At 41.6% G+C, this 72,089-nt stretch overlaps 4 annotated features.

Moving 5' to 3' along the window:
- Positions 40,346-41,087: an enhancer, noted in NCBI's record as "OCT4-NANOG-H3K27ac-H3K4me1 hESC enhancer chr5:114364005-114364746 (GRCh37/hg19 assembly coordinates)". NCBI's record gives its function as "activates a minimal SCP1, AML or CMV promoter by ChIP-STARR-seq in naive and primed H9 embryonic stem cells {active_cell/tissue: H9 hESC(naive and primed)}" and the evidence as "EXISTENCE:reporter gene assay evidence [ECO:0000049][PMID:30033119]".
- Positions 41,088-41,827: an enhancer, noted in NCBI's record as "NANOG-H3K27ac-H3K4me1 hESC enhancer chr5:114364747-114365486 (GRCh37/hg19 assembly coordinates)". NCBI's record gives its function as "activates a minimal SCP1, AML or CMV promoter by ChIP-STARR-seq in naive H9 embryonic stem cells {active_cell/tissue: H9 hESC(naive)}" and the evidence as "EXISTENCE:reporter gene assay evidence [ECO:0000049][PMID:30033119]".
- Positions 44,393-45,592: an enhancer, noted in NCBI's record as "MED14-independent group 3 enhancer chr5:114368052-114369251 (GRCh37/hg19 assembly coordinates)". NCBI's record gives its function as "activates an origin of replication core promoter dependent on BRD2, BRD4, P300/CBP and CDK7 cofactors, and independent of MED14, by STARR-seq in HCT116 cells {active_cell/tissue: HCT116}" and the evidence as "EXISTENCE:reporter gene assay evidence [ECO:0000049][PMID:35650434]".
- Positions 45,992-46,041: an enhancer, noted in NCBI's record as "active region_22923". NCBI's record gives its function as "activates an Ori minimal core promoter by ATAC-STARR-seq in GM12878 lymphoblastoid cells {active_cell/tissue: GM12878}" and the evidence as "EXISTENCE:reporter gene assay evidence [ECO:0000049][PMID:35858748]".

The following is a 72,089-nucleotide window of genomic DNA, read 5'->3' on the forward strand; positions in this document are numbered from 1 at the left end:
AAGGTCAGAATACAGCATAATAAAAAAAGAACTCTGATCAGAAATTAGTTCATTTAAGTTCTAAATTCAGTAATATCACCAACTTATTATAGAACTGGGTGAGTCATTAGATTTTTATACATGGAATGTCTTCTGGGAAATCCATGCCAACATTATCAATTGCAGGCGAAATTTGAAAGTAAGGCCAGAGAAGTTAACACACAATCTAACACCACACAGCTTGCTTGACCGCCTGTGACTCCAGTTTCCTCATTTATCTATCTGTTCATTCATTAAGAACACTTGTTGAATTCCAACAATTGCAATTCATCAAGAATAAGACAATATCAGTACTTTGGATGAATTCACAATCTAGTGAGGGAGACAGAATTGTAAACAGATAATGACAATACAATTAAATCATTCACCCAATAGATGAACAAATGGCTACTGTGGAAGATTTTGGCAATTTCCCTACTGAAGCCTGAATTCCTATCCACCCTGATGCTTTTCCTTTTGAAAAAACACAGATAGGATTATTAGACTGCTCATTAGCTATTATTCTCTAAGCAAAGTCACTAAAATTGCAGTAAATTTTCTCAGAAAATGGCTCATGCATATTCAACAAAGGGATAGAACAGTATTATCAAAATATCCTTTACCTGAAGTCTTTGTTTAGGAATCCATGCATACTTTTTCTATTTCTATCAAAGTATTAAATAGAAAACTTCCCCCTCAACATCCAATACCATGTAATGGCATGGTGATTGGAGAGACCCATGGATCCACATTTCTGCCATGAAGAAAATAACTTAAGAAGTCAGAAACCCACTCTACCCCCACTGTGAAAGAGTAGCCCAGTTAGCCCTGCAGAGTTTCACCATTCAGCAAGGCACTCCTTCTCTAAGGCAGCCACATAGTTCTAGGGCCCAGGATAGTTCAGGCAGTGGACAATACTTTGATATTACTTGGCATAGGTTCCCATTGCTTAGAATTTCTGGTTCATTGAAATGAGAAGATTTAAGGTATAGTCTATCACAGAGAAGAGAGACAACCTCAGTATTCTGCAGACCAGAAAACAGTGGCACAGAAGCAGTGTGATGCTCTCTCTTCAGAAGGCATAAGGAGAGAGCAAATGAGAGGTCCACTAGGCTGGAAGTAAAGCAGTGAAGGAGAGGCTGTCAGCTAAGCTTCAGCAGTTCTGGGAGGGGGGCAGTGTGAGAATGCTATGAACAGAAGTCACGGGTCACCCAGAGTAGGAAACTATAGGACTGCTAGCAGAAACATTAGGAAACTGTGCCGTATTGGATATGCATAGCCCAGAAATTAAACCCAAATCAAGCCCATTTTGTAGTCAGAGAAACAATTACCTCCTAGGCCACCTTCAAGGAGCAAAAAAGAATAGATAAATCAAGTAACTACCTCTGATTATTGATACTCACCACCCCCCCCCAAAAATAGGGGCCCTCCCTAGTACGATAAAAAACAAAAGGCAGGGAGCAGCTAAAGGGGCTTCAGAAAGGAGTTACTGGTAGAAACAAAGAGTACATTTGCATAGCAGTGAGAGGTGACAACGTGCTAGCAGCGAGAGGTGACAATGTGCTAGCAGCCTTTGCTCACTCTCAGTGCCTCCTTGACCTTGGTGTCTCCTCTGGCCATGCTCAAGGAGCCCTTCAGACCACCGCTGCACTGTGGGGGCCCCTCTCTGGGGCTGGCCGAGGCTGGAGTCAGCTCCCTCTGCTCAGGGGGAGGTGTGGAGGGAAAGGTATGGACGGGAGCTGGGGTTGCACGGGCCAGCTCGGGTTCCAGGTGAGTGCAGACCCAGCAAGCCCCATACTCAGCACCGCCAGCCAAAGCCTGCTGGGCTTGATCGGGGGACGAGCTCTCTCTGGGCTGCTGGAGTGCCCAGGCTAGGTGCTGCAAAGTCCCTCCATGAGTACCAGTGAGAGGTGAAGCTGGCTAGGCTTCTGGGATGGGTGGGGACTTGGAGAACTTTTGTGTCTAGCTAAAGGATTATAAACACACCAATCAGCACTCTGTGTCTAGCTAAAGGTTTATAAACGCACCAATCAGTACTCTGTCAAAATGGACCAATCAGCTCTCTGTAAAACTGACCAATCAGCAGGATGTGGGTGGGGCCAGATAAGGGAATAAAAGCAGGCCACCCGAGCTAGCAGTGAAAACCAGCTTGGGTCCCCTTCCACACTGCGGAAGCTTTCTTCTTTCACTCTTTGCAGTAAATCTTGCTGCTGCTCACTCTTTGGGTCCACACCACCTTTATGAGCTGTAACACTCACCATGAAGGTCTGCAGCTTCACTCCTGAAGTCAGCAAGACCACAAACCCACCAGAAGGAAGAAATTCTGGACACATCTGAACATGTGAAGGAACAAACTCCGGATACATCATCTTTAAGAACTATAACACTCACCGTGAGGGTCCGCGGCTTCATTCTTGAAGTCAGCAAGACCAAGAACCCACCAATTCCAGACACATTTTGGTGACCCAGATGGGACTATTGCCTATTGCCAAGCAGTGAGATTATCATCTATCACCAAGCAGTGAGTACAACTGGACCCCTTTCACTTGCTATTCTGTACCATTTTTCCTTAGAATTTGGGGATTAAATATCAGGGACCTGTCGGCCAGTTAAAAGTGACTAGTGTGGCCACACGACTAAAGACATGGGTGTCAGGCTTTCTGGGAAAGGGCTCTCTAACAACCCCTGGCTCTTTGGAGTTGGGAGCGTTGGTTTGCCTGGAACTAGCTTCCGCTTTTCCTGTACTTCCAGGCTGAGCCGAGGGTTGAGAGAGAGGAAAGCCACTCAGCACCAGGGTCTGACAACAAGTTCGTTGACCCTGTGGCCATGAGCGGAACTCTCAAAGGCATGTCGCCCAAGCAAGACTCACCCATCTATCCTATCTATCCTAACCCTTGCTCCCTGGTTCCTAACACCTGCCAGACAAACTTCCTCTCACCTCTCTTCTCCGAGGCTAGTCCTGCTTCTAAAAAACCACTCGCTGTCTCTGGTGCTTTTCTAGTTTCTCCTATAAGAATGATTTCTAGTATAAACTTCAGGACTCTGTTACCTTCTTTTGGCACCTGGGCTCACCAATCAGAAAGACATAATTTTTGCCCAGAGCCCCATCATAGGAGGGACCATCTGGAATTTTAGGATCCCTCCCCAGACTAGAAGGCCCAACAAAAGCTATTCCTGAAGCTAGGATATGAGGAGCCTCAGAAATTGTAGCCTTCCTATTCATATAAATGAGGACAAAAAGTGTCACTCTTCCAACCCTGGAGATCCCTTCCGTCCCTCATGGTATGGCCCTCCACTTCACTTTTGGGGCATAACACCTTTATAGGACATGGATAAACTCTCAATACTAACAGGAGAATGCTTAGGACTCTAACAGTTTTCAAGAATGCGTCAGTAAGGGCCACTAAATCCGATTTTTCTTGGTCCTCCTTGTGGTCTAGGAGGACAGGAAAGGGTGCAGGTTTTCAAGAATGCATTGGTAAGCACCACTAAATCCAATTTTTCTTGGTCCTCTTTGTGGTCTAGGAGGACAGGCAAGGGTGCAGGTTTTTGAGAATGCATCAGTAAGGGCCACTAAATCCAACCTTCCTCGGTCCTCCTTGTAGTCTGGGAGGAAAACTAGTGTTTCTGCTGTTGCGTTTGTGAGCACAACTACTCTGATCAGCAGGGTCCAGGGACTGTTGTGGGTTCTTGGGAAGGGGTTGTTTCTGCTGCTGCATCAGTGAGCACAACTATTCTGAACAGCAGGGTCCAGGGACCGTTGCGGGTTCTTGGGCAGGGGGAGAAACAAAACAAACCAAAACTGTGGCTGGTTTTGTCTTTCAGATGGGAAACACTCAGGCATCAAAAGGCCCACCTGTGAAATGCATCCTAAGCCATTGGACCAATTTGACCCACAAACCCTGAAAAAGAGGCAGCCCTTTTTTTTTTTTTTTTTTTTGAGACGGAATCTCACTCTGTCACCCAGGTTGGAGTGCAGTGGTGCAATCTCCGCTCACTGCCAGCTCCACCTCCCGGGTTCAAGCCATTCTCCTGCCTCAGCCTCCTGAGCAGCTGGGACTACAGGTGCCCACCACCACACCTGGCTAATTTTTTGTATTTTTAGTAGAGACAGGGTTTCACCCTGTTAGCCAGGATGGTCTTGATCTCCTGACCTTGTGATCCACCTGCCTCAGCTTTGCAAAGTGCTAGGGTTACAGGTGTAAGCCACCACACCCAGCCAAGGCAGCCCATTTTTTTCTGCACTATGCCCTGGCTCCAATATTCTCTCTGTGATGGGGGAAAATGGCCACCTGAGGGAAGTATAAATTACAATACTATCATGCAGCTTCACCTTTTCTGTAAGAGGGAATGCAAATGGAGTGAAATACCTTATGTCCAAGCTTTCCTTTCATTGAGAGACAATACACAACGATGCAAAGCTTGCAATTTACATCCCACAGGAGGACCTTTCAGCTTACCCCCATATCCTAGCCTCCCTATAGCTCCCCTTCCTATTAATGATAATCCTCCTCTAATCTCCCCCACCCAGAGGGAAATAAGCAAAGAAATCTCCAAAGGACCAAAAAAAACCCTGGGCTATCAGTTATGTCCCCTTCAAGCTATAGGGGGAGGGGAATTTGGCCCAACCTGGGTACATGTCCCCTTCTCCCTCTCTGATTTAATGTAGATCAAGGCAGATCTGGGGAAGTTTTCAGATTATCCTGATAGGTACATAGATGTCCTACAGGGTCTAGGGCAAATCTTTGATATCACTTGGAGAGATGTCATGCTATTGTTAGATCAAACCCTGGCCTTTAAAGAAAAGAATGTGGCTTTAGCTGCAGCCTGAGAGTTTGGAAATACTTGGTATCTTAGTCAAGTAAATGATAGAATGACAGCTGAAGAAAGGGACAAATTCCCTACCTGTCAGCAAGCCGTTCCCAGTATGGATTCCCACTAGGACCTTGACTGAGATCACGGGGACTGGAGTCATAAACATCTGTTGACTGTGTTCTAGAAGGACTAAGGAGAATTAGGAAAAACCCCATGAATTATTCAGTGATGTCCACCATAACTCAGGGAAAGGAAGAAAATCCTTCTTCCTTCCTCAAGTAGCTATGAGAGGCCTTAAGAAAATATATTCCCCTGTCACCCAAATCATTCGACGGTCAATTGATTCTAAAAGATAAGTTTATTACCCAATCAGCCACAGATGTCAGGAGAAAGCTCCAAAAGCAAGCCCTGGGCCCTGAACAAAATATGGAGGCATTATTAAACCTGGCAACCTCAGTATTCTATAATAGGGACCAAGAGGAACAGGCCCAAAAGGAAAAGCAAGATCAGAGAAAGGCCACAGCCTTAGTCATGGCCCTCAGACAAACAAAACTTGGTGGTTCAGAGAGGAAAGAAAATGGAGCAGGCCAATGACCTGGTAGGGCTTGCTATCAGTGTGGTTTACAAGGACACTTTAAAAAGATTGTCCAGTGAGAAACAAGTCTTCCCCTTGTCCATGTCTGCTATGCTGAGGCAATCACTGGAAGGTGCACTGCCCCAGAAGACAAAGGTTCTCTGGGTCAGAAACCCCCAACCAGATGATCCAACAACAGGACTGAGGGTGCCTGGGGCAAGTGTCAGCTCATATCATCACTCTCACTGAGCCCCAGGTATGTTTAACCATTGAGGGCCAGGAAATTGACTTCCTCTTGGACACTAGCATTGCCTTCTCAGTGCTAATCTCCTGTCCTGGATGACTGTCCTCAAGGTCCATTACCATCTGAGGAATCCTGGGACAGCCTGTAACCAGGTATTTCTCCCACCTCCTCAGTTATAATTGGGACTTTGCTCTTTTCACATGCCTTTCTTGTTATGCCTGAAAGTCCCACACCCTTATTAGGGAGGGACATATTAGCCAAAGCTGGAGCTATTATCTACATGAATATGGGGAACAAGTTGCCCATTTGTTGTCCCTCTACTTGAAGAGGGAATCAACCCTGAAGTCTGGGCATTGGAAGGACAATTTGGAAGGACAAAAAATGCCCACCCACTCCAAATCAGGCTAAAAGACCCCACCATTTTTCCTTATCAAAGGAAATATCCCTTAAGGCCTGAAGCTCATAAAGGTTTACAGGATATTGTTAAACATTTAAAAGCTCAAGGCTTAGTAAGGAAATGCAGCAGTCCCTGCAACACCCCAATTCTAGGAGTACAAAAACCGAACCGTCAGTGGAGACTAGTGCAAGATCTTAGACTCATCAATGAGGCAGTAATTCCTCTATATCCAGTCATATCCAACCCCTATACCCTGCTCTCTCAAATACCAGAGGAAGCAGAATGGTTCACTGTTCTGGACCTCAGGAATGTCTTCTTCTGTATTCCCCTGCACTCTGACTCCCAGTTTCTCTTTGCCTTTGAGGATCCCACAGACCACACATCCCAAATTACATGGACGGTCTTGCCCCAAGGGTTTAGGGATAGCCCTCATCTGTTTGGTCAGGCATGGGTGCAAGATCTAGGCCACTCCTCAAGTCCAGGCACTCTGGTCCTTCAGTATGTGGATGACTTGCTTTTGGCTACCAGTTCAGAAGCCTCATGCCAGCAGGCTACTCTAGATCTCTTGAACTTTCTAGCTAATCAAGGGTACAAGTTGTCTAGGTCAAAGGCCCAGCTTTGCCTACAGCAGGTGAAATATCTAGGCCTAATCTTAGCCAGAGGGACCAGGGTCCTCAGAAAGGAATGAGTACAGCCTATACTGGCTTATCCTCACCCTAAGACATTAAAACAGTTGTGGGGGTTCCTTGGAATCACCAGCTCTTGACGACTATGGATCCCCGGATACAGCAAGATAGCCAGGACCTTCTATACTCTATTCAAGGAGACCCAGAGAGCAAATACTCATCTAGTAGAATGGGAGCCAGAGGCAGAAATAGCCTTCAAAACCATAAAGCAGGCCATAGTTCAAGTTCCAGCTTTAAGCCTTCCCACAGGACAAAACTTCTCTTTATACATCACAGAGAGAGCAGGGATAGCACTTGGAGTCTACTCAGATGCGTGGGACAACCACACAACCAGTGGCATACCTAAGTAAGGAAATTAATGTAGTAGCAAAAGGCTGGCCTCACTGTTTATGGGTAGTTGTGGTGGTGGCCGTCTTAGTGTCAGAGGCTATCAAGATAATTCAAGGAAAGGATCTCACTGTCTGGACTACTCATGATGTAAATAGCATACTAGGTGCCAAAGGAAGTTTATGGCTATCAGACAACTGCCTACTTAGATACCAGGCACTACTCCTTGAGGGACTGGTGCTTCAAATACGTACGTGTGTGGTCCTCAACCCTGCCACTTTTCTCCCAGAGGATGGGGAACCATTTGCACATGACTGCCAACAAATTATAGTCCAGACTTATGCCACCTGAGATGATCTCTTAGAAGTCCCCTTACCTATATGCTGACCTTAACCTATATACCGATGGAAGTTCATTTGTGGAGAATGGGATATGAAGGGCAGGTTATGACATAGTTAGTGATGTAACCATACTTGAAAGTAAGCCTCTTCCCCCAGGGACCAGCACCCAGTTAGCAGAACTAGTGGCACTTACCCGAGCCTTAGAACTGGGAAAGGGAAAAAGAATAAATGTGTATACAGATAGCAAGTATGCTTATCTAATCCTACATGCCCATGCTGCAATATGGAAAGAAAGAGAGTTCCTAACCTCTGGGGGAACCCCCATTAAATACCACAGGAAATTATAGAGTTATTGCACACAGTGCAAAAACCCAAGGAGGTGGCAGTCTTACACTGACAAAGCCATCGGAAAGGTGAAGGAGAAAAGGCAGAAGGAAACCATCAGGCAGATGCTGAGGCCAAAATTGCTGCCAGGTGGAACCCCCCATTAGAAATACCTACAGAAGGACCCTTGGTATGGAACAACCCCCTCCAAGAGATTAAGCCCCAGTATTTCCCAACTGAAGCATAGTGGGGACTTTCACGGGGACATAGTTTTCTCCCCTCGGAGTGGTTGGCGATGGAAGAAGGAAAGGTACTTATATCCAAAGCCAGCCAGTGGAAAATACTTAAAACCCTCCCCCAAACTTTTCATATGGGTATTGAAAACACTCATCAAATGGCCAAATCCCTACTTACAGGGCCAAATCTCCTCTGAACCATCCGACAGGCAGTCAAAACCTGTGAGGTGTGCCAAAGGAATAATCCCTTGGTCCATCATAAGGCCCCTTTGGTGGAACAAAGAATAGGTCACTAGCCTGGACAGGACTGGCAGTTAGACTTCACCCATATGCCTAAGTCAAAGGGATTTCAATACTTATTGGTCTGTGTTGATACCTTTACAAATTGGATAGAAACTTTCCCCTGCAAGACAGAGAAGGCTCAGGAAGTAATTAAAGAACTAATTCATGAAATAATTCCTAGATTTGGGCTTCCCCAAACCTTACAGAGCAACAGTGGTCCAGCTTTTAAAGCCACGATAACTCAGGGAATTTCCAGGGAGCTAGGGATACGATATCACCTTCACTGTTCCTGGAGGCCACAATCCTCAGGGAAGGTCGAGAAGGCAAATGAAACACTCAAGAGGCACTTAAGGAAACTAACACAAGAAACTCATCTCCCATGGCCTACTCTTTTGCCCACGGCCTTGTTGAGAATCTGAAATTCACCTCAAAAAATAGGGCTCAGTCCATATGAAATGCTGTATTGACGACCTTTTCTCACAAATGACCACCTACTTGATCAGGAAACGTCCAACCTGGCCAAAGATATAACTCCTTTGGCAAAATATCAACAAAACCTTAAAAATCTACCTGAGGGATCTCACAGAGAAAAGGGAACAGAGTTGTTTCAATGAGGAGATCTAGTGTTGGTCAAATCTCTCCCCTCTACCTCCCCATCTATGGACTCTTTGGGGGAAGGACCATACTAGGTAATCCTCTCTAATCCCACTATAGTTAAGGTGGCAGGAGTGGAATCTTGGATTCTCTACACCCAAGTTAAACTTTGGACATCCCCTGAGGAACCTGCAGGACCTCAGCTCAAGAGTCCCAAGAGCAGCCAGACCAGCCTCAATACACCTGCAAAGTGTTGGAAGAATTGCATCTCCTATTTCAGAAGGAAATCTCCCAGACTAAAAAGGCTCCTATCACTGATCCTGAGGAAAAACCCCTTCCTCCTTAAAAAAGATAAGTGAAAACAGCATAGTAACCATACTGTTTGTGACAGGACTATATACTGTAGCTCCTGCCAGGACAAAAATCCTAATCACATCAACCTTCTTTCTATCTTCCTTCCTTTTGACAGCAACTTACTCCTACCTTTGACTCAGACTCAATAAAATGATCTCGTCTTCCAAAGCACCCTCTTTACCTTCCTATTTGCTCTTTGCCTATGTATCCCTCCTGCTTCTTTGGATACCTCATACAATCACCCCTCCCCTTCCACTAGCTCCTAATTTCCTCTACAAGACTCTCAACCCACTCTCTGTTAAACCAGTCCAATCCTTCCCTGGCAAATGACTGTTGGCTTTGTATCTCTCTATCAACCTCTGATCACGTTGCCACTCCCATTCCTGCAAAAAAACTGGGTTTTTACCAATTTAACCTACCACCCTTATTATGAAGGAAAACACCCTTTCCAACTTCTAAATATGCAATCATTATCCAACTTCCCCATCTCTGATAGGACCAAGAATACCCTAACAGGACGTGCAATCCAACTTTTAAGTTCTTACATTTCCAACCTCACCTATTACACAAGCAATGAAAAGCCCATACATGGCCCTGTAACTACGAATACCATCTTAACGTTCCAAGCCCCTTTATGCATCCAATGCAACCTGTTATCATGCCTTCCCCTGGGGCACCTGCTGCCTCATCAGTGTAATTACACCCTACAACTTCAAGCCCCAACTGATCATAGTAACTTCCGAGTCACACAAACAGCTCCATTCAGATGGCTTGTCCACTTCTCAGGGCCCCCAAAAATTATCACCTCCTCCCTGCTTAACAAACAGTCCAGGTTTTGTAATGGCAAACATACTCCCTGCATGACCATTCACCCCTGGACCCCCTGCAGCAGTGTCCCCACCACTAGTGAATGCCTTCTCATCCCCTCTTTCAATCACTCTCTTGAATGGTTCCTAGTGGATACAAAACTTTTTTTTTCCAATGGGAAAATCAAACACAGGGAGCCACTCAGTTTGCTCCCAACACCCCTTTCCAGCTGCTCACTGGAGTTACCTTGGCAAGTAATCTAGGAGTATGGGAAAATGAATACAACAAATTCACACACTTTTTTAACATACACAACCAGTTCTGTCTACCCAGCCAACATATATTCTTATGTGGAACATTGACCTATATCTGCCTCCCCACTAACTGGACAGGCACCTGCACCTTAGTTTTTCTAAGTCCCAACATTAACATTGCCCCAGGAAATCAGACCTTATCAGTACCCCTCAAAGCTCAAGTCCATCAGCGCAGAGCCATACAAGTAATACCCCTACTTATAGGGTTAGGAATGGCTACTGCTACAGGAACCAGAATAGCCAATTTATCTACTTCATTATCCTACTACCACACACTCTCAAAGGATTTTTCAGACAGTTTGCAAAAAATAATGAAATCTATCCTTACCCTACAATCCCAAATAGACTCTTTAGCAGCAGTGACTCTCCAAAACCTCTGAGGCCTAGACCTCCTCACTGCTGAGAAAGGAGGACTCTGCACCTTCTTAGGGGAAGAGTGTTGTTTTTACACTAACCAGTCAGGGATAGTATGAGATGCCACCCGGAGTTTACAGGAAAAGGCTTCTGAAATCAGACAATGCCTTTCAAACTCTTATACCAACCTCTGGAGTTGGGCAACATGGCTTCTCCCCTTTCTAGGTCCTGTGGCAGCCATCTTGCTGTTACTCGCCTTTGGACCCTGTATTTTTAACCTGCTTGTCAAATTTGTTTCCTCTAGAATTGAGGCCATCAAGCTACAGATAGTCTTACAAATGGAACTCCAAATGACCTCAACTAACAACTTCTACCGAGGACCCCTGGACCAACCCACTGGCTTAAAGAGTTCCCCTCTGGAGGACACTACAACTGCAGGGCCCCTTCTTCACCCCTATCCAGCAGGAAGTAGCTAGAGTGGTCATTGGCCAAATTCCCAAGAGCAGTTGGGTTGTCCTGTTTAGAGGGGGGATTGAGAGGTGAGAATGTGCTAGCAGCCCTCGCTTGCTCTCAGCATCTCCTCGGCCTTGGCATCTGCTCTGGCTATGCTCAAGGAGCCCTTCAGCCCACTGCTGCACTGTGGGGGCCCCTCTATGGGGCTGGCCAAGGCCAGAGCAGGCTCCCTCTGCTCACAGGGAGGTGTGGAGGGAGAGGTGCGGGTGGGAGCCGGGGCTGCATGCGGTGCTCACAGGCCGGTGCCAGTTCCAGGTGCGTGCATGCTTGGCAAGCCCCACACTCAGCGTGACTGGCGGGCACCTGCTGGGCTTGATCGGGGACAAGCTCCCTCTGGGCTGTTGGAGTGCCCAGGCTAATTGCTGCAAAGTCCCACGGCAAGTACCAGTGAGAGGTGAAGCTGGCTGGGCTTCTGGGATGGGTGGGGACTTGGAGAACTTTTGTGTCTAGCTAAAGGATTGTAAATGCACCAATCAGCACTCTGTATCTAGCTAAAGGTTTGTAAATGCACCAATCAGTACTCTGTCAAAACGGACCAATCAGCTCTCTGTAAAATGGACCAATCAGCTCTCTGTAAAATGGACCAATCAGCAGGATATGAGTGGGGCCAGATAAGGGAATAAAAGCAGGCCACCCGAGCTAGCAGCAGCAACCCGCTCGGGTCCCCTTCCATGCTGTGGAAGCTTTGTTCTTTCACTCTTCACAGTAAATCTTGCTGCTGCTCACTCTTTGGGTCCGTGCCACCATTATGAGCTGTAACACTCACTGCAAAGGTCTGCAGCTTCACTCCTGAAGTCAGTGAGACCACAAACCCACCAGAAGGAAGAAACTCCAGACACATCTGAACATCTGAAGGAACAAACTCCGGATACACCACCTTTAAGAAATGTTAACACTCACCGCAAGAGTCCGCAGCTTCATTCTTGAAGTCAGTGAGACCAAGAACCCACCAGTTCTGGACACAGTAGGGGGAAGGCAAAGGAAACAGAGAAAATAACTGGGGTGAGCAAGCAGTATAGAACAAAAGAGAGAAGATATCCCCTGCAGAGTTAAGGACTCAATACTAACTGCTTTAGAAAAATGCCATATTTAAAAGGTACCAAGGCAGAAAAGATGGGAAGGGAGAAGAGTGGGGAAGCCAAAAAAAGGGAAACCCTAAAAGATAAGCTCAATATGTTAAGTACAAAAGACTACAGAGAGGATCCTAGGAAATAGTCTAGAACCAGGGGGAAAAATGAAAGAAAGGAAAAGAAAGAAATCCTGGGTGAAAGGAACAGAGACAGGTAAAGAAAGTCCTGGCCAGGCACGGTGGCTCACGGGCCTGTAATCCCAGCACTTTGGGAGGCCGAGGCGGGTGGATCACCTGAGGTTGGGAGTTTGAGACCAGCCTGACCAACATGGAGAAACCCCATCTCTACTAAAAATATAAAATTAGCCGGGCGTGGTGGCGCATGACTGTAATCCCAGCTACTCGGGAGGATGAGGTAGGAGAATTGCTTGAACCTGGGAGGTGGAGGTTGCAGTGAGCCAAGATGGTGCCATTGCACTCCAGCCTGGGCAACAAGAGCGAAACTCCATCTCAAAAAAAAAAAAAAGTCCCAAAAGTCATAACTGGAGAAATGAGAAAATCGTCACGTGCTGATGGATATGAAAACTTGGGGATGTAGGGAGAGTTGCAAATGTATAGTATTTAAATACTCATTTGTGGTAAGTCTGTGAAAATTTAAAAAAATTATGGAAGTGAACAGGCTACCAAGAATATATGTATATTGTTATACCAACATAAATTATTGTTTTATGATTATATTTTACAACAATAATATAAATAAAACAGATCCATTATCCATAAAGTAATAGTTACCAAAAAGTAACTACAATGCAGAAACTTAAGAACAGCCTTTGTTGGCCTTCCAGCACTTAGCACTAAAGTGAGGCCATTGAGTTAGGGCTAGGCATGAGCTCATCTAGGAAGTGAGTAATTGAATGGCCCAGGGATAGAGTGCCCACCTATAGATGAGCAGCTGAAATTCACCTCTCATCCCCAATGGAGTAGCTGTTCAACTCAAGGATAACTCATGTTCTCCATGCCTCTTCTATTTCAATACTTCATCTAGGTTCCCAGGCACCCATGACACTAAATGCCAGACATCAATGATTTTCTCCCAAAATATGTTCTCTCTTTTTTCCTTTAGGTAATAGCTCCCCCAAAGTTTAGATTGGCATACAGCTAATCAGCTCAAGTGTATATTTCTCAGCCTCCCTTAAGGCTATATGTGGTATGTAAGTTAGTTTTGACTAATAGGATGAAAGAGAAAGTGGTATTTGCAACATATAGGTTATCCCCTCCACATTACTCCCCTTCCCACTAGCCAGAACATGGCTGTGACAGCAGAACCCGTGCATCCATCTTAGACAACATCTCAGCCCCAAATATTGTAAAGCCACCATATTGGTCTTGTACTGCTTATGTTCAGACTGTTACATGAGAAAAAGTAAGCTTTTATCTTCTTTAAGCCACTATTATTTCGGCCTTTCTTAACAGCCATACTAAAATGATAACCAAAATAAACAGTAGCTCTTGTGTAATAGCTATTAATTTTTCAATCCACACACTCAAATGTACAAGGAATGTAAAATAATTTTTCATTTTTTTAATTATTTTTCATAGCTTCATCTCTATTTCAAGCTCCCATCCAACTTGGGAGTGAAAAAAATCATCTAAGTAAGGTTTTCTCAGCCAATCAGGACTTCCTTCACTAATTTAGGATTTTCTCCTCTCCCTGGTCCTGAGAGTTTATACAATGTCAAGGTATGAGGGAGAGTTGTAAATCTGGTCATCATAAAGCTATGGTGGCATCTCCCAAGTTGTAAGTTGTTTAGGTATCTGGATTCCTCTGGTCCTCAGGTCTGCGGGAAATTTGTTGACAGGTCCACTCCTCCTAACCATGACCTCCTCCTGGTGTACTGGCTTTTTCTCAGCTATGTCCACACCACTGGCAGCTACACAGGAAAATGACACCTTGCTGTTCCCTCTACTCCATCCAGAATACATCATTCAGACTTGTGCCTCAGGCCTCTCTGCCCCGGCATCCCTTGTGGCTGTCCAATTCTTGTTTTCCTATGTTCTAATAGTACAGAAGGTTTGCACCCTCCCAGGGCAACGAAAAAAAGAAGTAGAGCATAGCCCCTTCTATTCTTGAATCCACAAACTTCTCTGGTGACTTTCATCACCCCCTCCACCCACACTTAACATTTTAAATTAAAAAGCCAAAAATATGTTAACTGCTGTGACAATTCATCTGAGAATAATGGAATACTATTATCTATATCTGGCAAAATGATAACCTTTCAGATTTTCAACAATACAGTTCACCAACCACCATTCAGTGGGATTAAATATATATTTATGCCTAGTCAGGCCTTCCTTCTAGACACCTAATATTGCAAATTATTCAATTATGTGTACATGTTGACATAGCCCCTATCAAACAGTACACTCTGGCTCTCCAAATGACCACGTAAATATCCTTAGATCCATGACAGTCATGCTTGGTTATGTGTATTTGTTGGGGGTAAAAAGAGTAGGAAATTTCCATTTATATTTTCATGACTTCATCAAAAAGTTCATCTTCTTTTCTACATGGATTAAGATCATAACTGTGATGTATTAGATGATACTAAAGAAAAAAGAAATAGAGCCAATCCGTACTTTGACCCCTCATTATGAGTGATATTTTCTTCTACTCTGCCTTGGCATCCCCACATAGTTATACCCTGAGCTATGCAATCACCAGTATCTGTTCTGCTTCTCAAATCCCAGTTCCAAACCTAACGTTCTGCAACTACAACCTCTTATTCTTTCAGAAGGCTTTCTTAAGAAAGCTTACTGACAAACTTTCTGACCTCTTCATGACCTCACACCACTTTCTTATTAACCGTTAGCTAATTATCCGTTAGCTTTCCCTTTGTTCTCTTCCATCATTGATTCTATGGCCCATCATTACAATCACTCCCTTGCCAAAATCCTCAACTCCCTGACTGTTCTCTTTCACCCTTGCCTGGGGAAAAACTCCAGTCCTCTGTGAGTTCTACCCCCTATCTTCTTGGTGCCTTTACCTGAGCATCCAAACATTGCCAGAGAAAGTTACCAACTAAACATATTTATTCATTCAGTCAATAAACATTTCTGGAACATCTACCATTTATCAGGCCCCATTCAGCTACCATGAAGACTGGTAAAAGAGACAGAAAAGACCCCTACTCTCTGGAGCCTAGATTCCAAAGTGCAGGTCTCACTTGAAATTTGTGAACACATATGTGCACTCAAGAAAGGCCAGCGATTCTGTGATATTTTTCTTATAGGGCTGTTTTCTCACTACATGATTTGATCATTTTATATCTTCTGCTTTCTTTCAAATCTCTCATGCTCCCTCCTCTATCCATATCTTCCCCCTGTGGTCTTGCCTCATTCTTCTTTGACAAAAAATAAACTAACAAGCTGCATGCCTCCTCATATATCTAATTTTGTCTTTCTTCCCGTTATAAAGTTTTCCTGCTTTTCTCACAAAACCAATCCCTTCACCTATGCTCTGGATCTAATTCTCTCTTGCCTTCTCAAGGGCTTTGCTTCTTCAGTTGTCTCTTTTCTAGAGGGACATCCTCACCATATACAAATATGCTCTCCTAAGGCCCATCTTTTGAAAGCCCTCCTTTTACCTTGACCTCATCTTAGTGAGACTTCTCAAAAGAGTTGCCTACATATACTATGTCAACTTACTTATATCTGTTCACTCTTATACCTAGTCTAATATGAGTCTGATACAGCATTACCATCCAACCCCATCACTCCACTGGAATGGCTCTTATAATCACCAACTGTCTCCATGGTGCCAAAATTAATACTCTCTCTGCTTTCACCTTACTCTACCGCTTGCCGGCATTCAGCCAGGTTGATAATTCTGCCTAAATACACTTTATCTCTTTGTGTCTATACTCCTTGAGATCTCTTCTTGTCTTGCTGGTTATTCCTTCTCTATCTCCTTTGCTACTCTTTACCTGAGTCCTAAAGTATGCTATTTCTCTAACGTTCTCTTCTCCAAAATTTCCTAGGTGATCTTCTCCTTTAATCTGGCTTTAAACACTATAATATATGTAATTCAGCAACTCTCAAATTTATATTTCAGCTCAGCCCTCTCCTTTGAGCTCTAGACTCACAAATTCAACTGCCAACTTGGCGTTTGATCCCTCAGCAAGTTCTGCCAATCCGAATAAATAGATCGACACGTAGGTTGATTGATTCAGTCTACTTTTCTCCATCTCCGCCACCTCCATCCCAAGGCCAAGTCACCTGAACCACTGCTACAATCTCCTCCCATCTCCATGCTGCCATTCTTAACTCCTCTCATCTAGTCTCCAGAGGCCAGAGCAATATCATGTTTCTTTTTCTGCTTAAATAAAATCTAAACTCCCTACCATAGCTTCAGGGCCCTTCATAATCTGGCTTGTCCCTTCTCCAACCTCCTCACCAGATGTTCTCTGTCCACAGTAGAATTTCTTCCATTCTACAAGGTTCTTTTGCATACTAGGGCCTTTGCACATCCTGTTCCTTCCTTCTGGAATGGCCTCCTCCTCCTCTCTTAGCTACTTTATTCCATTCTTTCTTAAGTATTCTTGTCCTCCACTCCAGGGCTATTATTTCCTATTTTAAACTCCCAATGCTTTCTTTTATAATACTTATCATAGTGTGCAATTATTATTCTTTTTTTTGAGACCAAGTCTCACTCTGTCACCCAGGCTGGAGTGCAGTGTTGCGATCTTGGCTCATTGCAACCTCTGCCTCCTTGGTTCAAGTGATTCTCCTGCCTCAGCCCCCTGAGTAACTGGAATTACAGGTGCCCGCCACCACATCCGGCTTATTTTTGCATTTTTAATAGAGATGGGGTTTCACTACGTTGGTCAGGTTGGTCTCAAGCTCCTGACCTCAGGTGATCCACCTGCCTCGGCCTCCCAAAGTACTGGGATTACAGGCATGAGCCACTGCACCCCGTTGCAATTATTTTCAATAATTTGGTTGTTTTCTTTACAGATTTTGCCCATATTTCCCATTCAGATGCTAATGCCATGCTAGCAGAGGCATATCTGCTTAGTTCCTCATAGTATTTCCAAAATATATCCCAGTACCTAACACCAACTCATAATTAAACATTTTCAGAATGAATAAAAAAGTGAATGAGTGGATAAAGTATAGGAGTCATAAGGTTGTATGTGCCATCTCCATAGCTATTAAAAATTCTTATATTGCTACAACCTAATGACTTATGAATCCTTGCTGTTGTTCTGTGTTCCTTTGCATGTAAGAGATTTTTATACAGTCATTGACATGAGCAACTCTCTAGGTTTTTAATTTTTATTGTGCCTAGAGCGTCACTGCTAAAATCCCCAATTAATATTTTGTTATAAGGAAATGATTTAGAACACTCAAAGTTCACTCTCAAGTTTCCAAGGTGAAATTTCCAACTATATAAGACTCATACACATCTCAGTGTGAAAGAAATTGGTATACCTTACTGGCATGTACAATAAAAGCAACCATTTACTGAACTCTTGCTATGTGTCCAGCACTGAACTAATGCTTCACAAGTGTAGCATATTTAGACTTCACAACAACCCAATAAGAGGGACCCAATAACTCTCTTTTTTAAAAGATGAGAAAACCAAGGCTTCAAGACTTGGCTAGTATGATCAAGTTTACCAACTGATAAGTGGTAAAAGCCATAGGTTTAATCATTCTGCTAGTCTTCCACTCCAGACCTGCAGAGACACAGCAGAGAGAAAGGTAGGGATAGAGTTCAATTTCAATTCAGATGATAGCAAATAATACAGAAAGAATAGGAGAACCCCAAACTCCACCTTATATCTTGCAATTATCCTTATCCTGTCTATTAACAAAAGTGGGTTTTCTACAGGCCCATTGCCTGTATTTTTATTTTTCGAAATTCACCTTAGTGATTGTTTGGCAAACCTCATAGCTCTCTTTGCACCAAAGACCCTAGGGAATTCTAATGTGGGTATTTTTAGGTCTTTACGTTACTCTTTTCTTTTCAAGAAGGCTTGAAAATTATAGGCTAGTGATGACTGTATTCCTGTAGCCAGAAATGTGTTCACTGGGTCATTTTCAAAAAAAAAAAAAAAACCATGGTGAACATGTGGTACCAAGAAGTAGGAAGCAGATTCACTCCCTATAAACTGTTTCTCTCAGCCCCAAACTGCACTCACAAGGAGGAAGCCTAGTGATTAGCAGGCACCAATGAGGCTAGAATTATAATCAATTTTAAGCAAATTCTCTTTGGCCCATATTTGACTGCCTAGAGAGCCATTTGTTATTTGCCAGAGCTCCCTCACCTTTCCATTATATTTGCATCAGAGCAGGCAGGCTAAGAGTTAAGTCAAACAATCAGGAATGATATAGACTTTGCTCCAGATCCTCAAACACAGAAGGGATGTCCTGACTACTACAAATGGTAAGTTAAACATAGATACAGAGGGGAGGTGGCCAGATTTGATTGTTGATTTCCTGCTTATTTTATTTACAAGTATTAATAGCAATAGTTAACGTTTATTGAGTGATTTTACCTGAGTGTACTTTCTCAAGTCTTTTGCATGTATTAGTTCATTTAATCTTCACAACTATCTGATGAGGTACTATTATTATCACCATTTTACTAATATGGAAACTGATATTCAAAGTGTGCAAATCATTTGCCCAAAGTTACTCAACCAGAAATTCATGACAGCAGAATTCTACCTGTGGGAGTGTAACTCCAGAGTTTGAATTTTTAACCCCTGCACCCACTTGCCACTCACAGATGTACAGATGCTCAACTTACAATAGATTATGTCCCAATAAGCCCACTGTATGTAGAAAATATCATAAGTCTAGATGCATTTAATACCCCTAACCCCTACCCTTGTGATGAAGTGGCTGCCTAGGAGCTGCAGTTCATTGCTGCTGCCCAGCATTGAGAGAGAGTATCATACAGCATATCACTAGCCCAGGAAAAGATCAAACTTAGAAACTTGAAATACAGTTTCTACTCAGTGTATATCTCTTTCACACCACTGTAAAACTGAAAAATTGTTAAGCCAAACCATTATAAGTCAGGGACCATCTATATAATCAAGTGTCTACAAATATTAACATACATGCCCTTAATTCCAATCACTGAGTCATTTTGAAAAGGCATTCTGAGCTCAGTTATGAAATTATAGACATTTGGAGTTAGAAAAGCTCCTAAAGAGGCATGTGGAAGATGGGGAAGCTTATCCTGTTTACTTCAGAAAAGTAAACTGAGATTAGCAGATAACGAAGATAGGGAAATAGATTTTTACCCAGCTAAAGGAAGAATGCTGTAGCAAACGTCACAGTGGTTTTGCAGGCCAGGCCTGGAAAGGGTACCTATCACTTCTGCTTTCATCCCATTGGAAAGGGCTTTGTTGCATGACCAAACCTGCCTGGAAGGGAGGCTGAGCAACACAGCAAGACTCACTTACTTTGGAAGAGGAAGAAGGCAGGTTTGTGCATAGACTGTTTCCTTTCAGCTCTGTAGCATTTCCCCTTACTTGTGGTTATATTCCAAGGTCATTGGGCGTCTCGGAGTACAGATGACCACACTAACAAAGAACTGAGGATTCTCAGAGAAGAGAATCTGAATATAATGCAAGCTTTTATGGATGCTGTGAAGGAGGAGATGATGAGTAACTATGGGATGCCAGACAGATGTTTCAGAGACTCCAGAGCGAGAAGTAGCACATCATTGTAGATATAATCCCTTAAAGAAAGAATAACCAACTTCCAAACTCAATGCTTGATACCCCAAAACCCCTAAACCTTAAGTTGTGCTTACATTTGTACTTTTCCTAAGTTCTTAACCAAAAATAGAGAAGACAATGGGTTAAAAATCTATTTCAGCTACTTGCCAGTGAAAAATAGCATCGTGCAGCCAGCCGATGGTTATTTTTGGAAAATCCACTCTCCTCTAAAGATGAAAACCAAATCAGATGGTTTTTCCTCTTGATCAGTTTTAATGTGCAGAAGTCTGGGAGGTGTGTCACAGTAATAGACTCTAATTTAGGACTGCATTAAAAATTCACAATTTAATAAGAAGTAGGGTTTGTCTCAGAAAGATTTGTACATTCTTTATCAAACTGGTCAATCTACCCTCTTCACTGCTCCTCAAAGACCAAAACCCTGACACGCAAGGGCTTTTTCTCTTGTTTCTCACTATGTATTTTCTCTTTCTCTCAGAATTATTAGAAGAGCATCAGGGCAGTCACACTTTTTCTGACCATAAACAAAATGAATAATAACACCCTCCGTTTTCCTAGGATGCTCCACACAACCAAGGACATGTCTTCTCCTTCACTGCATCTACAGCAGGGACTTCTTGTCTTCATCACTTATTCAGTCCTGTCTGATGAGAATGTCTCTTTGCAGGAAAAGAGCCTCAAGTCTGAGAGAAGAGCCTAAGTCAGGGCAGTGGTCGACTATTAAAAAAATTATGCTTCCTCCACAAAATGGAAAATTATTTGAAAAAATCATACTTTCAAAGAATTATTGACATTAAAAATAACCATTAATAGCGGCATTTATAAAATTTCCAGTCATAAAAATACTGAACTTTTGCTTTCTAATTTAAGGTGGAAAATGATAAATTTAGCATTCCTTCATCACTCATGGAGAACACTCATAAAGAGTCCTCAGTTTAAACATACCATGCTTTTGACTGTCCTTCCAAAGAAAGCAAGGCTGTGTTCCTGAAGCGGTTTCCTAGCACCCAATGGTTACTTGTTCTGTGAAAGTGGGAATCCACTCTGTTCCTGCTCATTTTTTGTCAATATAATTGTAACATAATGGGGAAAATACACAACTCATATATAGTGCTAACCAAGTAGGATTGATGATTTCACACAAGAAGAATTGTACCTGGCTTTATCAATAGCATTTTTACTCTATCTTTATTTGCCTATATTTTCACATGACCAAGTTCTAACCATAAGTTTTGCTCATGTGAAAATTTGGGAAAAATTGAAGGAAGGATCAAAACTATATTTGAAATATAAAGAATAAGAGCTCTAGTATTGCAGTTGTTTCTTAGTATCCACTGGGGATTGGCTCCAGGACCTCTTGTGGACACTAAAATCCATGGATGCTCAAGTCCCTGATATAAAATGGCATAGCGTTTGCATAAAATCTATGCACATCTCCCTGTTTATTTTGAATTCTCTCTAGATTACTTGTAATACCAAATAAAATGTAAATGTTATGCAAATAGTTGTTATACTGAATTGTTTAGGGAATAATATAATGCAACAAGAAAAAAGTCTGTACATGTTAAGTACAGATGCAATTTTTAAATATATTTTTGTTGTGAGGTTGGTTGACTCCATGGATGTGAAGCCCACAAATACAGAGGGCCGAGTTTATTCTAAAATGTCCATGAACTATTATGCAAAGAGTTTTATGTATACCACCATACTTGATTCACACCAACCCCTATTTTAGAAATGAGAAAGCCAAGTCACAAGTTCAGATATATTTTCCAAGGTCCTACATTTAGTAAATGGTGATGCTGGGATTTGAGCTAAGGGGCACTGACTCTAACACCCAAGCTGTTAACTCTGTAGTTCACTGCTTCATAATATTAGCGAAAGAAGGAAAAACAGCACACTGGGGAAAGCAATTGTCTTGTCTTCTCACAGGTCTATCCTCTCAAGAAAATAAAAGAAACTGGGGAATAAGCAAATCTAATTTTTACTTTGTAATTCTAGGTCACTATACCCAAAGACCACTTAAAATCTATTCATTGTCTGAAAAGCCTGGCTATCTTTATAAATTATACCTCAAAAAGAAAAATACTGATAGCTAATAAATGAACAGTTTAGCATGTAAAAATAAATTCAAAATAGTGTAATTTTGTAAGTTTTCACAGCACAGAAATGACTGCCTCTCTAGTCCTACCTTTATTGCAAAACAGGAAATGAGAAAACAAAATAGAAAATCAAGGCTATAAACTCCAACTCATTCCAACTGAAATAGTGCTTTAAAAAGAAAGTGGCAAAATAGGCCACAAACTCCAATTGGAAATAGCAAGTCTACTGCATTCTTGGAAAACATTCCCATTTTCAATGAAAAGACAAATTAACCATAAAATAAATATCAGCCCAATGGTTCAAACTTAGGAAGAAAAAAAATGGGCCAATGATCAATTAGCTCAAAATACATGTAATCCAAACTTCTATAACAAATGGAACAAACATGAGAATGATGCTGAAGAGCTGCAGGGCTGGGGCCCAGCATGATCCACCACACAGAGGGAGATGATGCACAGACCATGAAAGTAGACAGTGCAGGAGTCAAGAACAAGGAAAATAATCTGATAAAACTGGCCCGTTTCTTCTGATTTCACTGGATTTGTTCAGAAAACATGATTTTTTGAGATGCGGCACTGAATCAATCTGAAAGCCCTTAGAGATGAGTGTACTCTAAAGAGGTAAAGTTCACATCTCCCCATGGGAATAGGAGAAGTCAGGACAGAGGAAGACTGCCTCCTAGCCAGAAAGGTGGGTTGGGAGAAGAATCTGTGATGAATATTACCTAACATTCAGAGGTCTATGGGAGTATGATGGTAAGGGTGAAAGGAGGAGATGGTGTGTGCTAGATTCTCACCATCGTTCTGCACTGCAAGCCTGAAGGCATGAAAATCATCCATCACAGTGCAATAGGTAGCCACTAACAGCCATGTCCTCCTCTCCTGGGGCCAGAGGTTCTTCTAGAAAAAGGAGACATTAGCCAGGCAACAAAAGGTTTGGTTGAAAAAACAAAGCAAGGGCTCTTTCCACATCTGGACAGGCTGCTTCAGCTGTTTGCTAACTAAAGCCCTTTATAACAAAAATAAATGGAAGAGGAGTTTGTTCCTTTTCCATTGGAACCTGAAAAGATGGAAGCAGCCACTCTGGAACCTCAAAATACTCTTTTGGAGACTGAGGTGCCCTCTTTCCTTGCCACCTTCACTCAAGCACTCAGTCCTTCCTCAGACCTTGTTAGAATGCTTACTTTGTGCTACTATGCCAGGGACCTGGAGATGTCAAATAGCCACAGTTCATCCTGAAAAAAAAAATGTAAATCTGTTGGGAGTGCTAAGTCATCATCCAAATAGATACCCTATAACTCAAGATAAAATGTGCCAAATGTTTATGTAAAGGAGAAGGAAAGGATCATGACTTTTCAAGGAGAGCTCCAGTCTTTGTGGAGAGGAGCCTGATCCAGTTTCTGAAAGAAGAAGCATCTGAGCTGCATCTGGAAGGAGGAAGACAATTTCTACAAACAGAGACAGTTTAAAGAAAGGGTCAAGATAAGAAAAATTAAGGAATGGTTAGAGAATTGGAAGTGGTTTGCTTTGCCATAGGGTGATATAGCAGAAAGTGGTATATAAAGCTGGAAAGGTGAAATGGAGCACAAAAGTAGAGCTCCTAGAAATCAGTCCAAGAGAATTTCATGGGTAGACACTGAATGTTTTTAACTGCAGAACTGATACCACCAGAGCTCTGTATCATAAGACGTGTTTGGTGCCTTGGAGGGGTGAAGAATGCAAGTGAGAATCCTAATGCACCTGCTTGAGACAGTAAGAGCTGGACCTAAGAAACAGTAACAGGAATAAAGGGAGATGGCACTAGAAAGAGAGAAGGAAGAATCTACTAGACTAGATGACTCTCGTGGACTGATTACACTAATAACCTCAATTCTTTACCCCTCCTTATGTCCACATATTTGCCAGATGAAATTGCAATCACTCCCACTGAAAAGGTGGGGTCTGTTTACCCACCTCTTGAATATGAACTCGCCAACAGAAGGAGGCAGAAGAGAGTTTGCCAGGCTTCAAGGAGCGCTGCACATTTCTACTCAGGCTCTGCACCTTTGCCTTTGTCATGAAAACATACCTGGCTAGCATGCTGGAGCCAAGTCACCCATCATCTCGGTCAGCACAGCCTCAGGTGGGTAAGTGAGCCCAGCCAAAATCAGCAGAGCTACCCAGCCAGCCCATCTGACTCAGACTCAGGAGCAATAATAAAAAAGTGGTTGGTGCCACTAAGGTTTTGTGACTGTTGTGCACTTTATTGTGGCAATGGATAACTGACACTATAACTATTAAGAGAAAAGGAAGGAGGACATAGCTGGAGGACACTGACAGATAAAGAGGGCAGTTGAGTCCTGAAGGTATATGTGGAGTCAGAGGGTTTCTGCCCAGGACAGGAATGGTAACCAAGAGTGATGTAAGACCCAAAATCCCACTACTGGAACAGCGTCCTTTTAGACTGTTGACTAATAGGCTGAAGAGGTAAGTTCAAATATATTAATCTGGGGGTGGCAAACTATATCCTGTTTGCATTTGGCCAAATGCAGCCTGCCACCTGTTCCTATAAAGTTTTGTTGGAACACAGCCATGTTCATTGGAAAGTGCCCACTTTAGCACTGCAATGTAGTTGTGTAGTTATGACAGAGACTGTGTGGCCCATAAGCCCTAAAACTCTTACTATATGGTCCTATACAAAAAAAAAATTGCTAACTTGATATAAACAATTAAATTATTTTAACCTAATATTTTCCTTAATGTTTATCAGAAAATGTTTTCTATAAGAGAGACCACATTTTGCTTCAAATCATGCCCTTTTCTCTCTCTACTGTAGTGTTTACAGTGTAAGGATATCCTCGTGGCATTAAAAATTGGTGTGTTTCAAGGGGGTGATTAACAAATAACTGAAAGGATAAAAAGGTGATCCAACCATAATCCCAACAGAGTTAGTCTTCTTCTCACTTATCTCTCTTTCTCTTTGTTTCACTACTTTGGCGGCCATGTTGTTGAGTGTTGAGAAGAGCTAGTCTCACATCAGGCGTAGATAAGGTGAGAAAGTTTCAATGTAACTTTGAAAAAGAAGAAAGGAATAGAAAAGAATTTGATGCATTAATTATAGTATGGGATAAAATGCATCATAATAAATATTTATTTGAATTAAAAGTGAATATTGATAGTATGTACCATGTGTTTTATTAACTGACTTCTGATTTAAAAAAAAAAAAAAAAAAGCTTCGATGTCCATTTGGATTTTGTAATTATAAAAGAGTGTTCCAGATGGGGAGCTGGGGTTACGAGGCTTCCAAGTGACATAGATCTCTGCATAAAGATTTATGCCGGTTATGCTGCTTCAGGGGACATACACAAGAATTTCTGGAAAGTAAAGCCACAGTGGTCTGAGGTTTAAAAGAGGCTAAATGTCCTCCACTCATAAGAAGCAGAGCGGTACAGATTTAGAGTCAAACTCCAACTCTGTACCCACCAGCTATGTGAGCCATCAGTACCTTTGCACCTCAGTGTCCCCATTAAACACTGGAATGATAACACCTTTGGCCAACTTACCTTGTGGGGCATTTGTAAGAATCAAATTAGATAGCATATAAAATGTACATTATAAGAAATAAAGTGTTTTTTTACTTTGATATCTATATATAAATGTATAAGCATATAATATCAGGAATTACCTATGCATAGCAAAAACCTGAATACTGGAAGACGTTTATGGCATGGCCTTTTAATAAATAGAAGATTTCCTTCAGCACATTCCAACAGAAGGGAAAATGTACAAAATAATCTGAACCCTTAATAAGCTAGATTTCTAAAGCTCGTGACTAATTCATATGCAAATCATTGAAAACATCTGCTAGTTGTTTCAACTAAGTTTATGTTGATCACATTTCTAATTGTGGTTTCTTGGTGGGCCAGTTGACTCATACAAGTACATCAATAAACTGACCTCTATAGGAAGTAATTTGGAAATTATTTGGGAACTATTCTGTGATTGATGTCTCCAAAAGTTTCAAATTAGCCTTTAGAAATCTCCTGAGGTATTGATTGCTTTGTAATGTCATCTAAAACAGAGAATAGTGTTTGTTTATGCAAGAGTCTCTGGTTGTGACTGAGTAAAAATGATACCCAGGGCAGGTTTTTAAGCTCTTTGGTGAAAAGGATTCCTGGGATAGGGTTATATTAATGGATATATGTAGAACAACCCAGCCTTATAAAGCCAACCTTATGAAAAGTGCAGAGAATCAGGACGTCCTTGTGCAGCCATTAACTAGGAATGCGATGAGAAATTCACCATCTCTCTGGTCTCCATTTTCTTATCTATGAAATGGGACACCTGGATCCAGTTCTATCCCTAGACCTGGACAAAAGAGACCTTGTCTTGGGCCCCATTCTGTGTCTCCTTAGCTACAACTTCCCTTCCTTCCCCTCCAGCAGGTTAGAGAGACCACAGAGTCAAGGAAATCTGCCTACCTGAAGCTTTTATCCTTTCTAATCATGCTCTGGACCCCTGGGATCCTCAAATTCCCTGTACAAATGGCCACACTCCTACTTCCAGGGCCAGTGTAGACCTCTTCCCTGTGTCCATCCTCTCAATAAAAGTCTACATCCCATTATGTCCACCCTAGGTCTGAAGGGTGACCAAAGGACAGCTTTTGGCAGAGAGTATAGATGGGTTTGCATATGGAGGTTTGTAAATCTACATGTGTACCTGAAGGCCCCATGCAGTGCAGGACTAAGGGATGAGAAGGGGTAGGAGGGACTGCAGCCAGCCTCTCCCATGCCATCACATTCTGGTGTTAAACTTTAAGCAGTCAGAGAATTCCAGATTCAAATCTGGCCCTTCAAGTTGGTATGAAGTTGGTCTTGTCATAGTAGGTGGACAGAACACCTTATTTACAATTTGCCTGCCTGATTTATTACTTCTAAATATTAAGACAATTGGTACTTGGGCCTCCACTTATATTCTTGCCGTAGGCCCCAGAAATTTAGCAGTGTGCCTGCTCAAGGCCATACCTCCCTAATGTCCCTTCCAGCTCCAGGTTATTTCAGATAAAATAAAAATTCTCTAGGACTAGAAGTTTCTCTATTTAAATCTTCAATTTGTTCAAATGTTTCCTTGAACAAATTGCTTAACTTTTTTCTAAACATCACTTTCTCCATGTATAAAAAGAAAAAAATACCTTGCAAGGTAATCATGAGGATGAGATGACATAATTTATTGAAAATTCTGACACATAGTAAGTCCTCAATATATGCTTGCTCCTTGCAATGGATGAAAATGAGACTTAAGGAATAAAATGATTCAGCAGTCACAGGCCTTGGTAATTATCCAAATGAGTTGAAAACTTACCTTCATATAAAAACCTGCACACGGATGTTTATGGCAGCTTTGATCATAATTGCCAAAACTTGAAAGCAACCAAGACGTCCTTTGGGAGATGAGTAGACAAATAAGAATGAGCTTTCAAGTCATCAAAAGACAAGGAGGAAACTCAAATGCATATACCTAATTGCAAGAAGCCAATCTGGCTACATACTTATGATTCCAGACATATGATATTTTGGAAAAGGCAAAACCAAGATGACAATATAAAGATCAGTAGTCGCCAGGGGTTGGGGGAGGGAAGGATGGATAGATAAAGCACAAAAGATTTTTAGGGCAGTGAAACTATTCTATATGATACTACAGTTGACTCTTGAACAACATGGATTTGGACTGTATGGGTCCTCTTATCTGCAGATATTTTTCAGTAAATATAGTCAGCCCTTGTTTAAGCAGGTTCCACACTTGCAACTGATATGGTTTGGCTCTGTGTCCCCACCCAAATATGACCTTGAATTGTAATAATCCCCACGTGTCAAGCATGGGACCAGGTGGAGGTAATTGAATCATGGATCATGGGGGTGGTTTCCTCCATGCTGTTCTTGTGATAGTGGGTGAGTTCTCACGAGGTCTGATGGTTTTATAAGCATCTGGCAGTTCCCCTGCTGGCACTCATTCTCTCTCCTGCCACCCTGTGAAGAGGTGCCTTCCATATGATTGTAAGTTTCCTGAGGCTTCCCCAGCTATGTGGAACTGAGTCAATTAAACCCCTTTTCTTTATAAATTACCCAGTCTTGGGTATTTCTTCATAGCAGCATGAGAACAGACTAACACAGCAACCAAACAAGAATCAAAAATACTGTTGGTGGGATGCAAAACCCACAAGAGCAGACTTTTTGTATTTGAAGGTTCTGCACAGCTGACTGTGGGACTTGAGTATGCCTGGATCCTGGTATCCATGAGCAGTCCTAGAACCAATTCCCCAAGGACACTGAGGGAGACTGTACAATGACATGTCATCACACATTTGTCAAAACCCATAGAATGTGCAACAAGAGGGAAACTAATCTAAACTATGGACTTTGAGTGATGATGGTGTGTCACTGGAGGTCAGCAAATGTCCCACTCTGGTGGGGGAGTTGATAATGGAGAGTCTGTGCATGTGTGGGGAGAGGGGCATATAGGAGCTTTCTGTACTGTCTACTCAGTTTCGCTGTGAACCTAAAACTGCTCTAAAAAAAAGTCTTTTTCTAAAAAAAAGAGAGGTGAAGAAAGTAAATCCTATCATAATGCATACATGCTGCCCCTCATTTCTCCCTCAACAACAATGAGCTTCTGCTAACAGAGGAATTATTCCAAGGATCAATAATAACACTCTTATCTGAAATGAGGAACTTGAGCTCATCAAAAAAAGAAAGTTGTTCAAATTATGAGGCAGATGTTCTTTCCCAGCTGTGTGCAGATAATCTCACCAGCAGTGTCAGACATGGAGTTCCAGAAATACAAAGATGCTAAAACAGCAGTAACTCAGAGCAGAGTTTACAGCAAGGAATTTAACCCTTAGAGGAGAGGGAAGACTGTGCCCTTGCTGGCTATAGAGGCGTTTATCAGTTTTGAACTTGAGCTAGTAGGGTCAATATTTTTTCCAATAACTCTAGTGAGGGGTGTTTGCATACTATCTAAAATAATACGTGGTTTTATTTTTTAAAGTAATCATTATAGAGAATGCATTAGTTAGTCAGAGCTAATGAAATTGTGATCGTGCCAGAATCTCAGTGCCCCTCAGGAACTGAAGTGACTAATCCTCTGTGGAGAGCAGGCTGAACTTAGAGAAAATCCAATTAGGCCGGGCATGGTGGCTCAAGCCTGTAATCCATGCACTTTGGAAGGCCAACGTTGGTGGACTACCTGAGGTTAGGAGTTTGAGACCAACCTGGCCAACATGATGAAATCCCATCTCTATTAAAAATACAAAAAATTAGCTGGGCGTGGTGACGGGCACCTGTAATCCCAGGTACTCAGGAGGCCTGAAGCAGGAGAATCACTTGAACCTGGGAAGCAGAGGTCACGTGAGCTGTGATAGCACCACTGCACTGCAGTCTGAGCAACAAGAGCGAAACTCAGTCAAAAAAGAAAAAAGAAAGAAAGAAAGAAGAAAAGAGAAAACAGAATTTACCAGCCATTTCAGAGCTTTTTTCTGAGGAGAGGGTACTATGGAGTTTTCTGCCCTTCAAATCCTTCAAAACCGTGACATTCAAGGAGAACCCAATTTTCTCCAGATCTATTGCTTAGGATGGTAAGAAAAGAAATACTGTAACTACTGTGCAAAGCACCCAGTGACCTAGTACGTTTCTGTGACTAAGGGAATATCATATGAGTCCTAAACAAGCAGGCATAGAAAGGAGGCCATAACCTCCTTTCTTTTTTTGACTTCAGACTAAATGAAGACAGAATAAACAGGAGCTCAAAAAAGCCAACAAAGACACACCCAAGCATCTCAGATATAGATAAAAATTCAATTAAAGCAATACAGTGCTTCAAGGATGACCCAGGAAATCAACCTAAAATAAGGTGCTCACTTTCATTGGCAAAACTTCTCAGCCTTCCTGTAAAAAACAGTCATTGTGGCCAGATGCAGTGGCTCATGCCTGTAATCCCAGCACTTTGGGAGGGCAAGGTGGGCGGATCACATGAAGTCAGGAGTTTGAGACCAGCCTGACCAACATGGTGAAACCCTGTCTCTATTAAAATACAAAAAATTAGCCAGGCATGGTGTTGCACCCCTGTAATCCCAGCTATTCAGGAGGTTGAGGCCAGAGAATCACTTGAACCCGAAAGGCGGAGGTTGCAGTGAGCTGAGATCGTGCCACTGCCCTCCAGCCTGGACAACAGGGTAAGATATCATTGCTTTAATGATGCATCACTGAGCTGATCTAGTAGGGGTGCTTTTAAGGCTCTGAAGGAAGAAATGAAATTTTTGGCTGCTTAGAATGAGATTATTCCTCATGGGGAATAGGCCCTACATGTTAACACAGGATCTATAATAAACCATGTAAAAACCATATGTTAGCCTCCCTTCCCACTCAGCACTGGTCAAGCTTTTATTAATTGCCCATTTTCTGGCTCAGCAACTGAAGTGTAATACCAAAAATTTGGATGGGGTCCAGGAAAAGAAAACAATGAAAATGATTAGAAAATATTTCCCATGAGAAAATTATAAAGAAATGGGGCTTATTTAGCCCAGAAAAGAAAAAGCTCAAGAGAAACTTAATAATTTTCTTTAAATAGATAAAGGGCTAATGTAAGAGTGACATGAACATGATTATTTTTACTGATAGTTTAGAAGATTATATCCAGCAGAAAAAAAATAAGTTAGATATTAGGAGAACTTGCTAAGATCTTTGATCCATTAAAAATTATGGAAGATCAGGAAAAATATTTTAATAGGTATTTAAGAAATGAACCCTCTAGTGATACCCTACAGCTTAGGGGGAAGATACATGAGATGAGTTTCTAGGAGTTCAGTTTCTAAAATATTAAAATGATTTTAGGACAAATAGCTCAGTAATACCTCAGGTATATCTTCAATATCAGTCTGCTAATGAACCACTCATGTCCATAGGAATACCAAGGATTAAAAAAAGGTTCACCTCTTGCATAAATAGTGCAAATTAGAGTCAAGTAAATAAACAACACAAGTTTAGGCAAAGCAATTAAAAGTACTATCACTGTGGTGATTTATTAGTAATATCCCAAAAATGACACTCAAACATGATTTTTAAAATTCATCACTAGTCCTTAGCCAAGCTAAACCTCTACTTCAATCACATCCACTAGCTCTTTCCAATAGCTCAGAACATTTAAGAACCTTTAAAGTCAAAGATTTCTGCCTGACTTATTCTAGGTAAGATTTCCCCTTGACCTTGCTACCCCATCTAACCTGAGCTTATGCCTACTGACTCACTCCTTTCCATCTTCATCCCTCATCACAGTGGAAGTGCAAGAAAACAAATGCAAAAATCCTAAAAGCAGCTAAAGAGAAAAGACAGATTACCCACGAAGAAATGACAATTAGACTGAGTAAGACTTCTGCACGGCAACAACAGAAGGTATGGGCCAGTAGAAGAATATTCCAAAGCTATCGATCTATAATTGACTCAGCTAATTATAAAGGCATTTTTTAAATAAAATAAAACTGAACAAGTCTATCACCAATAGAATCTCACTAACATTTATCAACAATATGTTTTAAAAACATAATTGAACCTAGAAAAACCACAATGCAATAAGGAACTAAAAGTAAGCTGCTTCTCACCTAGCTAGTGGATTACACCAGGAGCATCTGTAAACTACCTGCACATGGAAAGACCCTGCCTAAGATTGGACTCAACAGGAGAAAAGTATAGGAGGGAGAAGAAGAGAGAGACTCAGCCTGGAGTCCTAGAGTAAGCCATTTCCCTTGGCATTTTTAGCCATATGAGGCAATAAATTATATATATATATATATATATTTATATTTTAAAACCAAAAGGAGAGAATGTGAAACAAAAATTATATGTATACTATGACAGAGTGATTTATAAAATGAAACATACAGGATAAAAATTGAAAAGAAATATAAATATAAAAATAATTTTGTTTGAGTCATGAATTAAAAAGTTTTTTTGTTGCTTGAGGACAATTGGAAAAGAAGAAAGGCAAAAGGAAGGGGAAGAGCAAGAGGAGGAGAAACAATCTAATATAAATATCCAAAATGAAAGAATGTAAATGTATAGTGGTGGTAAGGAAAAGAGAAGAATAGGCGGGGCATGGTCGCTCACGCCTATAATCCCAGCACTTTCGGAGACTGAGGTGGGCAGATGACCTGAGGTCAGGAGTTCAAGACCAGCCTGACCAACATGGTAAAATCCCGTCTCTACTAAAAATAAAAAAATTAGCCGGGCATGGTGGCATGCCTATAATCTCAGCTACTCAGGAGGCTGAGGCAGGAGAATTACTTGAACCCAGGAGGCGGAAGCTGCAGTGAGCTGAGATTGCACAATTGCACTCCAGCCTGGGCGACAGAGCAAGACTCTGTCTTCAAAAAAAAAAAAAAAAAAAAAAAGAGAAGAATAAAAGACAGCTCCAGCTTCTGGCTCCAGCAACAGAGGTGTTACATTAGTAGAGACGATGAGAACTAAAGGAGAAGTAGGTTTTGAAACCAAAAGTCAAAAGTTAAGATTTAAAAATGTAAAATCTTTCTGACTGGAAAAGTGAAATAAATGGAAATATAAGTCTATCTAAAGAAAGGCAAGAACTGAAGCTGGGGCTAGGTGTGGTGGCTCATGCCTCTAATTCCAGCATTTTGGGAGGCCGAGGTGGGTGGATCATTTGAGGTCAGGAGTTTGAGACCAGCCTGGCCAACATGGTGAAACCCTGCCTCTACTAAAAATACAAAAATTATCTGGGCGTGGTGGCAGGCACCTGTAGTCCCAGCTACTCAGGAGGTTGAGGCAGGAGAATCGTTTGAACCCAGGAGGTGGAGGGTGCAGTGAGCCAAGATCATGCCACTACCCTGCAGCCTGGGGAAGAGAGTCAGACTGACAAAAAAAAGACAGAAAGGAAGGAAGGAAGGAAGGAAGGAAGGAAAGAAGGAAGGAAGGAAGGGAGGGAGGGAGGGAGGGAGGGAGGGAGGAAGGAAGGAAGGAAGGAAGGAAGGAAGGAAGGAAGGAAGGAAGGAAACTGAAGCTGGAAAATTGAGAGTATTGTCAGTATTTGGAGTCACTACAAGGAGAGGGTTACAAAGGGATGGTTTGGGGATGATTCAAGTGCATTACATTTATTGTGCACTTTATTTCTATTATTATTACATTGTAATATATAATGAAGTAATTACACAACTCACCAAAATGTAGAATCAGTGGGAGCCCTGAGCCTGTTTCCCTGCAACTAGACAGCCCCATCTGGGGGTGATGGGAGACAGTGACAGATCATCAGGCATTAGATTCTCATAAACAGTATGCAACCTAGATCCCTCACATGTGCAGTTTACAATAGGGTTCATGCTCCTATAAGAATCTAATGCTGCTGCTGATTTGACAGGAGGCAGAGCTCAGGTGGTAATGTGAGCAATGGGGAGCAGCTGTAAATACAGATGAAGCTTTGCTCACCTGCCCACCACTCACCTCCTGCTATCTGGCCTGGTTCCTAGCAGGCCACAGACCAGTATTGGTCCATGGCCCAGAGATTAGAGACCCCTGGGTTAAACCAAGTGGGCCTAAAGCTGCTACAGTCCATTTCTAGAAGTCAAGTCTACAGGCTTTGGACAGTGGTTTTTCTTAATTCTCAGAGGCCCTGCTTACTTTTTTCTAAGTTTTAAGTATTCTTGAAAGGGCTAGGCTTCCACATATTACTTATGAACCCTTTATCTCCATTCAGATACAGACTCTAGTTGCTGATCCAAGTCTAGCAGCTCACATCATTTTGTGGTGTTGTCTCTTTCTGGGAGATACCAGAAAATGATGCCAAGAATTCCCACAGTTGCTATAGACCTTTCAGCTGGGTCCCCGGCATTGTCTTTATCCATGAGAACCCACACAGAATTACATAAAAACTTAGGATCTTTCAAACTTGAAGACACCATCAAAATACATTCCAGGAGTCGGTCAAGTCTTAAATTTAGTGACACATCATAAACCACCCTGAACTTGTCTCTATGACAAGCAGAGATCTGAATATTTGATCAGTGATTCTCCAAGTCTGGTGCCCAGAGCAGCAACAGCAACAATAGCATCGGCAACATCTGGGAAACTGTCGGAAGTGCACATTCTTGGCCCTTCCCCAGCCCTGCTGAATAGAAACTCAGGGAAGGGGCAGCCATCTGTGCTTTAACATGCCCCTCTCCCCAGGTGATTCTGATGCTCACTAAAATTTGAGAGTCACTGAATAAGATTTTGATAATACATAAGTAGATCATCCTGTAACAGAACCAAAGGCTGTGAAATGGGCTTGGAATGTTTAAGGAACATTTCTCAGAGAACAATTATATAACCAAGGGTATAATGCCTATTGTTAAGTTATTGTGTGATGAGAGAGCTGGGTGACTCCTTGGTGGAGATTTCAGACTTAAGGAACAATAATGTAGTACCATGGTAAAGAGATGAACAGTCACCACAATGGTAGGCATCTCACAAACCTCTCATTCCCTGGGAAAGGATGAGTAATGATTCTTCTTTCAGAAAGGGGAAGCTTTAAGCTTTAAAAAACAACAGTGGCTAATATTGCTAGTGTGAAATATAAAGAGTAAAAAGAAACAGCTCCAAAAAACACCAGCACTGACTGGTAATTCTGTTCTGTCTTGGTTGTTCCCTTTTGAAGGGTCACTGAGAGACACTTGTGTTTTTTACACCAAGGTTGACAGGAGCCACCAAAGAAGAATACTGAGTGATTAAAAAAAGAGGAATGAACTATTTCTTGCGGTCCTTCTGCATCACACCCACAGCACACAAGCTGAGCACAACAGTATCTCAAGGCTCAGAAAGGTCATCCAACAGGCTCCAACCTGATTCTCAAGGGGACCCAGGCTGATTAATGTGACCCATCTCCTGCTTTTAAAATGCACTGATTTTCTTTCTCTACTATTTCCACAAACTTTTAAAAGATATAATGAGTATAATAAATAATAAGCACATACGGCATAAAATATGAAATTACTTCTGCCAAACAGGAAAAGTATAACCTGTATTGATAAACTTGAGCTATTACAAAGAACCAAAAAGTAGACGAGAAAAAAGGGATAGTCTCTTGGGAAAGTATTAATTGTATGATACACTGGGTTGAGATATCCTGGTCACTCTTCATTTAAAAAATGCTCCACTCTCTAATTCTTTGTTTTGGAAAGTTAAAGAGGAAAGTCCATCCAATTTTACTGCATTTTTTTTTTACTTTTTCTTAACCTTTCAAAGACTGCTTGGCCTGCTTATACTCTTGGTCTTAGGCTAAATTAAGGCTAAAGAAACATAAAATATCTGTTCTTACTCCTAATCTCAGATGACTTTTTGTCACCAACCTTTATTCCTTACTCCAATCTTATCCACTCTTCCTGAATCTGCTGAAATTCTTTACTATAAGTGTAATCCAAAATTATCCCACCCCTGAATTTGAAGTAACCATTGTCTGCATAATTTATTTGACATTTAGTCATGTACTTGTTTTATCACATCTCTTCTCTCATTGATTTCCCTGTATTCTGGGGTATTATTTATACAATACCTTCAAGAACTCCAAACTGTTTATTATACAATTTTTGTCTCACCACGTTTGAACCTACCTACAGAATTGTTAGGCTTTGCCTACCTGCACAAATTCCAAATACTCTGACTGAAATAATTACTCATTTCATTCTAACTTGTCAGTTTAGTCTTTTGTTTTAAATCAAGCTTTCTGGGTTAACCTTTTGCCTCAGCTCCATTTAACACTGGACTAGGCACAGAGGACACAAAATGAATATAATAACAGATGCCAAAAAGCAGTTCACTGTCCACAGAAAAATGAATCTGTCTAAGCCAGCTCTGCTACAAAAATGCAGAAGTGGTAACAATGGACAGAGAAAATAAATAAATGTCAGTGCCTGGAAGCTCTCTATACAAAGTATGTCTGGCTGGGAGGAGAGGAGAAAGAAAGAGCAAGAAAAGACTAGGTGAAGGCTCTGAATGGAATGAGAAAAGGACCCTTATGATTATGGGTTGGTGCTGATTCCTATTAGAGCATAGCATAGTCAGAAGCTGAACATCACTAAGTTGAGCATCACTCGGTGTACTGAAGTCTCAAACAGCTACTCTCCCCTCTGAAAAACTAGTCCCTTGCTGTAGAGAACTCATGCTTGGATTACTGTGATAGCCTGTTAGCAGCTCCTCCTCTGCTTTCTATTTCTAGCAGTAATTGGTTCAAAATGCAGCTGCAACTCTAATTTCTAGTCCATCTCCCAAGCTGCTCACATGACTTTCATTTTCTAATAAACATTTTTCTCTTTTACTTTATGAAATGGGCTTAAGGCATTAATTTTTTCTATCCCAAGTCCTTCTATAATTTACCTGAAAATAATTAAATGACTCTATACTCATTCTACTGCTAAGCCCAAAGGTGAGATTCAGAAGTGGTTCCTGTAAAAGATTTGCATCTGGGTTTAGGGCTACATCCAGTTCTGAGTTTAAGGTTCTAACCAGTTCTACTTTGCCAAGTGGAAAGCAAAATCATCTAATACTGGGTGTCAAGAGTGTCTTGCAGCACTCTCAAATGCAACACCACATACCACACAGTAATATCATTTCCATCTCTCCCCATCCCCTGCTGCTATTATGTCCAGACCAAGACTATAAAGCAGAAGATTCCAAATAAACCATGCAGGAAATAGAAAGGATATGAACTTCAGAGTCAGGCCAATCTGGTTTTAAACTGAGCTATTGGATTCTCTCATTCTTTCATTAATACATTTATTCAGTAATTATTGAGCACCTGCTATATGCCAGGAAGTCAAATGGATGCTGGGCCAGAATGATGAGCAAGATGCCCTCCCTCCCTGCTTTTGGGGCAGGCAGGACAGGTGATCATTTCAAGAGAGCACAATGGGTGCCTTGATGTTGAAAAGCAGAGGGAGCTCTGAAAGCACAGAGAGCACTTGGTGGAATTGCAAAGAGGAAGGCTTCCCAGCCAACACCCTGCCTGGGTTGAGCATGAGAGGAAGAGTAGGCGCTGGACAGCAACTTAGGTGTAGAAGAATGTTCCAGGCATGGGGGGAAGAGGTACAGAGACTCCAAGGATGAGAGAGCACAGCAGGATGGGGAAATGCAAGAAGTCCAATGGGGCTAAAAAATGAAGAGTAGGAAAGGGTCTGGCAGAAAATGAGGTGGAAATAAGACCTTATTTGTTATCCTAATGTGTCTGGAAGAAACTGTGAAAACTGTGGATAGCTATTGAGCAGAAAAAGAAAAGACAGAGTCAGAGTTTTGTATTTAAAAGGCTCAGCTTCACAGGTGTATAGAGAAGAAATTGGAGGGAAAAAGAGACTCAGGAAAAAGAAGTCATTTGGGAGGTTGTTGCTATAAATGAGGTTACAAAGGTTAAGGATCTAAACTAAGGCTCTGCAGTAGGGACACAGAGGAGAAGATGTATGTGAGAGAGAGTTGGGAACTAGGATTGAAGAACCTGGAGACAAGTTGAAAGAGAGGAGTTAAAAAGTAGAAGGGAAGAATGACGCCAGGTTTCTGGCTCATGCAGTAGTGTTGTCCCTAAGAGGAACTCCTGAAGGCTGTGTCTATTTTGGACAATGAGCTCAATTTTGGATGTGTTAAGCTGGAGATGCCAGTGACACAACCAAATGCAGGAAGTCAATGGGCACTGGGCTAACTTGTCTGGAGCTCAGAACAGACATGTGGGCAGAGCACACAGATATGAGAATCATTAGCATATAACTGGTGAGTGAAGGCATGTGGCAGATAAAATTGCTCAAAGGAGGGTATATACAGAGAGAAAAGAGGAAAATATTAGTATTTAAGAAATGTCCAGAGGAAAAGGAGCTCACAAAAAATCCCATGAAGGAGCTTCTGGAGAACCATGAGGGGGAAGTGTTTCCTCCATAAAACGCAAATAACAATGTATGCCCTACAGGTTGTTACATGAGTTAGACAATGTATGGGTGTAAATCAAATATAATTTCCCTGAAGACCAAGTATGTAATGGACACTTGATGAATGGTAGGTTTTGTCATCATTAATATTACTGTTTATAGTAAAAATAATACACGAAATTTCCTTAGGTGTTAGGTAGATGTCTGGTTTTTATAACCCTTCTTAACACAGTTAGATCAACTCTGCACATCTGTAGCATAGCTTATAATTCTCAAGGGTGGAAACTTCCAAATGAAACATGCGGCTGGGCACAATAGCTCATACCTGTAATCCCAGCACTTTGGGAGGCCAAGGTGGGCAGATCACTTGAGGTCAGAAGTTTGAGACCAGCCTGGCCAACATGGTGAAACCCCATCTATACTAAAAATACAAAAGTTAGCCAGTGCATACCTGTAATCCCAGCTACTCAGCAGGCTGAGGCAGGAGAATCACTTGAACCCGGGAGGTGGAGGTTGCAGTGAGCCAAGATCGCACCACAGTACTCAGCCTGGGCAACAGACTGAGACCATCTTCCAGGCAGTTTATCTGAAACAAACCAATGGAAGCATAAACTTCTGAAATAAAAGTATGTAGTTTAATAAATAGGTTTACTCTTCTGTAACTGCATGTGGCAAGTTCTTGGAAATAGCAAGGTAAACACATAAGGTTGATAAAATTTGGGAAAAGGAAAAATGTAAAGGATATATTAGCCACCAGAGAAATTGTTAGAAGTAGCCAAGGAATTGTCTATAAATATGTGGCTGAGGGGTTTGGAAGCACCTTGTTTAATCTAAGATGCAGGGCACATAGCATTCAATAATCACTGGATGAATCCGTGAGTGTGAGAGTCTGGTATACCAAACCAACTGTTGGATCTCTCCACCTGGGCTTCCCATGGACATCTAACACTCAACCTATAAAGCACACCTTCTTGCCTTTCCCCTCAAATCTGCTCACTTTCCTACTTCCCCAAGTAGCTCAATGTCATTATCGAACCAGCCAGATGAAGACTCTGGGCTCTGCTCCCTCCCTCACTGCCAAATCACCACATCTCATCTGTATTAGTGAGAATTCTCTAGAGGGACAGAACTAATAGGAAAGATGTATATATGAAGGGGAGTTTATTAGGAGAATTGACTCCACGATCACAAGGCGAAGTCCCACAATAGGCCATCTGCAAGCTGAGGAACCAGGAAGCCAGTCCGAGTCCCAAAACCTTTAAGTATGGAAGCTGATAGTGGAGCCTCTGGTCTGTGGCCAAAGGCCTGAGAGCCCCTCACAAATCACTGGTGTAAGCCCAAGAGTCCAAAAGCTGAAGAACTTGCAATCTGATGCTCAAGGGCAGGAAACAACCAGCACAGGAGAAAGATGGAGGCCAGAAGCCTTAGCCAGTCTAGTCTTTCCACGTACCCTTGTCTGCTTTTATTCTGACCATGTTGCAGCTGATTAGATTGTTCCCACCTGGATTAAGAGTGGCTCTGCCTTTCCCAGTCCACTGACTCACATGTTAATCTCCTTTGGCAACATCCTCACAGACAAACCCAGGAACAATACTTTACAACCTTCAATCCAATCCAGTTGACACTCGATATTAACCATCACAACGTCCCTGCTACATCCCGATAGCACTCCATTCTCCACCTGAAGTCAGAATGGTCCCCCTCAAATCCCAGTATTTCCCACATTACTCCCCTGCTCAGTACCTCCAATAGCTCCCCATCACTGCAGGAAAAATTCCAGACTCTTTGATGGCATAAAAGACTCTCCACAGGCCAGGTGCAGTGGCTCAAACCTGTAATCCTAGCACTTTGGGAGGCCGAGGCAGGTGGATCACTTGAGGTCAGGAGTTCAAAACCAGCCTGGCCAACATGGTGAAACCTTGTCTCTACTAAAAATACAAAAAAATTAGCCAGGCATGGTGGCGGACACCTGTAATCCCAGCTACTTGGGAGGCTGAGGCAGTAGAATCACTTGAACCTGGGAGGCAGAGGTTGCAGTGAGCCAAGATCGTGCTATTGCACTCCAGCCTAAGCAACAGAGCAAGACTCCATCTCAAAAATAAATAAATAAATAAAATAACAAAGATAAATATTCGTATAAAATTTTTCAGCTTTGGGCATTAGAGTACTAACTTCACAATTCTTGCTATATTCTGTATCATTTGTGCCATTAATTTTTTCTCATCAACCAATTTTTTTACATTAATGAATTTATTGTAACAGAAAAGTAATAACACTCATGAAGTCTTGCATTCAAGATGTGAATTCTTTTTGAAAATAAATGCAGAATAGTAAGACAAAATATGTTCATCTCTCTACCACTTACTGTTAGCATTTCACATACCACACCTTGAGAGACTGTGTGAGGTTTGGTAGAGAAAACCAAATGTGAAGATCCCTTTGCCAAACTGGTAACAACTGAGATCTCTGTTGGTGAGGTGGGAATGGGATATTAGAAAGACATTTCTTCTTCTCCATTATAAATATCTGGGATATTTGGATTTTTATAATGAGCACATAGTACCTTTCTACTTAGGAATTAATGAATATTTATTCCAAGTTTTCTCTGTCTTAGATTATCTGTCAGAGAAACAAATATCACACTAACTAGACCAAAGAAGATGTGAAGGAACTGCAAATGAATCACTTTTTAAATGAGGCCCATGCTGTGCTCTAGCTGCAAGGTGATCGCTGTCATCTAAATGTCAAAGGCAGGATTGATCTGTGATCGTGAACGACACAATGAGTCTGTGTGCATGGGCAATTTGGCAAGTGACTGCCATGCTGCTTCCCACAGCACCAGCACTTATTCCAGTTCCTGGCCCAGAAGTCACTGGATAAAATAGACTCCTGTCACCAACGGTGGGGATCTGCTGTCAACCTAAGACTGCAGCTCTAGAGGGAATAAAGGCATTCACTGCTGCCCCTGGAAGATCATAATCTTGAATGCTCAGGTTGGTAAAATCAGGGCCTGTGCCAATTTAGAGGTAGAGAAGAAGGGATGAATGGAACAGGAGGAGTGGAAGGCATGGTGGATTGAGTTTGCGCAGCACCTTGCCACCCTTTATGCTATGATCCCTTCACAGAGGAACCCAGAGATCAGCATTCTCCATTCATGCAGCTCTTCTTCCCTCCCTAGGCAGATGACTCTGCTCCATTTGCTATATCTCCAACCTGAAATCGTGTAGTAAATAGCAGTGACAATGCAGCGGGAAGGGATGTGTCTGTTTATCTAACTCTATCTGTTGGCATCCAGAAATCTTACTCTACAGTGCATGCCGCCAATAATTGTTATTATGTAAAGGCAACATTCTGGATCAAATTTCCCTGGTAGATGAGTGCAGCTGAAAAATACATAATCCAAATTTGTTTCCACCTTGATTAAACTTTCCTTTACTTACACAATGAGAGACCCACAAGAAGTCAGTACGATTCTGGCAAGTGACCAAAGATGAATGTGTAAGCATCGCAAACACTGCCAAACACCTAGAAAACACTGGCAATTACACAATCAAACAGAGATGCTAAAAGAAATTTTAATAATTGTTATATAACATACTGTGCAGCTATTCCATGAAATCTACCTCTGTATAATAATTATTAAAGTATCTAAGTCTTGAAATGTATGATAAGAATATAGTAGTTTTTTGGGTATAATTTCCATAAAAATGCATAAGTGAAACAAATTACTAAAATAAGAAACAGGAGGTGTTCTATACATACTGTTGTCATCATATGAAATTACTCTATTAACTAAATTAACCTGACATTGTCACCCTGAAAAGCAAAATCAAGACAAAACTAATTCTTCTCAAATTTAATAAACAAATAAAACGTTGGCCTCTCTCTGACTTACTATAGCACAAGAAGGCAACCTTCAGCTTCCAGCTACCTCTGGTACTCAGCTGCATTGCTCTGGACAGGAAAGTAATTCTAAAGACAGGAAGGCAAATCCTACATTTGTGCTCAGGGTTACAAAAATGATACCTGACTTCAAAAAATCCCAAGCCCAAATTTACAGAATCTGAAACTTTGTGGATGGAGGCCAAGCAATCTGGGTTTTAACAAGTTCTCCAGATGATTCTGATCCATATTAAGGTTTGCCATAAGGAAAGTAGTCCAAGGCTTATCTCTGTTCTCCTCCCAGTGTCCTTTGTAGCTCCCTACCTAGTCCCTAATCATCCCCAAGGAGATGATGCGGATTCGTCAGACATGAGAACACTAGGTGGGCCATGTTTACCAGTAGGTGGGGGTCATTTTGCATTAAAAGGTCAGTTCCCAGACATAGTTCTCTGCCTTCTGTCTCTTCCACCCATGAATCCAGAGTGGCGAGTTTTCTTAACAAAATGAGTCCTGCAATCAGCATTCCCTTTTAGATGTTTTCTCTCCAGAAGACAGAGATCTTGGCTAAACCAAGTAAAGGCCTATGCACTAAACTAAAGTAAAGGCCTATGCACTAATAATATTATTTAATTCCCTTTTACAAAAATTACTAAATAAGTATATTTTTTCAAAATGAAACAAAACTTATTGTATGCTTATATTAGAAGTATCTTTCCAAATTTTTCTAGAAATATTCAAAAAAATTGACTTTTTCTCTCTTTATCCCAGCACATATTTAGTCTTCCCATACAGTACCTTAGCCTGGCCCTGCAGAGAAAAACCAAGGTTATCAAGCAGTCTCTACCAGTTCCGCTGGATGCACATAGCATGGATTCCTTCTCCAGCACAGGCCATGTGTGTGTTGGATGGTCCTTTCCTGATGGTAAGTTTGAAGATTCAGGAGTGAACTTCAGGACACAAAACAGAAGATGCGCACAAGCTTTGGAAAGATGAGCTTCAGGAGGTCCTGCTCAGCTTCTCAGCAGTTGGTACTTGGGTCCAAAGCTACAGCAAACAATAAGGTAGTACTTTCCCTCCTACTCATGGACAATTGTCTCCTTGTGTATTATATTTATTTTTCTCAAAAACTAAATGGAAGCAGCAGTTGATTATGGACATTCTTGTGTTCCAATTCCTCCATCACTTCTAACAAACAAGTAGTAAACCTGATGCTCTGGACACCTAACAGAAATGTAAAAAAATATGGGACACAGTACATGCAAAAGAGCTTTGACTCTTTTAGAAGAAAGCTGCTACCTAAACCCAAGGGATCCTCCTGATAACCCATACTGGGAATTACAGTTTTCACAATGTCAAAGATATAGAACTAGTGACTTCTACACACCCACTCTTCACAATAACAGTAAGCAGTGATGTGTTCTTCCTCCCTACAAAAGTACTTCATCATTATGTTATTTATTCTAGCTCCTGGAAGGATACACACCTCCCTCAGCTTCTTGGCTTCCTACTGGCCATGATGTTCACTGTGTACACAGTCAAAAAGAACTCCTGAAAGCCACTGGAACACTCATCTATAGGTACTCCACTAAGCAACTTTCTAAGTCTCTCTGATCAAGCCACTGCTACCATGTGCGCAATGATGCCGCAGCAAGGATAGGCCAGTCATAGGAGTGTGTCCAGTATGCCTGCTGGCATTTCTTCCATTCCAAGCCCTTCTTGACCCTCACAGAGGGGACACAGGCTCTGAAGACAGAGAGGTGACTGATATGTTTACAAGAATTGTTTGTGAGCCAGGAGGCTCTTGGATTTCTTCACTGCTTTAGCTGAAAGATTCTGCAGAAAGATTATTTCAGGGCACTCACTGCCATCTGGGGTTACGTAATAGCAATCATCCAAATAAGTGATTATTTACATTTTTATGCAAAATCATCAAAGCCCAATTCCTGGTCTGAGAGAGGGAAGGGGACGGAAGGATTTGAAGTTTCTGTCTTCGGTAGCTGACAGCTTATTATTAACAAAGGCAAGATGTCAAAGATTTGATTTTGTGTCACCCCTTTCACTGACTTCATACCCAAGCAAATGCATTTGGCAACCTCGAATCAGAGCACTAGGACACCTGCCTGCCATTTCCAGTTCAGGAAATGGAGTTATAGTCTAAGTCTGGATGAGCCTGAGCTCATTTCAGAGGGGAAGGTAGCAAGCTGGAAAGGACACTTGCCTGCAGTTAGCTCAGATTTACAGTGTTTATTGGAAATAAATGCTCACAGTCTAGTGTGTTTAGGTGTGTAAGCAGAGGTGGCTCCTAGGCAGAGTAGGACAGCAGACATCTGTCCAGGATAGGCATTAGGCTAATTGGGATAGGGAGTGGGGTGACAAGGAAGGGCTGCAGTTCTCTGACAAGCTCATAGTCAGTGAGGCACAGAGCTCCTATGTCTAGAGGCACTTGAGGCTGCCATGGGGCCATCTTCACACTTGCATATTCAGCTGGAAGAATTTTCATAAGTAATCAATGATCCCTGTCTCCACTGATGTACTTGTATGTAGAATGCCATAAATTATGTTCTCTTCCAGATTTTCTGATCAGTCAGAAATGTGGTTACTCCTAGTCATTTCCCTGGCTTTATAGCATAAAGAAAAAGAGTTTTCAGGAATTGGAATCTTATTTACATATAAAATGGAATTTGTCAGAGGAAAAAACTTGGAGATCTTAGCTGTCCACAAGATCAATAAGTGCCAAATATATGATGGAGTTACAAAACATAAAATAACTAAAGGAATCTTGAAGCGCATTCTCATTTCCAGAAGGATAATGTATGAAATATCAGTGGTGATATTTCCATTTTTCTGGCACTTTGTTCTTTTCCAAGTGCCTCATTTTAAAAGAGTCACTACATCAGTTAGGATGCCTTTGAGAAAGGAGAAAGGAAAAAACCCAGTCAGGCAGGCAGTTAGGGTGGGTCCTCAGTTGAATCCTCTCAAACAAAAGAACAGCCTACAGGCAGAGATAAGGGAACTTGTACAGGGGGGCTTGATGTACAGATAAGAAAGGCTACACAGGTGACTTGCCCAGACATGCCCACAATGGAAAATTCCATCCTCACACATGCACAATAAGAGGAACAAAGCAATATGGAATAACTCAAGCTAAGGACACACATGCACATAAGGAGTATGGGGTGGAACTACCCGAAATTCGCACCTTATGCAAATGAGATGCCCAGCACTCATTGGTTTCCTATAAAAGCCTTTGCATTCAACTGTAAAAATGGCAAGCCTATTCCAGGTCCCGTCTCTGCAGTGGAGAGCTTTCTCTCTTTCTTTCACTTATTAAACTTCTGCTCTAACCTCACCCTTGGTGTTTCTGTATTCTTGCTTTCCTCCGCCATGAGATTTCAGGTGGCACCCCAGACAACAAGGTCATTTCACCTTCAGCCACTGGTAACTGAAAACTCTAACTAAAATTACCAAAGATGACAACGATATGTGATAAGTTATAAAAAAATAAATAAACAGTTCGGAAATCTGACACACTGATTTCTGCGATTCACTTGGCTTTGTTCCTCCCCATGTGTTTGCTTCATCCTCCAGCTTGTAGCCAGATAGCTATGAGCATTCTGGGCTCCACATCCAGACACAGTAAAGTCCACAGGCAGAAAGGTATCACCTTTCCAGGTGTCTCCTACTTAGGAGTGAGGAAACATCTCCCAGAAGCCTCCCCTCCCCCTAGAAATCTCTTCTTGCATCTTACTAACCAGAACTGGTTTTCAACACCATACCTAAAGCAGCCACTGGCAAAAGGACTGAGATTGCCAATACTTTCAAAGACTAACCAGAAGCCACTGCAAGGTCTAGAAGTGCTGATGGCTTCCTGAAGGACATGGACATGTGAAAGCGGGATGGATGTCTCAGAAAATGCAGGACTCTGTTAGGAAGAAGAAGGCAGAAAACAGCTATTGCACAGACTACTAGCAGTACCTGCTGAAGGCATTCATCAACTGTACTACATGCAAGGGAGGACAATAGAAATATGTTATAAGTGACACATCTCTTTTTCAATTCAGAACACACTTCAAAGGTAAGGTTTGCAACTAAAGGTCTCAGAAAGATGAGAATCCGCTCATCAGATACTGCTTAGCAGAGGATAAGAGCAGAGACCTTCAGGCCTGGTCAAAGCATGTGCAGCTCCTGCCACCATGAGGACCTGCAGCGCAATGACCTCCGAGGCAGCAAGGATGAGCCCTGCGGCTTTTCCCCTTCAAGACCTCAAGACATATCCTGTGAAGGTTCTTACCAATTAAATCATATAAAAGCAATGGTTGGAAAAACAGGAGTTGTGTAGCTCAAAGAAAGAAGAAAATGGGGCCCAGTTTCTGCCTTCTAGACTCTAAAATACTGCCCTGGCCACACCTAGTGTCTTATGCCTGTAATTCCAACAATTTGGAAAGCAGAGGCAGGAGGATTGCTTTAAGCCGGGAGGTAAGAGACCAGCCTAGACAACATGATAAGACCCTGTCTCTACAAAAAATAAAAATTAAAAACTAACATGCAACTGTAGTCCTAGCTACTTGGGAGGCTGAAGCAGGAGGATCGCTTGAGTCCAGGAGTTCAAGGCTGAAGTGAGTTATGATCATGCAACTGCACTCCAGCCTGAGTTACAGAGCAAAACCCTATCTCAAAAAAATAAAAATAATAAAATAAAATATTGGACTGTCTTGTATAGTTCTGGAGGCAAAAACCAGATACTGTGAGTAGAAGTTTCAGGGAAAGGACTTTCAGCTCAATATAAAGTTGAGGTTTAGAATTCTCCAATAACAGATGGAACTCAAGTGTAAAGCAGAGAGGTCCCTGTTATTAAAGGAGCTCAAGTATGTCTAGTGGCAAGGAAGCTTTTTAATAACAATATGACAGGACTGACAGTGCTAGTAACTTGTAATGCTGAATGAATACTTGGATGATTGCCATATATAACATGCATTTACTTAACTTTCTCAAATCTGAAAGAGTTGTTTTTATTAAAAGTTATAACCAGGAATCTCCTCTCCATTAATGAAGTTAGGGCATGAGTTTATTTCCGCTGTATGAATAAGGTACAAAGTAATGGCCAAACCAAACTCATCTTCCCCCAAAGTCAGCACCTGCTCTTGACCTATCTCATCCACCATTCTTGTCACCCAGGAGTAAGGCCTTAGAATCAGAGCTCCTTTCCTCTTCCTCCTGACCTTCTTCCAATACACCTCTCATATTCATCACTTCTGACTGCCCCCCATGCTGGTTCAGAGGATAATTATTTATCCTTTGAACTTTTGCAGTAACCTCCTAACTTGTTTCTCTGGCCCAAATGCACAAAGCAAACTGCAGCAACATGAACTTCCCAAACTGCGGCTCCAATGACATTACTCACCTGCTCAAAAACTCTATCAGATGAGGACAGCCAAACCTCCAGAAAGACACATTATCTGAGCATAGCAGACAGGGTCTAGCTAAAGTACCACTCCCACCCTTAAAGGAAGGAAGGGTCTTCAAAATGTCTGTCCAGCAGGATTTCAGAAGTGTTAAAAACCAGTGACTGATCTAAGCCTGCATTCTTCCCTCTTCCAAGTGGAATTATAAAATGGCCTACAACTAAAGGGAACAAATATCTTGTCTCTTTAATTCATAGCAAAGAGGAATCAATGTGAACTAATATAAACTTGTAAATTACCAGAAACTACCAGACTTTGAGCTGGATGGAGTGACTGGCCTTATCTTTGGACTGTGTCTCTTGGGGAGATATGTTCTGTTCTATTGTTAAAAGAAAGGCATACAGAGCAGAGACAATTTCATATATTGACCAAAGCTCAGTTTATGTCCCTTTTCCTGAGCAAAAAGGAAGACCACACTTCCCAGCCTCCTTTGCAGTTGGTTGGGGCAATAAAACTGGAGTTTATGCAATAGAATGTTTGCAGAAGTCAAATAAGACATTTCTAACTCTGACTCTTAAAAATATATTGCATGAAACAATTCAAAAGTTATCGGAAGACAAGAAACAACTAAGATCAGAGCAGAACTGAAGGAGATAGAGATGTGAAAAATCCTTCAAAAAAATCAATGAATCCAGGAGCTGGTTTTTTGAAAAGATTAAGAAAATAGATAGACCACTAACCAGATTAATAAAGAAGAAAAGAGAGAAGAATCAAATAGACACAGTAAAAAATGATATAGGGAATATCACCACTGATCCCACAGTGTCAAGACCAGCTCAGTTGTGGAAACCCTAATCCAGTGGCACTAGAGGAATTAAAGACACACACACAGAAATATAGAGTGTGGAGTGGGAAATCAGGGAACTGACAGCCTCCAGAGCTGAGAGCCATGAACAGAGTTTTACCCACATATTTATTGACAGCAAGCCAGTGATAAGCATTGTTTCTAAAGATTATAGATTAACTAATATGGGAAACAAAGGGATGGGTTTTGGCTAGTTATCTGCAGCAGGAAAATGTCCTTAAGACACAGATCATTCATGCTATTGCTTGTGGCTTAGGAATGCCTTAAGCAATTTTCCGTCCTGGGTAGGCCAGGTGTTCCTTGCCCTCATTCTGGTAAACCCACAACCTTTAGCATGGGCATCATGGCCATCACAAACATGTCACAGTGCTGCAGAGATTTTGTTTATGGCCAGTTTTGGGGCCAGCTTGTGGCCAGATATGGAGGCCTGTTCCCAACATGTTCCCCCTTTTTGTTTTTGCAAGATGATAAAAGCAAAGGTGGCTTTATCACTACTTCTCGCAGGAGTCAGGATCTGCATCTGCAGACTATACAAAGACAAACAACACAGATTAAAAGTACAATCATCATTGAAATCATAGAGCCTCCAAGTGTTTTTATCCATTTTAATGGGTTAACTGCTGCTAATCCATCTGCAGCTCCTTCAAGCACTCCAGTTCCTGGCATTAAGGTCAGGTGTGCCTGGGGTGCTTTAAGTATTTGTTCTTTTAATTTTGCAATATCAAAAGACAAGTTTGTAGAGTATCCTTCTAGATGCTTTTTTTTGCTTTCCCAAATTTTGATCTTATTAAGAGCCATTAATAATTTCCACAAATCCTTATGTTTAGCTCCTACAGCGGGCCATATCATTTGAGGTTGACGTGCCACTAAACCGCCATGTTTCCAGATAATAGGAACTTTTGCCATATTTCTTACCATTTCTACCATCTGACCATTTTGTTCAGACCAGCTGAATGTAGTGTGGCTGTGGCACACAGACTGAGAGGTGCAATTCAAGCTAAACATCCCCTTAGGGGACCAATCAATAATGATTCCATAGGAATCATTGCACAGCACCTCTGCCTGTTCTGCAATGCAATTTTCCTGAACAAGTACATTCATTATTTCTGGCCAGGTCCAATTCTGTTTACAAATAGGTTTTTAAGGATGGTATCTCTCAATTGTAGGAGTAGATTTATTATGGTAAATACTGACATCAGAAAGCATGTGTCACTGTGTCACAGAGTGATTACATCCAGGCATTATTGCCAGCCAAGATTGATAAATATGCCCAACAAGTATAATTGTTCTCTGTGTCAGCCCTTGTTGAAGGAATACTCATGGCAATGGTGATCATTGCTATCATAGCTATCATTAAATTACTCTTTGTGACTGGTTATCCCACTTTCCTCAGGTTTTCTTCTGCCATCTGTGACAGCTTCTTGATCTTTCCCCAGGTAGTTGGTTGTGTTTGATGGGTGTTGCTCATGAGATTTTGGGTCCTCCTCAGCATCAGTCTTGACATGGCTACAACTGGGGGGTCCTTGGGATCCTCCCAGAATCTCTTCCTTGGCGTCTGGCTCATGATGAGGTTTCAGGTGTCTTGATGGTATCCAAATTGGCTGCTGCTGTTGGCCTGGAGAAACACAAGCATAACCTCTACTCCAAGTTATTATTTTACCTATTTCCCAACTTTTTGTTATCAGATCTCTCTACCAAACCAGTTGTTCTGCTTCTGTCTTTGGAGCTGGTTTCTGTAGATGCTGTTCAGCTGCTGATAGCATCTGGCCTTTAGGCAGGCTAAAAAAATTTAAAGTAAATAATGCTAGATTCAATTGCATATAGGGTGTCCCATAGTCCCTGCTTTCCCCTTTTTGCTTTTGCAATTGTCATTTCAGGGAGAGATTCATTCGTTCTACAATGGCTTTTCCTTGAGAATTATATGGGATACCAGTGATATGTTTAATATTCCATATAGAGAAAAATGTAGCTAAAGCTTGGCTAGTATAGCCTGGGGCATTATCTGTTTTAATAGAAGATGGAAGGCCCATCACCACAAAACACTGCAAAAGGTGACATTTAACACAGACAGAAGACTCTCCTGATTTTCATGTAGCCCAGACAAAGTGAGAGAAGGTTTCCACATATACATGTACATAAGCTAGTCTCCCAAATGAGAAAATATATGTCACATCCATTTGCCAAAGAGAATTAGGTTCCAATCCTTAAGGATTAACTCCTCCTATAAAAGATGAGGAATGCACCATTTGGCAAGTTAGGCACTGCTGGATAATAGCTTTAGCTTCTTTCTAGGTAATGCTGTATCTGCATTTGAGACCAGAGGCATTAACATGGGTTAAACTGTGAAAGTGTCTAGTAGCAACTAGGCAATCAGCCATTTGATTCCCTTCAGTCAAAGGTCCTGGAAGAAGTGTATGAGCCCTAATGTGAGTAATGTAAAAAGGGTGCATTCTACTCCTAACTGCTGTTTGCAATTGGGTAAATAAAGTCATCAGTTGTTCATCTGTGTGGAATCATAAATGAGCATTTTCAATTAATTATGTAGAATTAACAACATATGAAGAATCAGAAATCACATTAATAGGCATATCAAAAGCAGTCAATACCTCAATTACAGCTACAAGCTCTGCTTTGTGAGATGAGGTACAGGGCATCTGAAAAACTTTACTTTTTGACCCAGAATAAGAGGCTTTACCATTGCAAGACCCATCTGTGAAGACATTCTCAGCACCTTCAATTGGTTTAAATTTAGTTATTTTAGGGAGAATCCAATTAGTTCATTTCAAAATTTGAAACAGTTTTGTTTTAGGAAAAGGATTATTGAGAATACCCACAAAGTCAGACAAATGGGTTTGCCAAGTAAGACTATTTATAAAAGCTTGCTCTATTTGTGCCTTCGTGAGAGGGACAGTAATTTTTCCAGGATCATATCCATGTAATTTAACAAACCGAGTTCTCCCATTTCCTATCATAGTAGCTATTTGATCCAAATAAGGAGTCAAAGCCCACGAATTAGTATGTGGAAGGAAAAGCCACTCTACAAGATCTTGCTCTTGAACAATAACAGCAGTAGGTGAATGCTGAGTTGAAAAAATTAGCAAATCTAGAGTCTTCTCTGGATCTATTCTATTTATTTTAGCTTTATGGACTTGCTTTTCAATCAGCAGTAATTCTGCCTCAGCCTTTGTTAATTGTCAAGGGCTAGTGAGACTAAGATCTCCTCTAAGGATAGAAAATAGATTACCCATGGCATAGGTAGGAATGCCTAGGGCAGGTCGTATCCAATTAATGTCCCCTAGTAATTTTTGAAAGTCATTTAATGTTTTCAATTGATCCCTACATATGGTTACTTTCTGTGGCCCTATTGTAGTGTCATTTACTAAGGTTCCCAAGTAGGAATAAGAAGTAGTAGTCTGAATTTTGTCAGGAGCTACAATTAAACCAGTGCAAGAAATAAAATTTTGCAAGTGTTCATAACATTGGAGTAATATTTCTCGAGTGGGGGTAGCACAAAGTATATCATCCATATAATGAATAATGTAACACTGTGAAAATTTTTTATGAGGAGGTTCAATTGTTTGCCCTACATAAGTCTGGCAAATTGTTGGACTGTTTAACATGCCTTGTGCCAACACTTTCCAATGAAAATGCTTAGCAGGCTGCAGGTTGTTTACTGCAGGAATTGTAAATGCAAACCATTCACAATCTTGCTCAGCTAGGGGAATAGTAAAGAAACAGTCTTTTAAATCTATGACTATTAAAGGCCAATTTTTTGGAATCATAGCAGAAGAATGCAGTCCTGGCTGCAATGCTCCCATAGGTTGTATAACTGAATTAACAGCTGTGAGGTCGGTCAACATTCTCCATTTACCTAATCTTTTCTTAATACCAAGACTGGAGAATTCCAAGGGGAAAATGTTGGCACTATGTGTCCTTTTTCTAATTGTTCAGTAACTAAGTCCTCTAAAGCCTCCAGTTTCTCTTTACTTAGCAGCCATTGTTCTATCCAAATTGACTTATCTGTTAACCATTTTAAAAGTATAGGTTCTGGAGGCTTAACAATGGCTGCCATCAAAAATGATATGTTAAACCTTGGCGGGAACTTTGTCTTTCCCCTTGAAGTGGTTCCTTAAAACCTTGCAAATTTTTTCCTAGTCCCATAACAGGGACATACCCCATTTCATGCATCATATGTTGACTCTGAGGGCTGTATAATTGCCCTGGAATTAGAACTTGTGCTCCACATTGTTGTGATAAATCTCTTCCCCATAAATTTATAGGTACAGAAGTTACAATTGGTTGAATAGTCCCAGGTTGTACATCAGGTCCTTCCCAATGCAAAATATAACTACTTTGATATACTTCAGGGGCTTTACCAACTCCAACTATGTTAAATTGAGTGGGTTGAATTGGCCACATGGACAGCCAGTGCTGTAGAGAAATGATTGAAATGTCCACTCCTGTATCTATCAAACCTTTAAATTTTTTTCACTGAATAGTTATTTCACAGGTAGGACATTTATCAGTAATTTGATTCACCCAGTAAGCTGTTTTGCCTTGCTTATTTGTGCTTCCAAATCCTCCTGTTCATTTAGTTTTACTTTTCCCTATTTCCACATATGGCACAATCAGGAGCTGTTCTATACACTCTCCTGGCTCTGCTTTCCAGGGAACAGAAGGAGATATAACAATTTGAATTTCCCCATTGTAATCTGAATCAATGACTCCTGTTTGTACTTTCACTCCTTTTAAACTAGACCTACCTAGAAGTAATCCTACCATTCCCACTGGCAAGGGTCCACAGACCCCTGTTGGAACTTTTTGTGGGGGTTCCCCAGGCAGAAGGCTCACAGCTTTTGGGCAGCATAAATCTACTCTGGCACTACCAGCTGTGGCAGGGCACAGGTATTGTACAGGGGTGAGGGAATGGCCTGAGCTGGAAATGCCCCGGTTTGGAATGGGGCCTGGGATGGGCCCCTCATGGTGTTTCCCAAAATTGGGTTCCCATCTTTATCAAACTTAGAGTGATATTGATTAGCCCAATGTTTTCCTTTTTTATATTTTGGGCATAGACCTGGTTTATACTGATTGATAGCCTGTTTAAACTCTTTAAGTATTTTAAAAGGAAAAGGCTCAAATGTAGCTATAACATTCCCCTGTTGATCAGGTGGGTGTATCCTAACAGGAAACTGCCAAGCCTCTATATCACCCTCTTGTCTAACTTGCTGAATTCCTGCCTGAATAGAACTGAGAACAGTCACTTGAGGCACTGCTCAAAAGTCACTCAGGCAACTACTTTTTGCCCAGTGTCCTCCAGAAAAGAAAGATCTGGAGGGTCAGGCCACTCTTTTTCTTCAAAATAATGAGGGGGTGCAGAAGGGTAGGAATGAACCTCTTCCTCTTTTGCCACTTTAGCTTTAGCTGGCAAACATACCTTCTCTGTCACCTCTTCTGCTACTTTGTTATACTTTCCTTCTTCCTAACATTAGTGTGAAAAGGTTCCAAGGTGGAACGAACCAGAGCCCACACTTGTCCCATTGTTACCCTTATGCTTCCGAGCTCCCCATCTTACTCACCATGGGGATTGCTTAAGAGTACTTGGGTGTCCTCCAGCTTAGTTCCATGTTTACCCACGTTCGAGCCCCATCTATGGGCATCACTTGCTGAGACCAGCTCAGTCATGGGGAACCTAACCCAGCAGCGCTGGAGGAATTAAAGACACACACACAGAAATATAGAGTGTGCAGTGGGAAATCAGAGAGCTGACAGCCTCCAGAGCTGAGATCCATGAACAGAGTTTTACCCACATATTTATTAACAGCAAGCCAGTGATAAGCATTGTTTCTATAGATTATAGATTAACTAAAATGGGAAACAAAGGGATGGGCTTTGGCTAGTTATCTGCAGCAGGAACATGTCCTTAAGGCACAGATCACTCTTGTTATTGTTTGTGGCTTAGGAATGCCTTAAGCAGTTTTCCACCCTGGGTGGGCCAGGCGTTCCTCACCCTCATTCCGGTAAACCCACAACTTTTATCATGGGCGTCATGGCCATCACGAACATGTCACAGTGCTGCAGAGATTTTGTTTATGGCCAGTTTTGGGGCCAGTTTATGGCCAGATTTGGGGGCCTGTTCCCAACACCACAGAAATGCAAACTGCCATCAGAGAATACTATAAACACCTCTACACAAATAAACTAGAAAATCTAGAAGAAATGGATAAATTCACGGACACATACGCCCTCCCAACATTAAACCACGGAGAAGTCAAATCCCTGAATAGACCAATAACAAATTCTGAAATTGAGGCAGTAATTAACAGCCTACCAACCAAAAAAAAAGCCCAGGACCAAACAAATTCACAGCCGAAATCTACCAGAGGTACAAAGATGAGCTGGTTGCATTCCTTCTGAAACTATTCCAAAAAACAGAAAAAGAGGGACTCCTCCCTAATTCATTTTATTAGGCTAGCATCATCCTGACAACAAAACCTGGCAGAGGCACAACAGAAAAAGAAAATTTCAGGCCAATATCCCTAATGAACATTGATCTGAAATTCCTCAATAAAATACTGGCAACCAAATCCAGCAGCATATCAAAAAGCTTATCCTCCATGATCAAGTCAGCTTCATCCCTGGGATGCAAGCCTGGTTCAACAGATGCAAATCAATAAATTTAATTCATCACATAAACAGGACCAATGACAAAACCAAATGATTATCTCAATAGATGCAGAAAAAGGCCTTTGAGAAAATTCAACATCCCTTCATGCTAAAAACTCTCAATAAACTAGGTATTGATGGAACATATCTCGAAATAATAAGACCTATTTATGACAAACCCACACCCAATATCACACTGAACAGACAAAAGCTGGAAGCATTCCCTTTGAAAACTGGCATAAGACAAGGATGCCCTCTCTCATCACTCCTATTCAAGATAATATTGGAAGTTCTGGCCAGGGCAATCAGGCAAGAGAAAGAAATAAAGTGTATTCAAATAGGAAGAGAGGAAGTCAAATTGTCTCTGTTTGCAGATGACATGATTGTATATTTGGAAAACCCCATCTTCTCAGCCCAAAATCTCCTTAAGCTGACAAGCAACTTCAGCAAAGTCTCAGGATACAAAATCAGTGTGCAAAAATCATAAGCATTCCAATATACCAACAATAGACAGAGAGCCAAATCATGAGTGAACTCCCATTCACAATTGCTACAAAGAGAATGAAATACCTAGGAATACAACTTACAAGGGATGGGAAGGACCTCTTCAATGAGAACTACAAATCACTGCTGAAGGAAATAAGAGAGGACACAAACAAATGGAAAAACATTCCATACTCATTCCATGCTCATGAAAATGGCTATACTGCCCAAAGGAATTTGTAGATTCATTGCTATCCCCATCAAGCTACCATCAACTTTCTTCACGCAATTGGAAAAAAACTACTTTAAATTTCATATGGAACCAAAAAAGAACCCAGATAGCCAAGACAATCATAAGCAAAAAGAACAAACATAGAGGCATCATGTTACCTCACTTCAAACTATACTACAAGGCTGCAGTAACCAAAACAGCATGGTACTAGTGCCAAAACAGAGATACAGACCAATGGAACAGAACAGAGGCCTCAGAAATAATGCCACACATCCACAACCATCTGATCTTTGACAAACCTGACAAAAACAAGAAATGGGGAAAGGATTCCCTATTTAATAAATGGTGTTTGGAAAACTGGCCAGCCATATGCAGAAAACTGAAACTGGACCTCTTCCTTACAATTTATACAAAAATTAACTCAAGACGGATTAAAGACTTAAATGTAAGGCCTAAAATCATAACCCTAGAAGAAAACCTAGGCAATACCATTCAGGATATAGACATGGGCAAAGACTACATAACTAAAACACCAAAAGCAATGGCAACAAATGCCAAAATTGACAAATGGGATCTAATTAAACTAAAGAGTTTCTGCAAAGCAAAAGAAACTCTCATCAGAGTGAACGGGCAATCTACAGAATGGGAGAACATTTTTGCAATCTATCCATCTGACAAAGGGCTAATATCCAGAATCCATAAAAAATTTAAACAAATTTACAAGAAAAAAAACAACTCCAATAAAAAGTGAGCAAAGGATATGAACAGACACTTCTCAAAAGAAGACATTCTTGCAGCCAACAAACATATGAGAAAAAGCTCATCATTGCAGGTCACTAGAGAAATGCAAATCAAAACCACAATGAGATACCATCTCACGCCATTTAGAATGGCAATCACTAAAAAGTCAGGAAACAACAGATGCTGGAGAAGATGTAGAGGAATAGGAATGCTCTTACATTGCTGGTGGATGCGTAAATTAGTTCAATCATTGTGGAAGACAGTGTGGTGATTCCTCAAGGATCTAGAACCAGGAATGCCATTTGACCCAGCAATCCCATCACTGGGTATATGCCCAAAGGATTAGAAATAATTTTACTATAAAGACACATGCACACTTATGTTTATTGCAGCACTGTTCACGATAGTAAAGACCTGAAACCAACCCAAATGCCCATCAATGTTAGACTGGTTTAAGAAAATGTGGCACATATATACCATGGAATCCTATGCAGCCATAAAAAAAGGATGAGTTCATGTACTTTGCAGGGACATGGATGAAGCTGGAAACCATCATTCTCAGCAAACTAACACAGGAATAGAAAACCAAACACCACATGTCCTCACTCCTAAGTGGAAGTTGGCCAATGAGAACACATGGACACAGGGAGGGGAACAACACACACTGGGGCCTGTCAAGGGGTGGGGGTCTAGGGGAGGGATAGCGTTAGGAGAAATACCTAATGTAGATGACAGGTTGATGGGTGTGGCAAACCACCATGGCTTGTGTATACCTATGTAACAAACCTACACATTCTGCACACCCAGAACTTAAAGTATAATAATCATAATAAAACATTTTGCATGATTCTCTACTCCCCTCTTCCCTGTATATAGCAACCCTAAGACTGTTCCAGCCAGTAAAGCAACAGGATGGTGGGGCCTCATCAGATGGATTCTGAGTGACTATAAGGAACAGGAGTGCCTCCTCCCATTCAGCCGATTGGGCACCTACTGTACTTTAGAAATAAACCTTTTTAAATTTTTTTTAATTTTTTTATTTTTTTTGAGACAGGGTCTCACTCTGATGTTCAGCTTGGAGTACAGTAGCATGATCATGGCTCATTGCAGCCTCAGCCTCCCAAGTTCAAGCCATCCTCCCTCCTCAGCCTCCTTAGTAGCTGGGACCACAGGTGCACACCATCATGCCCAGCAAATTATCTTTTAATTTTTTGTAGAGACAGGGTCTCACTATGTTGCCCAGGTCTTGAAACCCTCACCTCAAGCCATCCTCCCACCTAAACCTTCCAAAGTGCTGGGATTACAGGTATGAGCCACCATGTCCCTCTAGAAAGAAACCTTTTGACATTTGACAATAATTGACATTTCAGGGTCAGTATAGTTTGTGTGCTGTCTAATCCACACAGTAACCTCAGCTGGATGTCTCAGAAAGCACACTTTTGGTCAAAAAAAAAAAAGGTCCAAAGAAAGAGTGTGGTTGAAATTATTCAAATCCATCCAAACTTTAAGCTTTTTCTTACTTTACCAAATGTGGAAAACACGGAGGGAGGTACATTTTTCCTTAAATATCTGGGGATGTTTTTACTTTGTTGACAACTAAAAAATGTAGTTCATCTGTTAAAAGAAAATTTTTTTAAGTAGTTGAACTTTAAAACTGCCAGGTAGAAACCTGAAACGAGGAGACTAGTCCCCATGTTAGGTTGTCTTCAATTTGGGGTTTAAAGTAATATATACTTAATATTTATAAAATATTCAATATAGTTATCGGAAGTAGGACATCTTATTAACCTAAAAGATGAATATAGCTTGAATAATAGCATCAATCTGTTCTCCAAGAAAGAGCATTGTTATATATCTAAGTAAATACTAAAACTTAAAGGCTTATACCTTTATAAAGGCCTATACCTTTCTTATACTTGTGTTGAGTAACCCCCTGGGTGAAACGAAATACACTCACATGCTGTTCTTACATTTTCTTGGGATTAACAACAACAAAGGAAAAAGCTACCAAATCTAATATGTCAAATCTTACATTAAAGCTTAGGGCAATAGTTGTAATATGTGACAGCACAAATTCCACTCTGCTCATGTGTGGTTCAGGGAAGGTGTGGCTAAAGCCTCGTTGTGTTGCCCCTTGGAATCTTAAACCCTTGTGCTCCCAGAATTATACCATTTTTATTCCAATATCAAATAATTTCTAACTTTCAAGTTGACAGACTTCATTTATATTAGGTTGGTGCAAAAGTAATTGTGGCATTTGCCATTAAAATTTGCAAAAACCACAATTATTTTTGCTTGGACCTATATAAGGCAAAGGCTAACGAAAAGTAAGCAAGATTTGAAACAAGAAAAAGAAAAACAGATTTAAGAAGAGAGCCACAAGAATAAAGAGAAAAGTAGGAGTCAAAAAAAAAAAAAAAAGACAGAGAGAGGCAGGGGAAGGTGGTGATGACAGCCACCCAACTTCTGCCTCCCTCAAGTTATACCAGACAAGGAAACAATGAACAGCTGAGAAAGGCCATGAGAACCAGCTGTGCAGGAACATAACCTGAGTCTAACAGCATATGAAAAATTACCTGATGACTGTTTATTTACATTTGGCTTGTCTCATTTTATCATTTCATTTTTAAAGTAAGGGATCTCTAACCCTGACAACCAGGAGCCCCGCAGGTATCATTTACTCTATAAGGAGACCTCCATCCTATCCGGTTCTACTTCAAGTCTGTTCCTTGCTTATCTCACCCTTAGGGTCAAAAGAAGTCAAATATTCTTCAGCCTCCTCTTCATTATCTTGATGAACTGAGCATTTCAACACAACTTCTAAAAACTCTAAGTACTAAGTTCTACAAGATTACCTCCCTTCTCTTTGCAAAGCCTATTACCAAGCACCAAACAGTAACATTTATAAATCCACATACTATTATTGCTTCTATTCTAATATAATTGACATCCTCCCTCTCTGTATCAGAATCTATCATTCTCCCTGAACAATCTTATTCAAGCCCTTTCACTATTGTCTTTAGATGGATGACTTCCAAGTCTATATCTGTAACGCAGATCTTTCTTCTAAATGCCAGCCCATATTTTCAGCTATTTATTTGGCATCTCCCTGAGCCACTTTGTTTCACTCCAATTCCCTGGGAAAAAGACTCTGAGTTGGAGATTTGAAAGTGAATGGTTCACTGGAGATGCCCTTAGGAACAGCACCCGTAAAGGAGTAGAGGCAGCAAGACTGGGCAAATAGAGAGGCTGAAGTGTGATGCACCATGATAAAAGGCTGTCAGTCCCACAAGGAGCTGGGAGGACCCTTCATTTCTGCCCCAGATTGTGGTAAGGGGGCTCAAATTTTGTACCCCGAGATCCACCTGCCTTTAGCTGTAGGCTGCACCCAGGGAAGGGACAAAATCTTAAGTAAAGCATCTCCCCTCAGCCTAGGGCAATTCCCAGGGAGGAATTTTGTTGTGAGCTATCACAGCCAACTGCCCCGGCAGTGGGGAGAAGAGTACCTAGCAGCCTTACCTCTGTTTGATGATCCGAGTAAATTCCTACTGCCATTTAGTGACTTCTTTCCTTACCTCATGCCATCTTGGCAAGAGGAGCCTGGGATAACTAAGTGGCAGCCACAGCTTGAAGTTTAATACAGACTGTTATGTTTCCTGGTGGAAGCGTGCCTTTCTGGGCACCAGGACTTCTAAACCCATGGAGCCCAGAGTTGCCAGGACAAGAAGCATAAATTCCCCAAATGGGCCACTTGGAGTAATGGTAAAAGGAACCACTTCTACTTCTACCCCTTGATTCCCAGACTCATATATTCTGCCTGCGAGGGATATAGCATTACATATTGGTTGTTGATTTAGGATGCATATTGCATCCTACAGGATGACGCCCATTCTGTGAGGTATTATCTTCAAGCTGGTGCCACAGCTGTGCCTTTGAAAGACCTTTCTGTTGCTCTCTTCAGCTGAAGCTTCTAGGTGGACTGATGTTAGGACCAGAGTAGCAGTACGTGGGTCCCTGGGTCATGGGCCTCCTGCTGCACTTCCTTTGCTGTAAAATAGGACTGAGTACCGTAAAATAGGACTGAGTGACGCATCACTCAGCTATATATTCAAAACTGCACTCATCACCATTCCTGTCCCTACTCTTAATCCACTCCAAATACTGTTTTTCTGCATTAATAAGTATGCTGCCATGCTGCTCTCATGGGTCATGCCCAGGGAGGCAGTGCCACTACTGGAGGCAGCCTTGAACCAACATCTTCCCAGGCACGTGGTTCCATCACTCCAGAACACATCCAAAGCATCCTCCTAGAGCAGTGATTCTACTCCAGGATAAGTAGCTTTTAATCACATTACTATACAGAAAGAACAACTATGTTATACAGTAGAACAAGAAATCTGATGAATTTTAAAAATAGACAATTTCAAATAAATATATTTATGACAGCTGATCAAAACTAAGAGCCCTGAATCCCAGGAAAATGTGTGCACTGTCCTTTATTCTTTTATATTACTTGATAGAAAGAACTGGTCAGGGAATGAGCACTGAAGTAGGAATCAGGAGATCTGAAATCTAGAATTGGATCTGTCATTCTTAGAGAGAGAATGTTGTTAAGACATTTGGCAACTTAAGTTCTCCATTTCCTCATCTACTATTCAATGTCTCCTCTTGGATGCCTCAAAGACATCTCAAATTCAACATGTCCCAAAGTTACCTCATGATCTTTCCCACAATCCAGTCCTTTTCCAATATTTCTTATCCCTACAAATGGCAGTATTGTACATTCAAGTGCTCAGGTCAAAAATCTAGGAATTATCTTTGACACCTACTTCTTAACTGCTATATTAAATCTACAACCAAGCCCTACTGGTTTTACTCCCTAAATGGCTCTAGGAGCCATCCACTGCCATACACCACCATGGCCACCACCCTCAGCCCAGCTTCTTCTCATCTGGACTGTCTCAGTATCCTCCCAACTGCTCCACCTGAATTTACTCTGCCTCTGCCCCATTCTCCTGGGATGCTGAGCATTTAGCCCAAATGTCCCACAGACACACACACACCTGCCCATTTCTCCCCAAGACAACCAGAATAACCCTTTTGAAAACAAACCTCATCCTGCCACCACCACCTCCTTGTTTAACACAGTCTATGGGGCAGATGGGGCCCGGCCTCTGCCCCCTTCCCAGTTTTGTCCAACTTCAGGCTCATATGCTCTCTCCAGCCACAATGCCTTTCTTCACACCCTCACATCCCTTGCTCATTCCCTCCAAAGAGCCTTTGCACACACTTTTCCTCTCTGTTAGGACCTCTTTTTCCCAGCTCCTCACCTAGTACACATCGACTTATCTGCCACTCTTTCAGACAAGCCCCCACATACCCTACTTGTGGCTAAATATTGGATTGATAGAGTATTCTGAAAAGGAAGCCTTAAATTCTTTATTGGACCATGTGGGAAATTAAAAAACAACTAATAGCTATTTTGGCCACATGCCTGCCAACTCCATCAGCACCTCCAAAGGAAAGGAGGATGGCTTTTGAAAGGGAGTAGGATGGGTTAGGGGACATCCCCCATGCATCTGCTTTCAGGTGCCCCCAAGGCCTGTGTCTTAGTCCACTGGGGCTGATATAACAAAATACTGTAAACCAGGTGGCTTATAAGCAACAGAAATTTATTTCTCATAGTTCTGGAAGCTGCAAGTCTGAGATCAGAGTACAGCATGACTGAGTTCTGGCGAGGGCCTTCTTCTAGGTTGTAGACCAAAACTTCTCATTGCAAGGGGCAAGGCAATTCTCTTGGGCCTCTTTTATAAGAGCGTGAATCTCAATCATGAAGGCTCTACACTCTTGACCAGTCACCTACCAAAGTCCCCGCCTCCTAATACCATGACCCTGGGGTTAGCATTTTAACATATGAATGTCTGGGGGACACAAACATTAGATCTACAGCTGCCTGCTTTCTTGTCTCTGCAAGGCTGAGCAAAAGAGTGTATCTGGCACTGCTTCCAAGCAATGAACTGAAGAAACATCTTTCCCTTCTAAGAAATTTCAAACCAATTCTTTAAAAAATGTATCCTGAAAAAGAGGTATCCTCTTTCCCCCTCCTCTTACTCTTTCTCAGACTCCCACTTCATATTGGTTACCACCTGAGGCACTCGGAGAAGCCAAGACCACCCCATCACTTCAAAGGGATGGAGAATTAACTTCATCCATGATAATGTCTTCCAAGACCAAGGATTACATTAAGAAAGCTCAGAAAAGGGAGGTACCCCAAGAATTAGGAGATTCAAGGTCCCCATGATACTTTTCTCCTAACAAAACTAGAAATGTAAGTGTTGGCAAATGATTGGGGTGCAGAGCCCCTAGTATGTGTATCTTGGGTGATTCCTGCCTTTGGGAAATGCTTCTCTGTTAATGGGCTGAATTATGCCCCCAAAATGCTCATGTTGAAATCCTAATCCTAAATACCTCAGAATGTGACCGTATTTGAAGATAAGGTCTTTAAAGAGGTAATTAAGGTAAAATGAGGACACTAGGCTAGGCCCTAATCCATCATGTTGAATGTCCTTATAAGAGGAGGTCAGTGCACAGGCATATGCAGAGGGAAGACCCTGTGAAGACACAGGAAGAAGACAGCCATCTACAAGCCAAGGAGAGAGGCCTCAGAAGAAACCAACCCTGCCAACACTTTGATCTTGGACTTACAGCTTCGAGAACTGTGAGAAAATCAATTTCTGTTGTTTAAGTCACCAATCTGTAGCACTCTGTTATGGCAGCCAGCCATAGCAAACATCCTCCCTAAACAAAAATCCAAAAGTCACATCCAAAAATAACAGTGAGCAGTTTCTGAGCTCCTGCCCTGTGCCAGGGTCTGCCCTTTGCCACATCATCTCATTTAACTCTAGTAAGAACCGTCATCACACACGAAAGGGAACCTGAGAATTTCATGGATTTGTCAAATCCACCATGCTCCAAAGCCTCTGCTTTTTTTGTTACATACCATGACTTCCCATGGAAAACTTGCCCAATATTTCTGGGATTCTCCTGGATTATCTGGATTTTTGCTTAAAGTGTGAGTGTTATAAAAAGCAAAGGCTTCTTTGCTCAATTCTCCCTGGAAGCTGAAGAGTGGCTCTCGGCCCCAGCTGGTAAAAAGCACCAGAAGGATCTACCAGGATGGCAGCGGAAGGAGGGAGAAAGGAGGATGGATGAAGGTCTTGCCTACAGGAGAGTTCTGTGATCTAGATAATCTCCCCTAACCCTCCCTCTATCCTGTTCTTCCAAAACCAGGCCCTCAATGAATGGACAGTGAGAGGGCCCGCAAAGCCATCAGGGGAGTAAGATACTAGATAAAGCTGATCATCTAGAGGCTTGCCTATGTCCATCCATGTCCTTCTGAATTTGCTTGGGAAAATAATAACTGCTTTAAAGCATGGAGTGTTAGAGTCATACAAGCCTGAGTCTGAATACTGGTTCTGCTCCTTCTATCTGTGAGAATGTGGGCAAACTATTTAAATTCTTTAAAACTGCAATTTCCTCTTTCATAAAAAAAATTGCAATTATAATAACTTACTATTATACGGATGTTGTAAGGATTAAGTGAGATAGTATGTGCAAAGCACTTACAAAATGCTTGGTATAGAGTAGGCCTTAAATAGTATATATTATTAGAATTAATTTAATAAGAATATGTGATTCTATTTGGGGTCTGTCTACAACCCTTAGCATTATTTCTTACCTTAGTTACAATCTTGTAGTGAACACTGTCGGTGCTCCTTCTGGAGCTCTCACATTCCTTTTACTTTACACAGCAGAGCACCCCTCCTCTGGCTTCAGTGCTCTTTGCCCTCAACAGTCTGTGCCTGTGCCTCTCTTAGAAGGTGGCTACAGCTACTGGAGCCAAAGGTGCTCAGGGAGGCTCTTTGTGATGGATGAGTGGTACAATACTATGAGAGTACAGCTCCCTTGCTTTGAGTGGGGACAAACTCTGCAGCATCAGGTACATGCCAGTGAGCCCCTGTGGAATCAAGCTGAGGATGAAATGTCACATTGTTTGACCCCTTCCCACTCCCTGTCCTGCCTCTTCAACTCCTCACCAGTTTTCTCCTGGGATCACTTCCTTAATAAACCTCTTGCACATGGACCCCTGTCTCAGGGTCTGCTTCTGGGCAAGAGAGCCCAGGAAGGACCTCGCCCTCCTGGGTGCTGGAGGAAGAATGACAGCCTTCTCAAAGGTCTAATTCTGGGGTCCTAGAGTTTAGCCTCTCTGGCTTCAGCCCCTCAAAGGTCTAGCTCTGGGGTCCTGGAGTTTAGCCCCTTGGGCTTCAGCCCCTCAAAGGTCTAGCTCTGGGGTCCTGGAGTTTAGCCCCTCTGGCTTCAGGATGTTAGTCGTTCGGTCCTCAATTCAGAGATTAAAAGGACATTCAGAGATTAAAAGCACTCTCTTCTGGAATCATCCCATCTGAAATTTGAGAAATAGGTGCTCTTACCCTTTTAACTTCTTCTGAGCCTTAGCTCTGCTATCTCTGAAATTTTAAACTAACAGTTCTCACAGGAGTTCATGGGGATGCCTGCAAGAGTATCTTAAACAAAATGTTAAGTTCATATATTTTTCTTCTACAACATAACCTTCTCCAGCTTAGCCCATTGTTGTCAAAGATGCTACAACAAACCCTGGCCAGTGTGCGGTTGGCTGGAACACAGGAGCAGGAGGCAGGAGGCAGTCATGCCATGGAAATGGCACAGGTGTAGAATGAGGGTGTCCATTGTCATGGGCACTGCAGCCACCAAATGGGCCATTGTTTCTTCCCACAAATTCAACAAATGCGCATGGAACACATCTATGCACCAAGCACTCTGCTACCTGCAATAGTAAGTGAAGCTGATGCAACTTTTGCTCTCATGGAATTGCAGACATGATAACCAAACAAATAAGTACGTACTTATCAACCAGGCTAAATGGCAAGGAGGAAGCTTGTGGTGTGAGGAGGACATACAATAGGGGATCTGACCTGTAGAGAGTGGAGTAAATGGATGTATGCAGAGAAAGCTAAAAGAAGAAGGGTGGGAGGAAAGGAGAAAAGAGCTCAGGCTGAAGGAACCATGTGCAAAGATTCTGAGGCCAAGAAAGCATGAAACTTTAGAGGAATTAAAAGGAAGTCGACAGGGCTGGAGCACAAAGTCAAGTGAATATGGTGGGAAACAGTGCTGGAAGTGACCTGGAGCCAGGGCACACAGAGCCAAAGACGCCAGGCACCTTCCTTGCCACCACTTCCTGCCTGACTGGACCCCTGCCATCCCTAGGAGGCATGGCCCACCTCCAGGCTGGAAGGTCAGCCTGGACTTAAAACCTAATTCTCTCTGCTTGGGCCTATCCTCACTTCAACCACATTCAATTTCTGGTATTCACTGAGATTGCATTTTATTATAAATTAGAAATACAGAGCAAAGTGCACAGTGCTGTAATGGTGGAAGTGCAGATCGTAAACAAGGAGGGCAGAGAACATTAGCACAAGTAGTAGTCAAACCATAGGCAGACATTTTCTACTGATAACAATTAGCAGTCCACGTCGAGAAGCTAAGAATCGTGTCCCTTCCTCTCCTAGGATAAATTACATAAAAGTTCTTGAAAGACACTACTTCTCCTTTGCTGGTAAACCTAGATCAGAACACCACTAGACAGAGACCTCTGAGCATCTGATTTTTTTTTTAATTTCTTGAGTGGCTTTCAGTATTAGGGCTAAAATAAATACAGAGCTTTGCCAACAATAACTAAAATAAATGTGAAGGACTCTTTTTTACAGTGAATGACATCTGCAGTTATGAAGGAAGTTCAAGGGAAAGAGCCTCCAAGGCAGTCCCTCAGAGATGAAAAGAGAGGGGAAGGAAAAGTAACCCTGCTTAGCCTGAGCAAGGCTTCTGAGCTCCAATTCGACCTTGTGGAGTTCACACATGGGCACCGAGGGCCAGCCTCTTCAGCACATATTGATATTAATAGTCCTCATATATTAAGCCCCAACTGTATGCCACACAGCACTTGAAATGCTTTACCTGCATGCTGTCATTTAATTTTCACCATAACCCCATGAGGTAGTTACTTTCATGACTCCTGTATCACAACTGAGGAAACCAGGGCTCAGAGAGATCAAATAAATTGTTCAAGGTTACACAGCTAGAAAGAGCAGTCACTGAAACTCAGGATTACCTGCCCCCCAAAGCTCATGCTTTTTATCTCTGTCATCAGCCCTTCAAGGACAGGGAACATGTCTTGTTTGTTTGTCCAGCCTACCACTGCAGAGGAATGTCAGTAAACAACAATGAACTGAAATGATCCAACCCAAGTTGGCTCCAGTTTCCCACCTGCTGGCTCATGAAAATAAGCAGAGGAGAAGGGAACACAAGGCCTCCTCTGTTTGAAGGGTGAGTAGGTCTATGCCAAGGGGCCCCAGACTCTGGTAGAACAGAAAAAAAGCTTTGAGGGTAGGATCAGTTTCCAGCTGTCATACCTGCACAGTGAGTGGCATTCCTAAAGGCCAGGGCAGAAATTGTGACACCATAAAGGGAAGAACGAGAGTCTCTCTATGCAAAGTCTTAGCACCCCTACTTCTGTATTGTCTGAGCCCATAAAGGAGCTGAGCTAAGGAGGGGTAGAGCTCAGGGGCCTATAACTCCAGTTATGACTACTTATTGCCAGAGCTGCATTCTCCTGGAGATGCACAGCATCAGTATATTAGTACGTTCTTAGGCTGCTAATAAAGACATACTCCAGACTGGGTAATTTATAAAGAAAAAGAGATTTAATGAATTCACAGTTCCACATGGCTGTGAAGGTCTTACAATCATGGCAGAAGGCAAAGGAGGAGCAAAGGCACGTCTTACATGGCAGCAGGCAAGAGACTGTGTAGGGGAACTCCCCTTTATAAAACCATCAGATCTCATCAGACTTACTATCATGAGAACCACTCGGGAAAGTCCCGCCTCATTATTCAATTACCTGCCACCAGGTCCCTCCCATGACAAGTGGGAATTACAGGAGCTACAATTCAAGATGAGATTTGGGTGGGTGCACACCTAAACCATATCAGTCGGGTAGCACAGATGGGGCCCTGAAAGACCAAGGGAGACACAGCAGTGGCAGCAGAAAGAACTCTTCTCAGAGTAGGAAGAACTCAACAGATACCTATGAAGGAGTGAACAGAAGCAAACAAGACGTTGTATCCTGGATATGTCTGCCTCGAAAGAGCTCACAAAGTTGATTATTTAAATTATTTTGGCCTATAGCAGGAATTTTGGCCAAGTTTCTAGACCAGAATTGGGCTCATAAAATGACAGCATTTTTAGGAAACTGTGAGAAAAGAAGACTGAGGTCTTCCCCTTCCTCTTTGGTCACTCAACCAAGTCAGTGCGAGAAATGTGCTGAGAAGCCCGTTCTTGGGATGTCTCCTCCAGACCCTCCACCTCACAGTTTCCACCTTGCCTAAGCATAGGGTAACCTGGGGAACTTGTTTGAAAAATATGGACTCCTAGGCCTCACTCTACATTTACTGAATATGAGTTTTCAGGGTCTTGGGCATGTATGTTTTTAGCAAAGACTGTAGGTCCTTTAGGAACAGATGAGTCTGGGAAACACAGCAACAGTCCAGGCTCTTCCTGCAATGGCCTTTCTGACATGGCAGACACACCAGTGTAACAGTTTTGAAAGCCATTTCCAAGTTTGAATGAATGTTTAATGGTTTCAGATTTTTTTAAGTAAAAATAAAATACAATGGGAAAATCATCTTTGAGAGAAGAATAGGAATTAAATTTAAATGGGACAGTTAGCAATTATTTTCAAAAGCCACATGATTTTGAACAAAACCGCCAGCACAGCAGAAGCTAATGGCTTGTTCCCTTGCCTTAAACGTCCTAATAAATGTGCTAATAGAGAAGACTTATTTGGAATTTATATAAAGGTAAAAGAACAAGTTCACTTCAGACCTGGCTATATTTTTTGAGACTGTGCTTTTTCAGGAACTTCAGACTTAAAATGAGGAAAAGTAAGTGTATCCTCTGGATAAGTCACTGAGAAAGGTCTTGATCCCAATCTACCTTGAAGAAGACTGCATCATCCCAGTCCTGACTAGGTGGTGGATATGAGAGTGCTCTCTTTATTTGTACTTGCTGGCCTGCAGGAGGCTGAATGGGGGTGTGGTTGGAAACACGGGCTTTGGAAACAGGAAGATCTGGGTGGGCTCAAGTCCTGCTTCTACTATTATGTGTCCTTGGACACACAATTTAAACTCTCTGGGTCTTGACTTCATCACCCATAAAACAGAGTAATCATGAAACCTCGTTTGTAGGGTTATTGTATGAAATGAGTAAAGGAAGCACAACATCTGCATATAATCAATACTCCATAAAAGTTAGCCACTTCTATTTCTATTTGAATTGTGAATGTTACTCACAACGTTACTCAGCTTTTTAATTAGCACTTGCCTTGCCTGGTCACTTCCTGCTAAACCATTTTTTATTTCTGGTTTCCAAATTTGCTTGCTGTATACGTAACATCTGAATTTTCACCCAGAGCAAAGAGTATTATCCACTTTGGCAGCAAAACTTCTTTAAAAAATCTATCCCCAAACAGTAAGTTGCTCTAAGTTGTCCTCATGATAAATAAGTGCCCCTTAAGAGAAATGGCCTGAATTTTTCTATATTTTAACTATGCTGCAAAGTCAGCTCTTACTAATGTATGTATATATATCACAACAAGAGTCTCTCATTCTCCACTTAGCCAAGTCTTACTTTTACCTTAAAGACTCCTCCATATGGCCTGTCTTCCCAGTGGACTCTACCTATGATGGGGCTGTGCTTCGATGATGACCTAAATTCTGTGCTCATTCATTCATTCAATAAAGGTTTGCCAAATACCTACTATGTGCTAGGCAACAACATTATTTTTGTCTGTATTTTTTATCTGACACTTTTCCTGTGATTTTGTATTACTATTATTATTATTATTATTATTAATTATTATTATTATTATTATTATTCCTGCTCCACACTGAATTGTAACTCCTTTACCATCTGAGGCCATGCTGAATTCTTCTCTAAATCTTCAGTGCCCAGCAAGTGCTTTCTACACATCAGACTTTTGGGAAAAGTTTTCCTGTTGCCATCCTGCTGATTCTTACCCAAGTGTGGCAGTTTCCCTCATGGTGGAGAAGATATGGTGATGAACCAGCTTGCTTGGGCTTGCTGGTCTGTTATATGACCTTGAGTAAATTACTTTGTGACTTATTGAGATCCTCTCAAGCCTCAAGACTTGACAAAACTTAAATCCGCATAGCTGTAAAGCTTAGTTACACCATCGTGGGCCTCAATTTTCTCTCTGGGTATCCCAGCATAGCAGAAAGCCATGGGACAGATAGACCTGTGGATACTCATGGAATGGTTTCTACATTTTCCCAGAGATGTCATATGTTTCATTTCATTTTATCTTAAAATTTAAGAACATTCTACTTCCTGATAAATCTCTCTACCTCCTAGCTCATCCTTCTTCCTCTCTTCCTTCAGTGAAAGACAAAAACAGATTAAGACCAACTCGACTCAAATCAGCATCATTTTCAGCATTCATTCCCTGAAGAACAATGAACTCAGTAGTTGACTAGCCACAAAGAAAATTAAAAAAATAAAAAGACCTTCTGCTAGCTTTTGAATGTGTTTGCTCTTGCTTTTCTAGTTCTTTTAATTGTGATGATAGGGTGTCAATTTTGGATCTTTCCTGCTTTCTCTTGTGGGCATTTAGTGCTATAAATTTTCCTCTACACACTGCTTTGAATGTGTCCCAGAGATTCTAGTATGTTGTGTCTTTGTTCTCGTTGGTTTCAAAGAACATCTGTATTTCTGCCTTCATTTCGTTATGTACCCAGTAGTCATTCAGGAGCAGGTTGTTCAGTTTCCATGTAGTTGAGTGGTTTTGAGTGAGTTTCTTAATCCTGAGTTCTAGTGTGATTGCACTGTGGTCTGAGAGACAGTTTGTTATAATTTCTGTTCTTTTACATTTGCTGGGGAGAGCTTTACTTCTAACTATGCGGTCAATTTTGGAATAGGTGTGGTATGGTACTGAAAAAAAATGTATATTCTGTTGATTTGGGGTGGAGAGTTCTGTAGATGTCTATTAGGTCCGCTTGGTGCAGAGCTGAGTTCAATTCCTGGACATCCTTGTTAACTTTCTGTCTTGTTGATCTGTCTAATGTTGACAGTGGGGTGTTAAAGTCTCCCATTATTATTGTGTGGGAGTCTAAGTCTCTTTGTAGGTCTTTAAGGGCTTGCTTTGTGAATCTGGGTTCTCCTGTATTGGGTGCATATATATTTAGGATAGTTAGCTCTTCTTGTTGAATTGATTCCTTTACCTTTATGTAATGGCCTTCTTTGTCTGTTTTGATCTTTGTTGGTTTAAAGTCTGTTTTATCAGAGACTAGGATTGCAACCCCTGCCTTTTTTTGTTTTCCATTTGCTTGGTAGGTCTTCCTCCATCCTTTTATTTTGAGCCTATGTGTGTCTCTGCACGTGAGATGCATTTCCTGAATACAGCACACTGATGGGTCTTGACTCTTTATCCAATTTGCCAGTCTGTGTCTTTTAATTGGAGCAATGAGTCCATTTACATTTAAAGTTAATATTGTTATGTGTGAATTTGTTCCTGTCATGACGTTAGCTGGTTATTTTGCTCGTTAGTTGATGCAGTTTCTTCCTAGTCTTGATGGTCTTTACATTTTGGCATGATTTTGGAGCGGCTGGTACTGGTTGTTCCTTTCCATGTTTGATGCTTCCTTCAGGAGCTCTTTTAGGGCAGGCCTGGTGGTGACAAAATCTCTCAGCATTTGCTTGTCTGTAAAGGATTCTATTTCTCCTTCACTTATGAAGCTTAGTTTGGCTGGATATGAAATTCTGGGTTGAAAATTTTTTTCTTTAAGAATGCTGAATATTGGCCCCCACTCTCTTCTGGCTTGTAGAGTTTCTGCCAAGAGATCTGCTGTTAGTCTGATGGGCTTCCCTTTGTGGGTAACCCAACCTTTCTCTCTGGCTGCCCTTAACATTTTTTCCTTCAAAATCAGAGCAGAACTGAAGGAAATAGAGACACAAAAAACTCTTCAAAAAATTAATGAATCCAGGAGCTGGTTTTTTCAAAGGATCAACAAAATTGATAGACTGCTAGCAAGACTAATAAAGAAAAAAAGAGAGAAGAATCAAATAGATGCAATAAAAATTGATAAAGGGGATATCACCACTGATCCCACAGAAATACAAACTACCATCAGAGAATACTACAAACACCTCTACGCAAATAAACTAGAAAATCTAGAAGAAATGGATAAATTCCTGGACACATACACTCCCCCAAGACTAAACCAGGAAGAAGTTGAATCTCTGAATAGACCAATAACAGGATCTGAAATTGTGGCAATAATCAATAGCTTACCAACCAAAAAGAGTCCAGGACCAGACGGATTCACAGCCGAATTCTACCAGAGGTACAAGGAGGAACTGGTACCATTCCTTCTGAAACTATTCCAATCAATAGAAAAAGAGGGAATCCTCCCTAACTCATTTTATGAGGCCAGCATCATCCTGATACCAAAGACGGGCAGAGACACAACCAAAAAGGAGAATTTTAGACCAATATCCTTGATGAACATTGATGCAAAAATCCTCAATAAAATACTGGCAAACTGACTCCAGCAGCACATCAAAAAGCTTATACACCTTGATCAAGTGGGCTTCATCCCTGGGATGCAAGGCTGGTTCAATATACGCA

The sequence above is a fragment of the Homo sapiens genome, chromosome 5 (assembly GCF_000001405.40).
Source record: "Homo sapiens chromosome 5, GRCh38.p14 Primary Assembly".
Taxonomy (NCBI): Eukaryota; Metazoa; Chordata; class Mammalia; order Primates; family Hominidae; genus Homo; species Homo sapiens.